Source organism: Tinamus guttatus, unplaced genomic scaffold (genome assembly GCF_059628265.1).
Source record: "Tinamus guttatus ecotype Peru unplaced genomic scaffold, ASM5962826v1 Tinamus_guttatus_pri_ptg000605l, whole genome shotgun sequence".
NCBI classification, from domain to species: Eukaryota; Metazoa; Chordata; class Aves; order Tinamiformes; family Tinamidae; genus Tinamus; species Tinamus guttatus.
The window spans coordinates 113,055-185,143 of NW_028289139.1; the positions used below are offsets into that span (position 1 = coordinate 113,055).

A 72,089-nucleotide genomic window follows, 5' to 3' on the forward strand; every position below is an offset into this window, starting at 1 on the left:
AAAATTACCCAAGACATCAAATCAGGTAAGGACCACCCAGTAGAGCCTTGAATGTCTTCCATATGCTTTTCTTTTGGAAGCTGCATCCAATACTGCAATTTAAGTGCTACCTTTCTGGAAGAAGAAAAAAAAAAAAAAAAAAAAGCTGTTTTTTTCTTCTTTTTAATCTTAGAATCTTGGCAAAACCAGTGAAATCTCAGAAACTCAGGGACCTCTGTCCTGGGTGGATAACCAAGCAGGATTTGCCAATAGCTTTTCCCAGCAGATGCTGGGGGATTCCCTAAGGCCGGAGCTCCTGCAAGTTTACACCTCAGTGCCAAACCACCTCTGTTTTCCTTCTCTTCCCTCAGTCCTTCCAGCAGGCTGCACGGTTCCGCTCCTGGGATGACACTGCTGGAGAGACGGGTCCTGCTCTAATGAACATAATCCCTTGGGATCCTTTGGTGCAAGCGAAAGGGAGAAATGAGTGATAATTTATGATAAGTGCCTTTGCAATTTACACCTTGGAAAATAACGCTACCCAGGGAAGCTGAGAAGGCCGTAAATGAAAGTGTTGCCAGGACGGGCGGATCATCCTGATGGGAAGTCTGAAGTGTTTTTAAAGTCAGCAGGAGCTGGGGACAGGATTAGCATAGCTGAGAGGTTTGGGCAAGGCCCTAGGCAACCAGAGCACCAAAATGCTTTTCCCTTAGTTTTAGCTGATGTGGTAACTAGCTTTTTATGGCAGGAACTATTGGATAATGTGTATGTAGAGGACGTTTAGCACACTAGGGCTTTGGGTCTAGGACACAGAAGGACTTTGCACTGGGAATTTCTAATCAAAGGGGAGGTGAATAACTGGAGAATGGTCTGAAATGCCCATTGTCTCCAGAAGGTTTTATAGCTGGGTTTGGGCTTCTCACAGTGAACACTGCCAGGAATATATTTTAAAGAAGATATCAATATGAAATATGTGTGTAGGAACAGATACAATCAACCATGCACAGATGTCCAAAGGTGTGAACAGTTAATGGAGAAGGAAATTTTGCCAGGTACATCTCAACCTCTCTGTTATTCCTTAGGCATGATTCCCTTTCCATTAATTATAGATGGAGGATGAAATACCTATTTTACTTGTATAGATATCTCTGTTAAATAATTGAAGGAAAGCAGGACAAACCCAGAATTAAACCTGTGGCCATTTAGTCCTTGAGCTTGTGAAATGGAGCAGCAGAAACCTAGAGAGGGGCAGCAGACAAGGATAAGCAACAGAGGTGAATCATCCCCACTTTGATAGACCTTTGGCCTGAGAACTGTTTCGAGATCTGTTGTGTCTTTTCTGAGCAGTGGTGAGTTTTGAAACACTTTGTTATACTCACCTACAAAAGTCCTACAGCAGCAGCAGCTGTGATGGACTTGTTTGCGGTTTTAGTGTTGGCCAACAAACAAAACTAGCCTTCCCAGAGGTTTGTTTTTCCCAGTGATACCATGCAAGAATTATCTGGATTTCTGCATCTATTTGAGAATATTTAGAGACTGGAAAGAAATATTGTTGTGTACTGGAACTTCGTCGATATGTTGTTAAAAATACTAGAAAATCTCCAGCTTGCTTTTGGTTTATGTAAAAATGCACTTCAAGTGCTAACATGGGCCAAGGACCACTCGCAAGAGGAGATTTGCATAGATCCACTATGTTCTGGTGGGCAAGAGAATGGAATAAGGTGGATGTGGGCTGTTTCATGCCAGGCAGGGGGTCAGAATTGGAGCTATGTTTAATTAACTGGTAGTGATGTAACCATAAAGTTCAGTACACCTGATCTTATCTAACTCTGTGTACTAGATGCATGGATGGGAGATGATGCAGGAAATGAAATGGCTTCTCCTCATTTCCAGGCAGCTGATGGCACGTCTTCTTACCATTTCTACGGCGCAAATCTTGAAGGGAACAGTCCATTTTGTATTGGTAGCTGTGCCCATTATTAGTCTGGCTGCAGCACAACAGCACTGCAGCCAGCCACACGCCAGGGAGCCATCTGTTTAGCATCAATGCCAGCCAGCTTCATTTTTTCCCCTGCAAGACTGGCAATTGCAGAAGTGGAGGAGACAGCTTCCAGTGTAAGCCTGGCTTGAAGAAGATCCATAGGGAAACACGCACCACGCTGCCATCCACTGCCTGCTTCCTACTGCAGAAAGGTAGGCTAGAAACACTGAAGTATGACCTGATTTGTGTACTTGTCCTAGCCCCGGTGTAATGCCTATGTCTAAAATAATGTCGACAGGACTTGCCACTGCCCAGTTCCCAAAATGACCAGGGCACGAGTTTAGCGAAGTTGCATCACCTTTCTAGGCCTCTTCCATCTTTCTAACTCTGTGTCCGTAGTCCAGTTTGCACTGAAAGCATGGTGAGTCTCTGAACTCAGGAGAACCTCTACAATGAGATATCCAAAACCACCTACATTAATATTTTCTGCTTTCCTGACAGTTTAAGAGGAAGAGGATTTTTTTACAAAATTAATTCCCTCATTGACTTCTGTCCATTTCCTCATTGTTTTTCTTTTTTTAACTCACAAACACAAATCCTTCTCCCTGTGTCTGTGGTCAGCACATCCCTTAGTTACCTTCCAGAATGACACAGACACACAGTGACACTTCTCTGTGCCATCTAGAACCCTGCAAGCAATTCAGGACAGGTTCTTATTTCTTTCTAAAGCAAAAGACACATCTATTCCATATTAGATTCTGCTTAGTTTTCATGCTGCCCCAGCTACTCATCACATCTACAGATGCAAGCTTAAATCAACTTGTTGCAAAGACCTAGAAGTGACTTTAAGAAGAGTAGTGGGAGAGAAAGGGGAAGGAGCCAGGATTTATTTTTTCTAGAGGTAGTCTCTCATTTGATACTCTTTTTTAATTCCAAATTTTTACAATATGCATTCTAGCTTCACCCACTTCCTCTGTGGGAACAGCTGTCAAAACGCTGCTACATCCTAGGCTACTGCGGCTTTACGACTCGCATTAGCAGCTCTTTAAGGGTCTGGCGGAGGCTGGCTGTGAGGTTTCAAGCTTGGGATTTCGCAGTACCTGACTGTCAGGAGCCATAATACAAGGTCAGATAGGAAGCAGGAGAGGGCAGGGTGCTATGTTGTGGGGTTTGGTGGGAGGTAGAACATAGGTAGCTTCTTGGTTCTCCAAATTCCCATCCCACCCCTGAAGTAATGCACCTTTCTTGTTCAAAACTCCCCGGGCCAAGCATTGTCTGAAAAGTCTGCTGGTTTCTTAAAGCTTGGTGTTGATCATTCTCATCACAACAAAGGTCATGCCTAACTCAAAGTTTATACACTCTGTTCCCCATACCGCCATAAGAAATGTGAAATGCTTTAGGATGTTGGTGATTAGGCAGCAATGCAAAACACCGGGATTTCTCAGCCTTGTGTGCTCAACAAGGGAGAAACCACACTTCCTGCAGGGCTTGGTCAATAGGAACTGTGCTGTGCTGAAAGCTTTCAAATGAGACTTTTTTTTTTTAAAAAAAAAAAAAAAAGGCAAGCAAACAAACAAAAGGCAAAGCAGAGGAAACATGGATGATCCCTCAGCTTGCACATTTCTAACTAATTTAATAAGCTATTTTTAGTGGGGGTAAGGTAGATAGTAAGTTGTGAAAGTGTGCATAGGAAACCAGCGCTAGAATGATGCAGAGTCTTTCAAGGTATCATGACATTGATACATGCATGCATGGAAAGAAGGAAGACACTGAATAACCAGCTCCGATTCTATGAAGTATCTTAGGAGAAATAAGCTGGAGTTTTCAAGGCCTTCCAGCACAGGAGAATGCAATAGTTGTTTTTTAATAGTTTTACCCAGGACAGAAGCCTACCAAGGGCACACTGAAAGGACAACCATGGCTAAAGCTCTTTTGAAACGTAATGTTTATACTAGTTTGATTAATTGGTCACTAGGAAGGAACTGGGAAGGAAATGACAAAAGTGCCTGCGTAAGGTGAGGCATGGGCCTCAACAGCCAGTAGCCCAATAGGCTGCAGGAACTCAGCTGCATCCTCTTATCAAGGCAGTGTGGTGATATATGACTTCTATATCACATCTCTTCCTCAATTAAACTCCCTGCCAGGTGCAACCTTTCTGGTCTCCCCACTTTTTTTTTTTTTTTTTTTTTTTTGATGGTTACCAGGAAGGCTGGAGAAGGAACCTGATATCTGCTACCTTTGTGGTGGCATTTGGTGGCATAGTTCCATTTTTGAAACAAGGTTGGCTTTGTGCTCCATCTGTTTTCATACTTACTAGCAAAGAAGTCGAACACTGGAGCCTGGCTTCTCCCCGACATATCAGAGCTCTTGCAATAGAGGCAGGCAAACAAAGTCAGCAGCCACCACGTCATATATGGAAATACAATCCTCTTCTCAATGTATATCTACAGAGCAAGCCCTTATGTGCAGATGGTGACATCAGAGATTTAGACTCAGGATTTCCAGAAGGTGACCAAAGTCAAGCTGAGTAAAGCCATCTTGCATGGCTAGGGTCGCAACTGTTGGAACTATATCCCTAAAGTTTATTATTATTATTTATTTATTTATTTAGGCTTCTCCCTTGAGACTGTATCTCCAACTCCAGGGGATTAAAATGCGTGGCTCTAGGCGTGCAGGGAACCTTCTCCAAATACAGCAGTGTGTTATATTCAGGGACACAGCAGCTGGAGCTAGGGAGAATTCCCAAGCTCCAGATGACATTTGGTTGCTCAGAACTCTTGTTCAAATCCTTCGAACCTATCCCCATGCAAAAGCTTTTTGGGTTGATAGTGGCATTACTAAACACTCTAATAAATCATCTAGCAGACACCAGGAAACATCTTTGGTAGGGCATGTAGCCCACCCTCTGCTGACCAAATAAATATAATCTCTATCATAAGTCCTGTCTGCTGATTTTTTTTTTCTTTTCTATTTTAATGTCTTGACCAATGTGACCTCAACGGGCTACTGGTTGATTTCTTAGCTTTCTCCTCAGTCACTTGCAAAAGCAGTACCTGTGAACCATCACATGGCTGGGACCAAGGAAATCAATATCTCATTGCAAGCTTGTACATACGGAATTGTACAAGGAATTGTTTCTCACAGGCCTTGCAAACCCGAGTCACCCATGTTCAAGTCAATTGTAGGTTGTCAGATGAACAGCAACAGGCTATGGATATTTCAAGCTCATCTGAAATGAATTTTAGACACCAAATAACTTCAGGAGGCCTTTATGAGGAGAAAGACATTTGAGCAGGCAAGACAATATGTAGATAATGACAATGGGTGTCATTCAGCCAGTCTAAATTTGGCCACGTCCTCCCTGTACTGAGCTCCTGCCAGATACTCTATCAGAGTAACTTTGCAATCACATCATGACTGTGACATTTGGCTAAGGTATCATGACTTCTTCGGCTAAACATGATGACTAATATGATCCTATAAAAGGCTGACAGAGTCCTTCAACATCCTGGGCTTGTTTAACCTTCTACTACTCTAAACACTCCAGTGGCACCTGACCCAAACCAGAGCCTGTATCAGTCCTGGATCAGATATTTACGCTATTTCACGGGAAGAGCAAAAGACTGTGGAAGGGATGGTTAGAAAGTTGCGGGTTTGCTCCTGCTATGCCATGGATAGCTTGCTTGGCTGAAGAAGGTGATGCCACCATTGTGCCTCAGTCAAAAAACTCAGACAGAGGCAGTTATGATCAGAGGGGGCCAGTTCAAGGACAGAACAGATTTTCTCCGAGTTCACTTGGCATATGTTAATTGTCCCCATAGCTGGGCTTGTTAAAGAGTTGTTTCTTGAGCTGCTGACTCTGCTTTCTGCAGAGAAAATGTGAGACCAAACACTTGCTGTCTCCCTCAACGGCTGTGAGCATCCTTTCTGCAGGAACCTTTGCAAGAGCAGCAGACTGCAAGGCACACAAATAGATAAGAATCTCTACCATTCTGCAAATCAGCGTGATCATCTGATGCTTCCAGAGCATACTGGGGCCCTTATAGCCTTTCAAGGCTTACATTAGCCACAGGTACAGAGTGGCTCCATGCCCAGACAGTGAGACAGTGCTGAGGGAGGCAGATAACTCCTGTAAACACTGAAATTAGATCATTTTCAACAGAAGTGAAGAAAGAGGAGCACGCTTCAAGTATAATTTAAAATACATTTATTGTTTCATTTGTTCTGGCTTTCTTGTTATACAAAGATGTTAAATAACTTAAATACATTCTCAACAGTCACTCAGAATCAGATTTATACCTACAAGCTGTACATATGAGGTAGAGAAAAATAACTTAGGCTCCCATAAGACATTGGAAAAAAAAAAAAAAGAAAAATACTAATCCTTCATGTTAGTATTCAGTCCCCACCTCCCTTTAAAAGGAAACGCCATCCCAAGTGTGCAAAACAAGTCCTAGACTTTACATTCAGGCCTTAAAGGGCATTGTCAAAAGATAATGGTGAGGTGGAAAAAGGGAAAATTCCCATGCTATGTTTGTGACCCATGTTTTCAATAGGTTCATACCAAAGGAGAGGTGGCTGGGCTGTCAGATACCACATAAAACCCTGTTCAGTCTTGAATTCATCCTCATCTCTCTCAGCTGGGATGTCTATGTGTTAATCCCTTGCAGATGGAGATGGGGGAAGTAAGGTTTAACTAGGGCTCCTTAGCTAAGGGAGATGTACCTTGGCCCATTGCAAATGCCCCACTGCACCAAGCAAGCCAGTACCTCTGCCCCATACAGCCTGACTTTTCCAAGCAACTCTGCAATGAAAGGAAACACAAGAGGAATCTCCTAATCCTTTGGGTCACCTTGCCAGAACACACTTAGGAGTATTTTGCCCATTTCTGAGAACATATAGCAACAACTGAGAAAAACATGTTATTTGTATGTGTCCCCTGATAGCATGCTGAATGTTTATATATCCAAATCATTTATGGTCTTTCATTCACACTCTCCATGTTCCCTGTCCCTGAAGAAATGTAGTTATAGGTAGTCTACCAAGGTGGTAAAAACCTACCTGAGTTAAAATATGCTATCATTTCTATTTCTTGCCTCTCTCAATACTCAAAACTTCTCATTTTTGTTCAGAGATTTTTTTTTCCTGGATCCTGTAAATAGCTTGGTCAAACCCAACCATCAGTAGTGGGCATCTGTATTTCAGAAGCTATTCAGTGCTCATATCCACAGACCTAAGCTTGGCTGTTTCAGCATAGACAGATCTTTACAGGCCTGATCTTGTGTCATCCTGAGCTTCCTTTAAGTTACATGGACTGCAATGGTCATAAAAGGCACTATTCATCTTGCAGGAGAATGTGGCTTGCAAAAAGTCATTGCATAGTTAGCATCCCAAATAGCAAAAGTCAGGATGAGCTGTGGCAGCCAGACTCATTCCAACAGATGTGCACATAGCACCAAAAAGCAGGGAATACAGCTTTGGTGCACCTTCTAAGAGTACTGAATAGAAGTGACTACTGCAACATCAGCAGAGGGTTTTTTTGGTTTTGTTTCATAGGCACTATAGTTCAACAGAAAATTACCTTAAGCAGCATCTATTCAATAAAAGTAACCAGCAGGAATTTGTTACTTCCCTTGGATTCTCACCCAGACCTATGCAAAAAGCCAATCTCACCTTGTATGTTGGCCAGGGCAGCTAAAAATGACTAAAACAAATTCAAGGACTGAGCAAAGGCAGATGAATAAAGGCTGTCTAATCATGACAAGTCCTCAGAAAATTTTTAGCCACTATGTAGGTCTCCAAATCTGCAACCCTGAAAAGAGACGGCTTACAAATTATCCTTCGCTTCCAGAGGGGAACAAGAGACTTCCTGAACTCCAGCAGACCAAATTCCAGTATCACAACTTTAACCTATTCTGTTCACATCTATAAAAACAGCTTGATCAAGCTTGGAATTTGGTATATACCAAATTCTTCCTTTACATTTCCTAGGAATCCTTTCCCCTCCCCACCCCCCTTTTCCAAAAAGCCCTCACAAGGGCCAAGTCTTCCCATCCCAATTGAGATCAAGGGCAAAAATCTAGTTATTGAAAATCATTTTGGACTTTCCTCCCTCCAGAGCCATCCCAAGATCAGAAAGCAAAATTAAAAACAGTAAGCTTGAGGTTTCTGGCTAGGATTTTGTATTTTAATTACAAGCTACTCAATCTGTCAGGCTTTGTAAGAAATTTTTAGTTTCAGCAATCAAAGATTGAAAAAAAAAACCCAAAAAACTGTGGACTAAACACTGCTGGTTTCACCAGCTGAAGTCTTTCAAGAGTTGGAAGACAACGAGAACATAATGTTTAGGACTTGCTTTGCACATCTCCACATCCAGTATATATAAGTCAGTTACACAGAATAGAAGCTTGTTAAAAAACAGATGACGGGTGCAACAATTATTTGTGTGGGTTTTTGTTTCTTTTAATAGAAAATTCTAATATAAAACAGCAAACATTTTCAGTTTGCCTTGTTTACAAAAATATTATATATATTTTTTTATATTTCTGACATAACTAAATGCACTATTCAATAAAAATATTCTTCCATCAGCTAACTTCTCTTTTAAAAAATTAATAAAAAAGTTATATAAATAATGGTTGCACCCCCCCCCAACCCCACCCCAATACTGATCTTGCAAGTCTTGCTGGATCAGCTTAGGAGAATCCACACTTTGACACTTCGGGGAGAAAAAAGGAGTAAAAGAGGATCAGAAACCAGACTCCCCTACACCCATCCATCTTCTCCAGCTATATCTGCTGCAAAAATCTGTTTCTATAGGGGAGAAAAAGGGGGAAGTTACTTTGCACTTTCATAATGAAGAGACGCCATGAAAAACTCAGGGCCCACATCCGTTCTTGCAGTATTTTTTACAAAAATTACCAAATCTCTATTGGATAGCACTTTAGATCAGATGATTTGACAGCAGAACTGGCCTCCTCGGAAAAATCCAATTTCTTACAGCTGGAACCAAATGGGTTTTATGGGACATTACTTGATGCTTTATAAAGGAGTTCAAAGGTTCCTAACCTTGGATTTTCTAGGCTTGCACATGGAGGAGCATGAGTAGAAGTCCCTGCTCAGTCCCACAGTTTAATTCAACTCCAACACACAACCCACCCCAGAAAAAAACCTAACTCATGCATTCAAGAGACTTTTGAGAGGTCTAGCTAATTTTCTACCAGCTGCTAATTATCTGATCCTACTCGAGCTCCATTGGATTTTTCCACAGAGAGGCTTTTCCCCCATTCCTTCTTCATAGATAAGGCAAGCATCAGAAAACCCTGGAATTTAACACAACCTCCCCCAAATCACATACACAAGGGCTGGGGATGGGGAGAAGAAAAGTAACCCACATATGTTTTACCACCCTAGGTCAAAAGGCCAAGAAGACAAGTTCTCCTGATTTCAGAGTGTTAGTATATTTTATACATTGCCTATACATTTAACACATGTGCCTCGCTACTATTTAGTTATTTATAATTTTTTTAACCACAGGAGAATAAACCTTGCTATTTACAAATATATAACAGGCAAGTAATATATCCACATTAACATAAATATACAATTTGTTTTTGTGATTTTTTTTAAATACTTACAGAAAGCATCCAGGCTTCAGTGCGTGAATTATAATACACAGAAGAGCTCTTTCACTCAGTAGTTCATTCACTCTTTGCCTCTTACTTCTATCCAGACTTCTGTCCGACTTTTTTGCCCATCCCATCTCTCTTTCTCCTCCCTACAGCCAAAAACACCAAGCTATGTATCCTATCCCACCTGCTGAAGGCATTTTTGCTATAATGATATCAATGCCACCACTGTCTTCTCTTCTGCTTCTAGGGACTCATTCTCCTCTCACACCAGTGCAATATGGAGTTACTCCAGCGAGGTCAATGGAGACAGAGACACCAGTGAAAAGAAGGAAAATGAGGCCCATGGTTTAAATAACAATAATAAAAATAATAATTAATAATAATGCACATAAATTGTGGCCCATTCTTTTGTTAAGAACAAATATTAAAAAAAAAAGAATGGGTCCAGAACTAGTAATTTAGACACCAAAACCCTCATGTTTTGAGCAGGTTTGGATCCAGCCTTCTGGAGGGGCAAGACCTATTCTAACACACACAAAAACGTAACAGTGAGTTTGCACATATGTGTGAGAAAGAGAAAGAATTTAACATAATACCACATTGAAACCATAAGAAGGTCCTTCTGAAGGGCTTTCCAATAAATAAATGTTCATTCAATATTTATATATTTAAGTGTCTGCATGTATATTCATACACACATGCACACACCAACTACTATGTTTCTATTCAGTTCTTTTTTAAAACCATTAGATAAAACCGCACAAAACAGTGCATCCCACAGAAGCTGCAAGACCCTCTTGCAAATTCTCGGCATCGGACGCTCCACCAAGCCCTTGGTGGGGAGGTGGATGGGACAAACTGCACGTGGATTCCCTCTTCACCAGCACTATCCCAATCTCCAGAATTGTACAGAAAATAAAAAATTAAAATAATAATAAAAAAGAATTAGCATGTTTTTGCTTTGCAGGACCATGGCACTATTAACGGTAACATCCTGTCCCTCCCCAGTCCCTCACCTCAAAATTTAAATCTAGCAGAACCAGACTGGGCTGAAGTTATTTGTCACCATGAAATATAAAAATCTTTTCTCCCAGTAGATACACATGAACAGCGTAAATATTAGTGGCACTATTTGAGGATAGAAAAAAAAGGAAAGAAAAAAAAAGGAAAGAAAACACCTTGAAAAATAATGGTCCATCTTGGAAAAACATGCTCTTTGTTTGGCAAACGTTCTCCATTTCTTCGAAAGTTTCAGCCAGTCATCTTCTGAAAATCAGACCAATGCTTTAGTAAAGCTATTTGAAATTGCTACTAATGGGCAATCAAAACTTGCTATCAAAAATTAAAACAAAACGCCCTCTGCTCTCCAGTGTTCTTTAGAAAGCTTTGTTGAGGCATTACCATTCTCTACCAGTCCAGAAACATTTTTATATGACTGGTCAATATTGGCCTCATTAAGTCCTGGATTGCAAGTATCTTCTTCAGAGGGGATAAAGGAAATGCTGAAGGCTGTGAAACAGATGACAACATCAGAGCTATCTACCACTGCAGTTGATTTCTGGCTTCTCTGGCCACTGAATAGATTGTCTCAGTGCCGATGAGCTGTTTTGAAACCAATAGTGGGTTACTATTTAGCAGTTGTATTTTCAAAACACAGTTCTCAATCTAGTGGTTAAAAAAAAATCTTAAGGTCATAGGGTTTACATACAGCTTGTGTCATGTACCACTGCCATGGTTTAGACTAAATGGAATGATGACCTAGTGAAAGAAAAGTCGACTCCTCCAAAGGTCCGATCCAGTCCATTGCTATAGAATGCAAGACTGCTCTGTTTTCCAAGATGCATGGGAATTTCTCCTGTTCTACTCAGGAACGCATGTCCAAATTCAGCTGACATAAGGCAGAAAAGTTCCAGTTCGGATTTTCAAAGCAGTCTCCACAGGGTGAATTTGATCAGCAAGAGATGGGAAGAAGAGAGAAACACGTCATGTACAAAGTGAAAATAAAATTAGTGGTTTCCTCAAACAAAAATTAAGACAGATTCATAGTGCTAAAGAAACTGCATATGAAGAAATTTTTTTTTTTAAATAATTGGACTGAAGGAGACAGGCACATCTGGTTTCGTACAGTCTTCCCAACCTCTTTCTTGGATAAATTTCCATCTGCAACATGGTGGACCCAACACTTTGGAGCTATTTTGGTGATCAGAGCACACGGATACAGAGCTGTCATTTGAAAGCTTACCCTCCAAGCGGGTCTCTTCGTCAAAGCCTTTTTGGTTGGTTGTGCGGAAATTCTGCTAGAGAAAGAACCAGAGCTGGTTCTGCTTACCCTACACACCTATCTCCAGTTTCAGAAGTAAATAAAAATAAAAATAAAATAAAATGACTACTTCCTCTACCACCACATGCAAAGCAGAAAGGTCTTTCTTCCATATCTGCTCAGCTCTCTAGACAGTCAGGTAAGCTTTGGAAATAAAGTAGTATAGATCACACAGTCGTTTATTTCAAAAGACAGTATGTTAGCCCAGGCATCCATGGAGGATTGGTGAAATGATCAGGATGTTCCATGGACAAATGATCTGCCAAACTGCATGAATGACTAAGGTGAAGGTCAACTGGTGTCTAACCCCAGCGTGACAGGCACTTACTTCCACATGGTTGGACCTCATTAAAATTCAGTCTACAGGAGGAAAAAAAACAGCAACACAGCTGGGTCACCTGTACCCTACAAAGTGCTTATGTCTCAACATAGCTTTCAGATCCCAGAAGGTCAGTCAAACCCTGTTTGTCTCCATATGTAGTTCTCATAGACCGCAATCGCCCACCACCGAGGGTAGCCAAGAGACAGAAGACGCGTCAGTCTTTGCAGGTATAAACCTCTTCTCTCTGGGTGCATTGCTTGCATTCCACATAGCAACACCAGCGAACCTGGCACTGGCACGGGCGGGTGACCACCCGGCTCTGCGTATTGTGCCCTCGCCCACAGCAGATGCTGTCGCAGTTCTTGTCTTTATAACATTTCCTTCCCGAAGTCCCAGGTGAGTATCTGCTCATCAGACAGAAGCTTGGGGAATCGTCAATGTAGACAAGATCCGTAGTCCTTGGGATTTGATCACTGTGACCAGGGATGGACTTCTTGGGTGGAGAGATGTCTCCTTCCCCTGTGGCCTCATTGGTAGTGCTACCCACCTTGAGCGACGTCTCATATTTCTGCTTCAGCTGCTTCCCTATTTCATGGAATGGAGAGAGCTGCCTCCAGCATGTTCGCACAGTACAGGATCCAGATACACCATGGCATTTACAGGTCGTCTCCACTCCAGCTTTGATGACCTGTGAACACACACAGCCCCAAGAGAAAATCAGTTACAGGAGGAGAAATTAAGGCATGGAACAAAACAGCCCTCTTGCTGAAAGACACTCCTGGAACCAAGAGTTGATGACAACATCAATCTATCTGTTGGAAGAAGGCAGCAAGCGCATGCTAGAGGAAGCGTTTGCCTTGGAGTCTCCGGGCTTCCAGAACCAGGATACTTACTTGCCAGAATATTGCATTACTTGGCAAGTTAATTATACTAATACAGTGTTCAAAGGCTTTCTGGTACTGCCCTGCCATGTCGGCATTCATCTACGCAGTTTTGAGTGATGCAGCTAAGAGATTACATAATACAAATTTTAACACTACCTTACGTGTTTTAACAGGAGCAAGGAGATAAGATACAACAGGACTGGAAGGAATTCAGGCCTAACTCATCTTCATCACCAATATTAATGCATCTCAAACCTCCACCTCAGAGAAAGAGGTATTGAAGCCTTCACCAGCGCAGATAAAATGCAAGTTTTTTTGTTAGAAGATTTCAATTTGTACCTCCCTCCAGCTGATACAGCAGCACAGGCTCAATGGAAACGCATTTTTTGTTGTTTGTCTGTGTGTGTGCTGTTTCCGAACATCAAGATTGTGCATAGTCATCCCAGTCCATTCACTTTGTGGCTGAGGAGAAACCTTCATGTAGCTGAAATGTACAGAATCCTTGAGAACAGCAGCCTGAATCATCGCTACCAAAATCAGCAGCTCCAAAAGTATCCAGGTACCTTCCACATCTCTAAACCTTGCTCAGGATCTGCTTCTGGAGTGTGGCAGAGTATCCAAAAGGCACTGCTAAATTTCTTCAGGCAGCAATGAAGAAGGATGCATGTGCACTAAGAAACAAAGAACACCATTGCTCACTGGCCAAAAACCTGTTTAATGAAGCACGTTTTCGTGCACTCTGAAACCAAAGCTCTCAGTCTCCTCTATGCCCTCCCTTTCTTTGAAAAATTAAGACATGAAGAAATGGAAAATAAACCCTTGTGTGAAGGGTTCATTAATTCCAGGTGCTTTAATGCAGCCCCCAGGATTTACTCTGCCTGTGGCACCAGCTGTAGGCAGCTTGGATGGGAATCTGGCTTCTCACACAGTGAGTTTCAAGTGAAAAAGAAAACTAGGCTGGCGTGACTGTAAGAAGAATCCATGCCGACAGGTTCAGTCCTTGCAGCCTGGCAGGCAGAAGCCCCTGGGAACCATGACATGGTGGATGACTATAGGGTTGACTAAGGGAGGCTCAGTTTTCACCCTAAGTTCAGATGTGGGACAGTTACCTTGCAGGAAAACAGAGAGGAATTTAAATTCTCATTTCTGGCCGTAAGACCAGACCCACTATGCTGAAGTGGGTCTATCCTACCATCTGCCCTATCACGAGCAAACAGGAGATGCTCCATGTCAGGATGAAGAACCTCAACTTCTGCCCTGATAGCGGTGCCTCAGGGTGAGCTGGTCTTGCCCATGCAAAGACAAGATTTGACCAGAGAGCAAGGACACAGATCATTTGCACAGGACAGAACCCAGCAAGTAGGAAAGCCACTTAGGAAAATGCTGTGCAGGGCTTCTGGGGTAAGGATGAAGGAGAACAGCATCATATAGACATTCAGGGGTTGCTGCATCCAAATATTATCTACACAAACCACCATCCATGGAGGAACAGGTAGCAGGGTTTGAATCCTAGTCTAGCATAATTTCTACACATGCAGAGCCTTACATAGGATATTTTCAATTAAAATATTTGATTGTCGTCTCCTCCTTTCCATTAAAAAAAAAGGCACTTATGACCAAGATCTCTAAACTCAGGATGGGGAATAAAAGGAAAACATTTAATCCTTTGGAAACCAGTCAGTTGTGACCTCTGTCGGTCAGAACTCTTGTGTAAATGCTATCCCTACTTATGCCTTTTCACTACAACTGAGGAGCAAGGCTTGGTTTAAAATCCTTTCCTATTTTTTCTTTCAATTTGAAAATGCAAATGTTCTTTAAGTAGGTACTGCTGCCAGAAATAAAAGCCATCTCTCTGATCCCTAAAGGAAGGAAGGATCTTGTTCACAATATCAGAAAAAAAGAGAAAAAAATGTGTTTGATTTATTCTTAAATAATAAGCTCCCATATAGAGAAACTTACAAATGGTGATGTCCCTTCCACAGGGATAGCTCCCTCCTGACCATGCATCAGGAGGAAGCAAAAATACAGAAGGAAGAGCAGAGTCCGTGGAATCACTACATTGGCATATGAAACGGAGGAAAGGGGATGTTATCTTCAGCAGCAATATCAAAAAGGGAAGAGAATAAAACAGAGAAAGAACAGTTCTTGATCTCAAAGACGGACAAAACTGGCACCAACCTCACAGATATTATAAAGGACCCTACGTTCATAAAATGAATGGTCTAGTAAAGGATCCTGTCAAACCAGGCCACAATAACGAAGTTTCATAATCCAAAAGCACTAAAGGAATTCAAATACTCTCCCCACCTTCTCCAGAGACAGGTTTACTCCTGGGACAACTCTACAGACAACATGAGAGTAGACGTTATTTAGACAGACACAGATAATCTGTGGGTAAAACAGAGGTTATAAACAGGTATTTATAGTTCCAGTTCTCCCTCCTCCCCTTCCTCCAAAATAGTTTGCATTTTGACTTTAAATGGATAACCTACAACCAGTCCCTAAAATAGTAAGTCAGAACAGAGTCCATTTTACAGAGCTGCCTCCTGACAAGGTACCAATGAAGAGTGTCCTTCCTGTGGGCATCTACAATATCTAAAAAAGAAAAAACTCTCCCCTGCTCTGCCCATTATGGCATTTGCCTATGTTATGGCCTCATGACAGCGGGGTGCTGGCTGCAGTCCATCTCCTGACCATCCAGTTCTTCATTATTTGGTGGCACAAGTCCCAGCTGAGCACCATGTGCAAATATGCAATAGGTCATGGACTCGGAATTGGGATCTGGCCTAATCCTGACATTACAGAGACTTTTTTAGAAAGACGCTATGCATAACGCAGCCTTCAGCAAAGCCTGGCCAATGGTCACACTTCATTCCTGTGACAGCCAAGACCTTCTCAAATGCAATCCAATAATACACAGTAGCATTCAAACAAGTGAGGGGTTACAGAGAGATGTGTTACTGCTTATAGTCCTCAGCTGGGTCGGCTTGGTTAGGGGCTGTCACGCTTTCGCGTGCCAAAGTGTCTAGCCAACTCTGCAAGAAATCCCACAGTGTTAGACAGGAGCATACAGAATACATTTCAACACCAACAGAGAGGGGGGGAAAAAAAAAAGTTCATCTATACACTCCCTCATGTAAAGTCACATTACTCTGGTTCAAGAGCTGGGCTTGTGTGAAACAAAGCTCCTAGACCTGATTTCACGGCCAGACCATCAGCAAACTGGTCAAAATTGTTGAGATACTTGCAGAAGGGCAACATACTGCAGTCATTCATCAGTTAAGGCTTTTCTCAACCCTTCCACCTCCCCCCCAAACCACTTACATCTGCTTCACCCAGAGGAGACAACCACCATTGTATAGGAGATGGGAAAGCAGATAATCAAAGAGAAGGGGCTCAGCTGGTACACATGCTCTGGTGCATAGGCTGGACTGGATTTAGAGCCAGCTGAGCAAGGCACAGCCAGGAAAGTGAACATGAACACATGGCTGTTCCTTGTCAGGAGCTACCTCTCTGCAGCTCAGTGTGAGAGCTGATATTGCAGGTCTAGCACACCCCAGACATCTATATGGGGCTAGTACACAACACTAAGTGTTGGAAATCCAGGTCCTGCCTATGGCTTGGCAGCTTGTAGGTGGCAGGAGACCTTCAAGCATCTACAGACATGTAGGTTTAGGCACGTGAATCACATCCTCCATCCAGGATTGAGCTCACTGAGTCAGACATCTGAATGCAAGTGCCTACATCAGAGAAATACCTCTAAAGTCCCACTGGATTCAGCACAGCTGAGACTATCAGGGGATCCTGGGGAGATTCAGCTCACACTGAAGTAGGCACCTGCACTGGCTCAGCTAAGCAGCTCTCCAGGAGCCGCCAAGGTGCTAACTCCCTCTCCACAGCCTAACAGGAGCCTAGGAACTTAAATTTAGGTATCTTAACCTGCCCTGAAGGTAGGATTTAGCCCCCAGTATTCAAGTGTTTTAATATGAGCCTGGCATTATTTTTAGCTGCTGTAACCACTGCACCATGGAACTAGCTCTCCAGGAGCATCAAAGGTCTTTCCTACAGATTGTCCTAACTGCCAGAATATCTCAAATGGTACTATGTGTAGGCACCTACATAACATTTAGGTAAATAAAGCCCACTCTCTTTGAGTTTAAATAGCAATTAAAAAAAGGCCCTAATGAAACCTAGTCTGTTTTTACCCACCTTGCTCCTACCTCCCCATTGATCAGTGACTATAGGAGCCCAGACATCACAGCAGTGGGCCAAGGCATAAAAAGCCTCCCCATTTTCCCTGATTTTCATGAGTATACCATTTCATAAAAGGCAGATTGTGGATTTTCACATAGTCTTTACACAAGTATGGTTGGTGCATCCCAGTCGCCCTACAAGTCTTCCCTTTGATATACTCGAGTGCTACAAAGCAACTCTAGTGAAAACACCCCGGAGAAATTTCTCCTTGCAACAGCTTTTGCTTCCTCCTTTTCCTCTTGTTGCAACCTCCTGTCACAGGCTCTTAATTCATCTTCCTCCAGAAAGCACAGCAAGACTTAAACCCAGTGAAAGGTCAGCAGGCGGCTTGGAGCAGTGTTGCATGGCCTCTTCTGGCCATGCCTCAAGGCAAACAGGTAAATATCTAGGTCATGCTTCCAACACTGGAAGGACTTCCAGGCTAGATTAGTTTAGCCCTAATTGCCAAAAAGGGCTAGTGGGTACAGGGCAGGAGAGGACTTTAACACAAGCGTATTTCAAGCACCACAGGTGCTCATGTTTTCTTCTTGAGGCACATCACAATTCACTGCCTGATCTGTATCCTATGGTCCAAATGGGCTTTGATTTCCTGCACACACATAGCATCACTGCTTATGGCTAAACATATGACCAAACATATTTAATATGCCATGATAAATGGTCAGATGCATGCTTTTATCTTGCTACAGACATGAAGGAACTTATATCAGCTCAGCTCAAAAGCACAGCATATTTGCTGCTATGGCCCAAGCATCAGTAGTGTGGTTGCAGATGATGAAACTCAGAAAGGAGCAACACCACAACCATGAATTTAAATCCTTCTTGCGTTATCTACTGCAGAGAGTTTTGCCATCAAACTCAAGTTGAGTAAAGTCAACCCACTGGACATGCACAGGACCACAGACTAAAATTGTACCTCCCAACTCTCACCTGAGCATTGACCAGCCCAGCCCTCATCACTAAGTCTGGCCCTCTTACAAATAGGGCAGCACATTGAAAGGAAAATAAGACTCTACAAATTAGTTCTGTTGTCTCACAAACAAAAATCCCCACTGATCTTGTCCTGAGCTTACCAAAACCTAGAGAGGAAAAAAAAAAAAGCACAGCAAGGAGAATGATTATGATATGGTAACACTGAATCTTCTTTATTGGTGCCGGCTGTGAAGATGAAATTAGATAGTACCACAGGACCGCCTGCCCAAACAGCTTTGCAAGAGCCATAGAGAAAAGGGATCACAGCAGAGCATTGCTATGCGACATGTAATCCCTCCTTGCAACAACGGCTTGCTGCGAAGCTCAGACTAAGTGCCCCCATAACGGTCAGTCTCAGACATGCTACAACACACAATTTCTCAGTGTTTTAGCTGAAACACTGAGGACAGATTGCCATTCATTCCCAGCTGGGTCACGGGGCTCTGGCGGTGGTTTTCAGACGACTCTTGTCTGGGCTGCAGCAGCCTGACACGGCCACGCAGCCGTGGGAATTCCTCGGTTATCGCTTTCGCTGTCGTCACGGCTGCGCTGCGGGTCTGAAGCTTCAAACCATTCGCCATGGTTTGGGGGAGAACGGGGAGCAGATGAGCCCCTTGGAGTCAGCTCATCCAGGGAAAAGCATGCCCTCGCCTAGCCTGACTATAGACAGGACTTTGAGATATCTCATTAAACAAAAGCAACAACAACATTTCCATCGTCTATACACACAACTCCTTTCATTTAAAAGCACTTGGTTATTCTCTCAGCTCAAATATTAATGCTTGTTTGGACAAGAGCCACAGTCCTATTTCTACTAAGTACCAAACCACTACAAAGCTAGACTTGTCCCTTAACACCAGTCATTGACATTGGCTTAAAGTATGAGAACTTCACAAATTGTTAGGGTTTCTTAATTTTTTAGAAACCCTTCCTTTGAGCTTGTTCTCAAATTTATCTTTCAGAAGAGCTTCTCCTTTAACCTTTCCTTCCTTTTAACTCATTTTTTCACTAAAATCTTGTAAATAGCATTCAGGCAGCATAGAACAACAACCCTACTTTAACTCAAGAACTTCAAATATATTTCATTTTCTCTTCAGTATTTCTAATATGCTTCACATACTGAAAAAGCATAAATAACTAAGTCTGGTTCCTTATGAGACATATCAAACTTTTTGATTTCAGTTTTGATTCAGAGCTTAGATTTTTGGCTGAGCCAATCTCAACATGAAAGAGGGTGGGAGGGTGATTTCCAAATAGCATGCTGGTGCCTTCCTCCCTGCCATACCTGGAGCTCTACAAGCTCACCTTTATGTGCAAAGTCAGGAGCTAGCCTCACAGAGGCCGATATTTGCTAGCTTTGATACGCATCTCAAAAGTCTGGTGCGCCTTTTGAAGGTGCTAGAAAACACTTTTAGCACTTACAGCGCCTGTTCAACAAGCTCTGGAGACTAATCAGGTTGCTAGTGGGAATGGAGATGGGCAAAGCTTGAAAACACTGTTTCTGCAAGTGGAGTCCACAGCACATGTCTGTTTTGCTAGACTTGTGTGTGACCTTTAGCAAGTCACTTAATCTTTCTAGGTCTCAATTTCTATCTGTAAAATGGAGATACGGCAACGAAGATACAGCAACGAAGAGAGTGGTGTGCTCTGATAACATGTTATGTGATAGCTCGTGAAGTGCCTCAGACAGATGATAGCTCCACAAACATCTACCTGATATGGAGCGTCCGCCTCCAGAGAAGGAGGCATGCTCAGCCCTTGCTATCCCTGCCAGCACTGCCTAAGGGAAGAGCCATTCCTTGCATGGACTTCCAAAACAAGCAAGCTAACAGTAGGGAAGAGGCCATGCAGCTCCTGCTAACTTCTTCGGAGCATCCCCTATGGTTTCAAAGATGTTGGTAGTGTCTCAGGACAGGTCTAGATTTGAACCCTACAGCAGCATGAGAGAGGGGAACCCTTTGGAAACATGAATAAGTCCACCTAAACCAAAATACTAGGGTTGATACTGTTTGAAAATAATTTAGGAAGCCCCAAAAAGAAAGTTTCAAGGGAAGATGTTGCTTTAAGAGAGTCTTCTGCAGGGAAATTGTTCTAATCTCCCACAGTTTTCTACTAAACACCCTTGGCTCTGACAGAGACTGTGGTTTATAACCTTGACTTCAGAGTCCTGAAGGCAATGGTTTGCTTGTATCCTTCCATCTGGAAGGATAAAGGAAAAAGGGGAATGGGAACATGACAGTTCCCCCCCTCCCTTTCTCCTTGGGTAATAGCAGTCCCCTTTAATAGTGCCCCTTGGATCTGCAAGACATGCTTGACCAGACATACCTCTGGAAGAGGTCAGCACTCCTGGGATTAAGAAACTTAGCAACGCTCCAGAGAGGGAGTTGGAAAGTCATGTTTAATGATACTTTGCTGAGAAACTGGGCAAATTTAATTAAAACATCACTTACTCAAGTCCAGTGGAACTAATTGAGTGCTCTAATATTCCAACTTTTCATTAATGGGTTACAAAAGAGGGCTGCACTTGTGTACATGGTGGGGGGAGAAGGGGGAGGATGTAGAGAAGAGAGCCTTAGCAAGGCTGTGTGCTTCATTTAATATAACCAAGAAACTTCATTGCTGGCAACTGAGCTTTAATACAGTTGACTTCTCTCACCACCACCACCCCCAATCCCCTTGACACATGCACACAACTTCTACACACACACACTCTCCACCCAAACCCCCTCTAAAAGAATAGCTGAATGAGCGAGAGTAGATTTGGCAAAGGAAGGGAAATTGCTTTTTTAATAAGTGGCCTATTCAGAGCTCCTACTTTTCAATAAAAAGAAGGCTGGAGAAGTCCTGGTCTAATTACCTCATCCTCACACTAGACAGGCTCACCCTTTCATTAGAGATTGAGGTCATATCATATAACTTTGTGAGCCATCACGGGCACAACATGTTTGGTGATTATTTCATTGGTTGCAGCAAAATTACAGTCAACTCAAAGTTGTAAAAAAGCAGAAGTAAAATAATTAAATGAGCACGTCTAGCAAGAGACCCTAAAACTAGGCAAGATCTGATAATGTCACTGTCCCAGAAATACAGATTGTTTGCCAGTGTGACACCATGGAGAAACTGCCATGTTGACCAGAATGCAACAGTTGGTTTCCAAACCAGTCAAACAGGTCCTTTTGCTGGGTCTCAAGGGCCTCTTTATATCTTTTGCTATGGTTAAGAGTAATTAGATGGGAAGCATTACAGGTTGCTAAAGAATCAGAGGTGAGACCACCAAGCTCATACTATACCTTTAATAGATATCCCTCTACCCTCCAAATGCACACATACCCACACACACCTACACCAGTGTAGCAGACACTACAAGCAGCTCAAAATAAACTCTCCTTATTCATTCCCAGCCCAACCCAAAACAGTCAGCAGCATAGCAAAGATTTGTGGGCCTGTAAGGTTTAGCTAATGATGTAGATCTGATTTGGTTAGAGGAAAAACTCGGTGGGCAATGAGCAGTAGTGGAGAAGAGCAGGCTTCAGCCTCTTGCTCCATCACTGTCTTGCTGCATAACCTTGAGAAAGTCTCTGCATCTCAGTTCCTGGTCAAAACAGCAGTAATCATCCTTTTGCAGCTCAAGGGAACATTTAACACCTTGGAGTGTAAGAGCATCATAGCTTTAACACGTACTCCATGTCAAAATTGTTCACCAAAATGAAACAAGTCAAGGTTGCTTATGCTCTTCCATATCCAGAGTCATACTAAATCCAGGTCAAGCTAATTATAAGTAAACTGGGTTAGTCTGAAGTGGTTTTAGTCTATCATAGGCACTAGCTTAGCATCTCCTGATACGAGATGGATAAGACAACAGTCTTAGTTGATGGACAGTGCTTTTGAAAAAACGTGTCAAGGGTTTTATATTTAACCTGCTGCTTTCATCAAGGAAAATACCAGTAGGCTCCGTTGGGGAATCTAAATATTGCCTGTCAGACAACGCTCATCCTCCACCAAGGCTACACTAGAGGTCTCTGCAGAGATGGGCAGAGGAAGGAAGCAAACAGTTTAAATCTGACCTTAATCTATACCCAAGTATAAGCAGTATCAGAGACAATCCAATAGCCACACTTAGGAAATGTAATGCTCAGACTTTAAATCAGTCTCAATATTTTGATACCTGAAGCAAGGACTGCACACTTTGACCACACCACCACAAAGCCAGTCTGACTAGAATAGCAAGGGCTCTAATCCTCATCTCTGATCCAGATATCTCCAATCATCTCTACAGCACCTTACTCTGGCCAGAGTTTAGGTCTGCGCATCCTGACTACTTAGACTTCTGTTCTCCTGGTTGCTACCCACCATCTTCTTAAAAGCTTCCTTCTGATGCAATTTTATTGCTCTCTGCCTGGTTTCACAACACTGTTGTGAATCTAGTGGCCTGCTTGTCTTGCCTTTAGGACATAAAGTGTGATTATTTTAGGAGCAGAAGAGAAATTATTCCAACCACTGCTGCAAAGGGGCAAGGAAAAGCTGTCAGGCAGCAATACAAACTCAAACACAGTGTGGGTGGACAAAAATAGGAACACCGGATCACTGACCTGCAGCAACGGCCTTTGACTTGGATTGCCATGAGGGCCTCAGTGTCTGGACGACCGTCACAACTGTTACTCAGCTGTTTAGCTGCAGATATTACGCTCATGCTTAGAAACCACTGCCAGTGGCCAGGGACTGATCATGCCAATTAAAGTGGAAGCAGAAGGTACAAGACAGTCTGACATTCCCCCTCCTTCCCCCAACAACTCTCAGCTGGATCAAGATGGGCAGAAGAGGAGATGCCTTCCCTCTGATTCCCCCTTGGGATTCATTTAGCTCAAAGACAGCTAGATGGTGCAGATCAGGGCTGAAAAATGATCACATCTAAACAAAATCCAGGGCAAGTTTCAGTGATACAATTATCCTGCCTGAAACTAGTGCAGGGTGTAGAGCTGGGAATTAGGCTAAATTCCTTGGGTATGTTTTTTAGACACAAAATTGCTGGAAAGGATATATTCATAAGAGTGGCAAGAATATGCCAATGGCACCTGAAGCAACAGCCTTGAGGCTTTTGACAAGGCTGGATTATGTGTCTCTGGAAAGGAAGGAGAGCTGAAGACATGTCACCACTCTCTCCAGCATGCAACCACAGACTACACAGGCAACCTTCACCATTTTCAGTTCCATTTGTGACAACCAACTCCAGAGAGCTAGGATAGATCCTCAGGGAAAGCAAACCACAGGGATAAAAAACATAACCCCACAGAGTCCAATTCACACATGCATTGCCAAAGAACTCCAGAGTTCGCAGGCACTGAGCCATTTAATCCAGAGGCAGGAAAGCTGTCAGCCAAAGTCAGACACCAGCTAAATCCAGGATATTTCCAATCCTGACCTCAGCACTGTCTAGGAGCATCTGGTGGTAGGGAGAGGGGAAGACTTTACTGGCCAACACTCACTGGTGGCATTCTCCAATGCCCCAGCTCTGCTGCAAGGAATGACATTTCATGCATACGCACATGAACAACTGAGCTGGGGTGGTGATTCCTAGAATGCACAACTGGCTGGGCAGCATTTGCCTGGGAAACTGGAGACCCAGGTCCCCATCCCAGCCCCAACCCTCTATCCAATCACACGGACAATAACAAGGCTTAGGAGCTATTTATAGCCTTACAGTATGTCCCCTCTTCAAGAGGGAAGCAATGAAATACTGATCCTAGGCACCTGTGCTGGCCAATCTGAGGGATTTTTGTGTTTGAGCAATTCCAGACTAGGTACAGCCAAGTAAATTTGGGGAGAAGATGGAAAGCCCCTTCCCCAACCTCTCCTCTTGCTGAAACTGCAACACACTTTACACCCTTCACATCTCCCATGGAAAAGCCCCCAGGCAGGAGAGCAACCCTCTTGGGGAGGAAGGTGGAGTAAATAGCAGAAAGCACTCAACCTAAGTGCACAGGGAAGGGGAAAAGGAAACAAAAAGTGAAAAAAAGAGGAACTGACATATCCCATCACTGTCAGCTGCAACCCTGGCTCTAGGGAGGTTGAGGGCAGAGTCACAGCATGAGAAAGATAGGCTGAAGGGACTTCAGGGACTGAAAAAAGGCTCTGTCCAAGCTCTGTGCCAGATGTTTGTCCAGTCACCTTCAAAGAAACCCGGCTACGAAAGCATTATGCTTCCTACTTCTGAACTGCTGCTGGAAATGCATCCTTTAACCTCAGCCCTTCCTCCTCCTAACTCACACAGGCCCAGGCAATCCATCCCTCCTTTCCATGCTGAGGCAGTTATTCCATTCCACTTCTCATCTTGGAAAGCCAAGAAACTTCCCTCCTAGGTCACATTTTCTAGACTTGGACACACACTTATGTCTGCTTCCACACTCATTGTTTTGCACATTTCTTGAAGCATATAGACCAAAACAGGGTAGTCAGACTTCACCAGTGCCCCAGAAGATCACTCCATGTATTTTGCATCCACGGTTTCCATTTCCTCACCCCAAGCATGCAGAAGCCACCACAGCATGAAGTCACCCCAAACAGACCTGTGACTCACCTTCATGCCCACGAGGTTATTGTGGAAGTCCACCCTGGCTCGCAGGTCCTTGTTGGGCTTCCTCCCCAGAAACTCCTTGACAAACTTGTTGCTGTATTTCAGGTTGTCACCGCAGCCACCCCACTGCCAAGCCTCACGGTTCTCCAGGTCAGGGGCCTCATCGCAGGTGCAGCGCTCCATGCGCCAGCGCTGCACGCCTTGGCCATGGCATGGGTGAGCCCCGCTGAGGAAATGGCATAAAGAAAGGCTGTCTCCTTAAAACCTGGGGAGAGAGGAGAAAGTGCCTTTATTTGAAGCCAGAGCTTTATAAAAATAAAAAAAAAAATGCAGAAATTGGCAAATGCAAAAAGGCTTGAGCAATTGTCAAAACATAAGTCCTTGCACATCATCACTGATGCTGGAGAGGACATTATAGTGGTGGAGAGCATTTCATGAGAGCCCTTCCTTGGTAGGAAAGGAAGGAGAGAAGTGGCAGATGCCCAGAATGAAAAAAAAAAAAAAAAAAAAAAAAAAAAAAAGGAAATCTAGCCAGTCCTGTGGTTGTCATCCCAGAGACCATCTCTGCCTAAAAACAAAGATGTGAGCAAGAGCTGGACAGGCCACCAAGGTACCATTGCTGTGATCTGACCATATTCCTACAAAGAGGACACCAGTGATGGTCAGAAGCCAGCACAGACTTCCAGCCAGAAAGTTCATACAGAAACCATGGGACTACTTTCCTCTTCTAACCAGAAAAACCACCAAGTCCTGCACCTATTCAATAAAATGGAAGGGCACAGCAGCCAGCTTGCCATCTTCACCCAAACACCTCAAAAATCAGTCTAAACCACTAGTCTTTTATCCACCAAATCTTTTATATATAACCCTTTTATTTTACCTCCTCACCTGCAGTGTCATGATAGAATCTGCCTCCCTCAGGTAGGTAAACCAAAGGTCAGAGATGTCCATGATTTCAGTACAAAATATAAAAGCCCAAAATAAAAAGCAAACATGTCAGCATTTATATGCATAGCCATTTTTTAGCCATGGAAGCTGTAAATGATTGCATATTTGAGAGAGAATTCCAGAACAGCTTTGGATCCAGCTCAAATCCCCCACTCCAAAATAACACAAGTGGATGGTGACAGTAGTGGATTTATCTGCAAGCTGGTGTGTCAACCAAGGACATGCAGAGACACTGCCAGGTCATTTTTGGAACTGTTCATTGGGAGGTTCATGGCTGCTGGGACTGCTGTCTTCACTAAAGGGATGCTTCCATACCTCTTGTACTCCCATGTCAGTGCTGATTTTCATGCCATGAAATAGAGAGGTGCAAGGGTGCCAGCAGAAAGCCCCTACAGCAATGGGGTGTGCAAACTCTCCTCTGGTTTGATACACTGCAATCAGCAACTAACTTCTGGGCTTCAACCAGCTTAGGAGGCATCAGAGACCTACAGCCTCCTGCTTGAAGCCTTGAATCTACAGAGGTTGAGAAATTTCCAAGACAAGTCAGTGCCCAGCATTCACAGCACATACCTGGTTGGGCACAAAGCCAGGAAGAACAGTTCATTTGCCAGGCTCTCCCCTCTCAATCTTCCCACCCGCTTCAGATATATTCTTCCCATTCTCCATCATTTAAAGCCTTGCAAATTCCCAGCGCCCATCAGCACAAGTATCATCTTGCCCTGGGGCAGCTCAGGCAGCTTCCAAGCAAGTCCATGTGACATTTTGGCTCTGGCCAGATTTAAAGCCATCTCCACAGTGCACTATTTGATTGCACCAAGATATTTGGTAACAAGATAATGAGCTTTAAATCAATGCAGGCATTCTAACCTCCAGCGCATCGACAGCCTGCCATCCGCAGCTATCTGGTTTCAGCCATTTCCAAAATTGTTCGCGAGTATCCAAAGAGGATAACAAGTCCCTTAAACAATCCTCTGTTATTTTAAGAAACAGGCTGCATCAGCCCAAGTTATGGAGCAGCAGCCAGGCAGTTCTAGTGACCAAGTACTCCAACAGAAGGAAGGGGAAAATGTTTTGCTTAAAGAGGATTCTTTGGCCTCCTTAAATCATTGCAAAAGCCCCAGGGGAGAGAAGGCAAACCCACAATGATGTATTTGAATAGCTGTGTCTTCCTAGGTTATGCATGTATGCCTTTGCCCCGGGGTATCACTTGCTGCAATGCTGAACCAGGAACCAGCAGCTCCCAGAGCAAAGGGGAGAGATTTACAGGGCAGTGTATTATGTTGCAGAAACAACACCTGAAGGATTTACAGCATCAGCAGTGGGGAGAGATGCTGCACGGGCATAAAGCATGGGAGAATGAGACAGTAGAGAGCCTTGCGACCCCCAGAGCTCCCATCTATTACACAGGGTCTTGACAAGGGACTGGGGCTTCTCACTAGTATTTTAAGGCAATTTAGCTCCAGGCTGCTTTTAAAATACCCATGTCACTTGCTGCCTACAGGCAGGCACATCTGAAGGAACAAGCTGTGGCCTCCAGGTGTCAGCATGAGAAAGTGCTTGGGTTTCCCAAGGCACAGAGAATCCAGGGACTCCTCTGGCATGCAGAGATATTTTTAAACATCTTGCAGCTCAGGCTGGATCCTCTTGGGTTTCATAAGGACTTTCCTTGCTTCCACTGGAGGCAGCGACAGCGCACAAGTTAAGCCCCAACACTTGTGTGACTCGTTCTCACTCATTAGCAAGGGAGGAAACACTGCAAACCTTCATGCTCATCACTGGGCAAGTTCAAGCCCTGGTTTCTAGGTCCATCTCCATCAGCACATGTGAGAATCACCCATCCATGGAACTCCTCCCCAGGCTGAACAACAGACCATAGGGAAAGAGCTGCTGCTGTCACTGTGCATTGTGGCAGGACTCCTCTTGACAGCATCAACACGGAACAGCCTGTCTTGTCTCACTACCCGTGGCAAAAAAATCCTGAAAGATGAGCATGTCCTGCCTTTTAATGAAGGGAGAAGCCCACCTCTTGCTCTCCAATAACAGCTTGAGTTCCAGCAGAAGTGAGGAGCAACTGTAGCTATCTGCAGTAGATAGCTCCAAGCCTGTGGCCCACACCAGGAGACAGAAAGCAGTTGACCTGCCAGCACAAGCAAAGTCACAGCTATGCAGAGCCTCCATGGCTGTGACAGCAACCTCTTGCCACCATCACACAGGAGCTGACCCCAACTTCATCTTCACACCTCCCTTTGGACCACTAGGAAATGGAGACACACTACTGACAAAGAACACATCGGGACCACATCTTTATCCACAAAGCCCCAGAGATGCTCACAGGTGTCAGGCACAAGCAACCCCAAGAAGGACCCCAGGATGCCTGGGGACCTGCAGCAGGCTGTGCTTGTGCCTCCCGTGCTGCTCACCTCTCTTCAGCAGGCTGGCCCGGTAGCGGCCCTCCAGGGTGCAATTCCAACGCTCAAAGCGAAACTGGTATTGGCACTCCAGGGCACTCATGCTGATGGCCTCCATGAGCGTCTCGGCCACACCAGGGTCCCGACGGCACATCCTGCGCTGCTTCTTCTCCAGCTTCAGGCGGTCACAGACTTTGTAGTGGGCTTTGACAGCAGCTTCCTCCATTTCCGAGGTCAGAGGGAGGATGGTCAAGGGTTCGTTCCCGGTCAGCCTGCAGAAGAGACAGAGAGGCACAGATGTGAGGTGGGGGGGAGAAAAAACAGGCAGAGAAAGAAGAGTTGTGGTGGAATTTGGTCTCTCCTGGCTAAGCTATGTGGACTTACTAGTGTCTGGAAGAGGATGGAGGTTAGAGGTTTTCTCTGCAGCATAGGAGGAAGAGGAGGGCAAGAAGTGGTATTTGGGTTTGCTTTCTCTACCAGCTTAATTCAGACACTAGAACTCCACAATTTCCATTTCCCTGTTAAATTCAGTTGCTAGCAGACAGGGCATTTAATGTATAAATATGGAAAGCCAAGCAGCCAGCAAAAAGGCAACAGCACTACAGCTGCTCTCTTGTACATAGAAAAAAGTGTTTAGCATAGCAAGCCAAGCCAGAGAGGCATGGGAAGGGAGAACAGATCATTCCACCAAAAAACCACACAGCCACCCACCACACAAACCACCATGTACAGCTGCTCTGTCTTCAGAAGAGGAGAGATCCTTACATAAACTGAGCAAGCCACAACACCAGGCTTGCAAGCAGGATTCACTTTGAGAAGCGATGCTGCCAAAGGCTTCCAATGCAGAGCAACAAGCTCAAAAACAAAAAACACCTTGGAAAAATACACGTCCTGCCGCCTTCTCCCCTGCCCTGCCTCATCCGAGCACAAGGTCCTTGACTCGTACCATGTGCAACAAAAGAAGCCAGCGTACTGTTCCCGGTGTCAAGTGACAAGTTGCTGGACCAGGACCAGGCTGGCATGGGCCCCGGCGAGCCGAGGCACTGCAGGAACATCTGCTGGACTCATGAGCATTTTGTTGGCTGAGCTGCCCGCGTCCCGTCCTCCTGGCTCTGTCCTCTTCCGGCCAGCGGCCAGTCCACGCAGTCAATGGGATTCACTATGTAGGGTTTGAGGGACCTCAAGACATGCTTTCCCTCAGCCAAAAGGGAAGAATTGCTCAAGGCAGAACTAGGAACACGCTGGAATGGCGCAGACAGACAAATAGCCTGCACCATCGCAGGAGATGGGCATGAAAGTGGAGCACATGCTCCCATCCTTGGCCAAGTGCAAGATGATCCCCAAACTCTTAAAAACTCCACCTGCCCTGCAGGAACAGGGGGTTGTTGTTTGTTTTTAACAAGGATTTCCCTCTAACTCAATGGGATGCATTCTGCCAGGAGCACAGTCCCCTGGGCAAGCAGCTAGCATGCTTTCACTCCCAAGTCTCTTTGCACAACAGACACCAAATCCTGACCTGAGCCACAGCCAGCAATACCCAGCACAGATGACAATCATCAGGAATGATTTAACAAGGTAATTTTACATCAGGGGTCTAAAGCAGGAGAAAAACAACTCGGTTTTTGTTTTAGAAGAGCAGGGAGATGGGCAAGGAAGCTTTACTTCAAAAAGTATTAGGATTTCAAGAAAAAAGCCACAATGGGAAGAAATGAAGACTCAAAAAAAAGCAATTTGTGGAAACATGAAGAATCTACTAGTGTGACTAATAGAAATTCCCCCCACCTCCACCCTTCCTAGAAAGAGAAAAACCTTCAGAAAATTCTGCTTCCGAAACAGATAAAAACCACCCAAAAAGTTAAACGGCACATTTTGAAGCACTGATGAACTTTAACTTATACATTTTCACTCCCGCTTGGCTTGACATATGAGTGCAAACCAGTCTCAACTATTGCCTGAGGAGATAGGACACCACCTGGCTCATGGTGGCCTGGTTAAGTGGACAATTGAATAGACTTGTTTATGAGAAAGGTGGCCTGGTCCAAGCTCCACAGTAGCAAAGTCCTGTAACAAAATCTCCAGGACAGCCATTCTTGGCCTTCATCAATACATTTGCCCTGAAGGCTCATTCCTCCCAGCTTCCACAGTTGGTGGAAGAGATATCCCCAGCTGGCAAAGGAGAAGGAGGCATAAAAGCATTTTCTACAGCTCCCACTCTCCCAATTTACCATTCTCACTGAGCATGCACTGTTCAGTTGAATGTTTGAGAAAACAAGCTCCAAGTATCATGTAGCAGACAGCTATTAGGGGAGGGATACAGAAATTGATCTTATGGCCAAGACTTCTGCAGAGCAATCTGTGATTCTGAAGCCCTTCCCCACCTTCTCACCTTACCTACTTGGCTATGAGACACCTCAAAAAGATAGGTCCCCACATCATAGGATCACAAAGCTTGAGATCTAAGTTTGATCCCAAGGAAAGGAGCTTCTTAAAAAGTAAAAGCAAAATAAAGAGCTTAGTGTGGGCAGAACATAGGAAGTGGTCCACCAAGACAGAGAACACAGGTCTCCAGGAGCTGCTTAACATTAGCAGCTGGAAAATCCTGAGAAACAGTAGAAAATTGAAGTATCAAATGGGCTACTTGCCAATATTTATTTTAACTGCTCTGTGCAAAAGTTTGGCACATCTGATGGGGACATGTGGTGAACCATGGTTCAAGGTGAACCATGGCTGCTGGGCCACCCCTGAGAAACAGCACAGAGAAGACACCAACAGTCTTGGAGGGGAAGCTGAAAACCACCTTTTCCATCTCCTCTCAGCCGGTTTCCTGGCCCAGCTGTGCACAAGGATTGCACTCTCCCCAGCCCTCCTCCTCAGGAGGACTAGAAATCCAGGCTGGTGAGAAGCAGGCCATGAAACACGCATGAGCAGAGACTCATCCATCAGCACCTTGTTTATCAATCAGGCCAATTTCACTGCCTTCCAAGCTGGTCTGAATCAGACTGGAGCAAATTATAAAAATTTCTCCAGAACAGGGCAAGGGATGAATTTTAGAGGAAAGTGTAAAGGGCTTTTCCAGACACCAAGCAACATAGCTCTTCCCCTGGAAGAGCTCCATACACACAAGGCACAGCACCAGCAATAAAAAAGCACATGCAGAACCAGAGGATGCCTGTGCCCCCATCTGAAACCCCCTCCACGGTGGAGCTGCCACCACATGGTACCTTTATAATCCTATAAAGCCCTTTTATGCAACCTTTGCTGAGTGAGGTCCTGTAAGGCAATGGTGTCAGCACTGGATGCTTTCTCAGCTCCTCGCAAAAACCAAGCTGTTGCTTTCAAAGACATCTTTTGGAACAGAGGTGGGAAGCTGAGTATTAATATATGTTACATTCACCCAATTTATTGTTATCATTACATTGCCAGTGTAATTGTATTTTGGACTGAGGACTGAGCATGGATGAAGGTGTTTGTCATTAAGATCCCAGAGAAAAATCCATTTCACATAGCCCAAAAAGTTTTAACTCAGTGGAAATCAACTCTGGCTTCTGTGACAGCAATCAGAGCAAAGTCAAGAGAATGAATTTTGCTCTTCATTTTATACTTCAAACTGTCCTAATTATTCCTCTGTGCATCTCACCTGACTTCTGCTCTGAGGGGGATAGCTTGTACTGTCCATATTTCAGGAAGGACTTGGTTTCTCAGCGTCTAGCTCAGAGGAACCCTTGCCTGGGATTGAGACTTACAGACACTCAGCTAGCACCTGCAACAATCAGCAGCAGCCAAATTGGCTGCATCGAATCTTGAGTAGATGTTCAAGTCCTCTTCCTTTGGAGCAAGTTTTTGTGGCAGGAGCAGTTTCCACCATCAGTTGCATTCTTCCCTGTCCAAATTTTCCTTCCAGTTCAATCCCTTACTAGGCAGAAGCCAGGGAGCCAGAAGGTTTCTTATCATCACTTGTACACACTGGGACCTATCTGGTTTGCCCAAGCACTAGTGGTGGCATTCAGCTGCCTTGGTCATGATCTTCTTGCCCTACCTGGCTAATTGCTTTGCTTTTTTGAGGTTCAGACTTCAGCTTGAGGGATACCAAACAGAGCCCCTGCACAGCTCACACTGACAGCTACAAAGCCAAGTTGGACCTGTGTTAACATATATTTATTGCCCTTTCAGAGAGGCAATTTCAGATAGGTCCTGTTTTCAACTAATCTGGGAAGGCAAGAGTTTATTGCCTCACCAGCTCATTTTTTCATGTCCATCCCTGGATTTTCTCTTAACTGGAGGTTTTCCCAACAAGAATTTGAGGGGGAGGAGACAGAAGGTGCCTGCATAGATATTGAGAGCGCCATCTCATTTTTGAGATGCTTAGTAGTTTCCTTCGCAAGAGCCTCCAAAGACACGAGCCAAGGCTTCCTGCAAGGAAACGCCTCTGTTGTACCATCCTGGAATGACAGGTCTACTTGAAATATTGCATTCCTACCCCAGCGCTTCCTTCTCTGCCAGAATTCTTTGGCATATCTGTACAACCCCCAGTCAACTCCATTTCCACTTGTTTCATCAATGTTTTCTCTACAACATTGGTACCTCTAACTTTTCTTCTCTTTCCACTATTTCTTTTCTTCTAATGAAGACAAAAGATTTTTCTGAAGAGAAGTTGAGAACTCATGCACTAACCCTTTCTGCCATATCTAAACTAATGATGCCTCAACTCAAGGAACCAGAATGATTTAAGCTTCACACCAGGCCTATATCTTTGTTTCTTGCACCCAAAAGATTTCAAATGACCTCTCCCCCACCATAACACACACTGCAAAGGCGCTTTCCTAACATAGGATGCTCCCTGCCCCCATACAAATTGTTACTTGGGGTATAGCAAGGCAAAAGCCCCATAAAGCTCCTACAATTTCATAGTGAGCAATTAGGACTTCATATTTGAAGCAAGAGTGGGCCACTGAATCACCTGTCCCCCTTTTTAATATTTGTGGGTAGAGATACCATTGATGTGCCTCCATAGTAACCCAAAATCCCTTTGAAGAAACTACTTGAAGAGCACCCATGAACTTTGGTTCTGCTCTTCCCAGAGCTGGCTGATGCTGAACTTAAACATTGCAAGCAAGAAGAAGCTTCTTCCCCGCTGCCACTTCAAAGCTAGGACTAAGTATTTTCACATCAACATGCTGCTCACCCCAGCATTCAAGCAGCATGTCCAAACCACAGCACTTTCTACATGTGGCAGTATTTCTTTCCAGGCCATGTTCAACTTGCTGCTTTACGCTCACATCTCTCTGCTCCCCATGTCATTCTCCGCAAACAGTGGTGCCTTGCTGTTAGAAACCATTAAACAAAGCAAGCAAACATTCAGAGCTCCAATTATGAATACTGCCATTCTCATGACAACAAGTATTTCCCAATTGCAATTTTGATCCTTATCTTCTCAATAGCATGGTACACATATCCAGAGCTTTTTTCTAGATGTCAACCCCTTCAAAAGTGGGCCATCTCTTTACTGCATATTGCCCAGACCTCAGTTGCAGTCTCTGCTTACATAGGAACGAGTAACAGGACTCCACCACAGAGTCTGTTCCAACACCACACGCTGCCAGCCACAAAAGGCATGAGCAACAGGACCTTACAACCTCACTGTGAAAACAGCCAGTCTACACCCTACACATGATCCTTACAAATACAGCAAACTTGGAGCATGCATTTCAGAGGCAAACAGCTACAAGTCCTCAGTTCTGCTTCTGAACAGTGTCAGTCATCTTTGGTCTAAGAATTAGGAAAGGAGAAAACCAGTGTGGAGAGAACTTCTACTCCAAAAGACTCCCAATGGAGCATGTATAAAAAACATGTTTTTGTTTTAAGAGATAAAAAGGTAAGTCACTCATATCTGCCTTGAATCACTCTAACTGGTCATACCCACAGAGTGGTTTCCTCTGTACTCTTCTCCTTTAAGTATCTTCTCTTGAAAAAGGACATGGAGGAGTATCAAACTTGCCATGCACACCCAACGTACTCTCAGGCCCAAAACTCACTTAACTTCCAGGCAAAAAGTAGTTATAAAAAAAAAAAAAAAAGAGGTGTATCTCAGCAGTCTTACAAAGGAATTATGCTGCAGGAGTTCAGAAGAATCTCTTCTGAGAATGGTGAAAGCTCTGGCCTCTTGAAGAGAATGGCTGCCCCATGCTCACATCCCAAAGCAAGACCAAATCACAAAGAAAAGCCAATGGTTTGGTGCATATTAAAGGAGGGTCAAATTTAGCTTCTGAACTAAAAATACTGCAGCGAATGAGCAAGGAATACATGACTGTTCAGACGTGGAGGGCTAGAGATGTCCTCAGCATGATGCATTCCTGTGTAGGACCTATGGGACCAAGGTGCCACAAGTAACAGCTATTTTTGCATCGTGGCAACCAGAAGCACCATAAGCAAATACTGGAAGCTGCTGTAGCATTTCCCATCCATGCAAGGCAGAAGAGCACTACAGGTTACATGTTACTTTGAGGGAGTGTTATCAGCTGTAAAGGAAGCATTGCCTTCCCATCCACCTCCCTTCCCCCGGTGAGGGGGGCACAAGGCCTCCAGCAGCTGAGGTAGGAATCAAACTTAGGTATTTCAGGCCTTGGTGATATGTCCAAACCACAAGGACAAACTCCCCTTCGGCTGCCCTCCTCACTCCAAACAACAAACCTTATTCTGGAAGCTCCCAGCCCAATGTAGCAAGGATTTTATTATTATTATTTTAGGCAAGGATCTCAATAGAGTGGGCAAAGTTAACATCCACCACCAAAGAGGCAACAGGAGGAGAGCACTAACAGCAGCTCCAGCTAGGCAGACATTTGCACTGTTTCCTTGCAATGAGTGCAGCTCACATCAGGGGACTGAGCAGCACCCACTTTTGGAAAAAAACAGGCTTTTTGAGGAGGGAGGTGCTTCATTTTTAATTCCACCACTATTATCTGCTTTTGATTTGGGAGCTTCCTGGCAGCACGGGAAAAAAACCTGCCAGCAACCTGCTTCCCCTGGAACAACCCATTTTGCTTGCAAGCAGAAGAGAAGAGGGAGGAGGGCAAGGCTGTTTCCTCTGCCCTTCATCCTCTCAAGAATGAGGCAGCAATCAGCTAGATTTACGAAGGATTTCCAACTCAACTTAACACCGGCCGGTGAACCGCGGTGCCAGGGGAATGCACGGGCCAGGCAGCAACAGGAGCTTTCACTCACGGTTTAAGACCGCATTAAGCTTCGCCCTTGGCAGCGGGTGCCAGGACTTATCCCCCCAGCCCGCATCTCTCCCACCCCCCGGTTGGACAGCTCCACAGCTCCCACCCCACACTCCCTTCTAGCCCCATCCTTCTCCTTATGTGTTGTTTTTGTCATCTCCCCCCAACCTTAATGTCATTTATTTTGGCACATGTCCCACTAGACTGGAAGGTATTTGTTGAGTTTTGGTGCAGGGGGGAAGCCTAAGGAGGGGGGCAATGCAATGGAAGAGTAAGAAGAAACAGGCCAACAAGGAGAGGAAAATAAATGGATTGCTTTAACCCTTTTAGCACCAGATGAGCAAGCAAGTGGTGGAGAGATGCCAGAATAAAAGGCCATTATTTTCCACAAAAGGATGAAACAGAGCTGCATACACAAGGACTCGAATGCCTATAGCTTAGAGCAACAGCAAATCCCCTCTCCTTAGAGCAGCAGGGTCAAAAATATACCACATTTAAAAAAAATTACCCTGCCTGAAAATCCTCTCCTACCAGGATCTCAAATCCTAGTTGCAGTAAAAACAACTCAGCTCCACGCATGACAGTGAAGCTAAAGTAGCTTATTTTAATCTAGGATTGGGCCAAACAGTTCTCCACTGACATAGAAAACAAGGGGCACATCTAGATGACGTTTACAGAAACTATAAACAACTGTTTCCCCTCCTTGGATTTCAAGCTCCTTTCTGGTGTAGTACAGGGCCAGGATAAGACCACATACATGATGGATCACACAAGGGTAAGTTAACATCAAAAAACAGGCTCACCTTGGGAGTACAGCAAAGGAATTTATAACAGATTTTAAAGAGTGAAGACCACAGGGAAGAAGCCAGTTGCTCAATGGCAAGATTTTCTTGCAACAGAGTTGAGCTACACACAAGCTCTGCTGTACATCCTCCTGCCACAGAGACCAGATTCCTAAAAGGAAGACAGCAACCTATGCTATAAACACCTGCACCTAAATCTACAGAAAGCAGTAAAAAAATTAAAAACCAGCCCATTCTGGTGAACCTCTACAGCTCCCCTTTAGCTTCCCCCTACCCCAAGCAGGGCATCCAAATGCAAGGCTCATTGCCACCACATGCTGTGAAGGCCTCAAATATAAATAGATACAAAAAGGGATTAGACAAAATCAGGAAAGGGAGGCATACCAAGGTGGGTGATTAAACATGTGGGTTTGACTGCAGCCAATGGCTCAGGAAGTCTCCATCCACTGGTTGCCAGAAGCTGGCAGGATGTGCCAGGAGACATCACTTGTCCCCTTTCTAACTGACCTCCCTGGATGACAAAATGCTCAAGGCAGAGAAACTTTTGGTATGACCCAGTATGGGTGCAGTATGTTCTCAGCACTGAGACAGGCGTCTTGGCAGTCAGAGGCATCCCAGGACCTTGCTTTGTCTGCAGCACTTATGTACTCCCAGACCTTCTCAATTAAAGCAAGAATTGACCTGGTCTTGTCAAGCACACATCACTCTCCAGGGCTTGACCACATCAGGCCAATTGGCATGGTCAGAGCAGCTAGGTCTCCATCCCGGACATGCCACCATGCTCACATGGAGAAATCCCACCAACACCATCCCAACACCAACATCGATGGCTCTGCTACATCTCCAGAGAGGCTCTCCGGACCATGGACGTGTCTTGCCCAGCTCCAGCAATGGAGCAGGTGTCAGTGTCAGTCTCTGCCCTATCCAGCCTTGCCAGGGAACACATCTGACTTTGTAATGAATCGCCCATTTGTTTCCCTAACACCTCAGCCAGCTTTTTGTTAAGCCCCCATCTCCCAGATTCAACAGTTCCACAATATGCACCATGTGCTGGGACCAGCCTCTTCCTTCCCCCCTGCTCCAGCCTGTCCGTCCTATAAATCTTGCTGTCCCTTCCCAACACTGCTCGATCTGTTCTCAGCAGATACCACAGCTCAAACCGCAGAGATTGGCAGCAAAGGGAGAAACTCCCAGTAGTCAACCCAGCAGCTTCCCTGGGCTGCCCAGAGATACCTCTGCAGACACCACAGACAAGGAGAAAATAAAGGCTACTTCCCACACAACAGAAATCTCAGGATTTGGTGGGGGTCAGAAGGATGAAACTGAGCCCTGGAGGGAAGCACAGTGAGGGCAAAGAGCTCCTTGTATCTGTCAGGACAGAAGAAACAAATGTAGGAGGAGCCTTCTCCTTCCCCTGCTCCAGCTTTTATATTCAGGACCTAAAGGTCCCAGATGGACCTTCAACAGCTTCTTATCAACTTATGGACAAATGAGAACTTCTAGAAACGAGCATGCAAAGGGGGCTTCCACCTCCCCCGCTCATATCACCCAGACCCTATTTCATATCCCCATGGAGGTCAGCTTGTGGAGTATTTGGATGGTTGGGCAGTTTGACACATCATCTGATCTATTTTGAGAGCAGTTTATGGCTCTGCAATTCCTCCCCTGCACAGCAGCGATAGCTTTTCCACTCTAATGTCATATTATCCTTGTGGCAGGTTTAATAACTAAACAGGTGAAAAAACAAACTTTCTGGGCATTGGAGAAAATGGGATGCATAAGACAGATTGGGCTGATGGAACAGTACAAGTTTACCCTAATTCTGAATCCCAGCAAAGACCAGGCAATGGATTGTAAATTGGTTCCTTAAAAAGAGCTGATAAAATCAAGAGGAAAGTATACAAAGCTCATCTTAAATGTCATTCTTGATCAAAATTGTTTCAAAGGTCTTTCTGAAGAGGGTTCCAAACAAAATTTCAAGGGCTGAGTCTAAACAAACTAGCTATGGCCAACATTAAGCTATCAATTAAGGATAAATCACTAGTGCAGAAGGCTGTTCTTGCTGAAGTACCACTGACTGCAAAATAGGTTCCCATGAAGCCAACCAGCATCACAAACCCTACTGCCCTCTGCTCCAGGTACAAGGGCACTTCACAGGTCCTCCCTTCATGGAAGGAAAGTTCTTTTCTTTCTTCACTGAAAGAAAAGAACTAGCAATATGATCATTGCCATCAACCTCCTGGTCTCCATTCTCCACCATCATGAAAGGCTCAGGCCCCACAGCATTGTAAGAAATGCTTATTGTGGAAGTTTTGTTGAAGACAAGCAGATGATTTAACAGTGGTTAAGCATGGGAGTGATTCATAAGAAGATATTGATGACCAAGGTGTCTTTAACAGGCTTCTCTCCAGCCAGTCTTCAAAACTCATAGCAAAGTGCTCTGTGTTCTTGCAATTATCCTCTACTACTCTGGATCTAGGTAGCACCAGCTCTTCAGAAGGGGACATTTGGCACAGGTGAGAAGAAAATGTCACTCCTTTCACCAGCAGGATGATTAGCAAGACAGTTTACAGCAAGGAACTCTTACCTGTGCAGGTTGCAGGACCCTCACCTTCCTTTCAGAGGCAGTGGGACCACAGACCATCCGCACGGACACCAGTCAGACCTACCTTTGACATCCCTTCATATAGGCAGCCTCAGAATACTTGATGACTTGATCATTTACTACTTTGTATCACAGAGCTCATACAAAGTCATATCAAAGTACCATGACCCAAGGAGTGTCAAAGTTTTGTTCAGCAAGTACTACTTAACTGATGGGACTTCATGTTAATGGCTGCATATCATCCATCTTCAGAGCAACGCATTTGTGCTCAGTAATTTTTTTTTTTTTTTAAAAAAAAACCTTTATCCATGGTATTATAGAGGCATGTGGGCCACTATCAACCACCAGTATTAAGCAAAGCATTTCCTGTATTGATCACGCAAACTAAGTTGTATTAACAAGGCAGCAGGGGAGGGAAATCACCTAACTGTTATACATACCAAATTCTGATTTGATTATGAAACTAAGAAGATCTTAACAAGTGGACAGTGTGCATTTTACATAATTAGCTTGTTACTTATAAATGCCTCCCATAGTGCCAGTGGCAGATTTTCACTACCTAAAATAGCCCAAAGCTGTTGGATTCGAGAACTGCTGCCATCCCAATTTAGATCAACCCAAATACAGAAACCACGAGGTGGTTTCGTTACACCAAGATTAAGCATTGAATCGGCTCTGTATGCCTGGATGTTGGAAGGGGTAAAAGATTATGGAGGCAAAGACCTGTTATGTCACACTGCATGCTCACCACCCAAATCCTCACCAAATGCAAAAAACTGTTCCTTACAGCATTTTGAGAGATTTCTAAGCTTTGTTGGGGTGGTGGGCAGGAAGGAATAGAACCTCATTTTAAGACTGGATATGAAGATGGAGTATCATAGGATGTCACAGCTGTATCCGCATCCTTTTTGCAGAGAATTATTCTTCAGGTCCATAAAACACACACATCATGAGGCTATGATTGCTGCATTTCAAGAAGGCCAGATCAGGCCTCTGATTACAGTCATTGCCTGTAAAATATGACCTCTTGGTAGCAAACCAGGTGAGGAAGCACATGAAACTCCCAACAAATGTAGAGCTAAGACAGTGTTATTTTGACACCACACTTTCCCCATATACACAGACTTCAAAGGGAGAAACATTTTCAATGTTAACATAAAAAGCACAAGGAAGGCACGCTGGAAAGTATCTCAGGGAAGAAAGGTTTCATGGGAAGATCCACTTGCCTAGAGCTTCAGGGCATCACAACCCATGATTCTCAGGAACATCAGTGGGGCTGAACAGCCTAGTGCCTCACATCCCTGGTGCACATCAAAGCATCCCCCTTTCCAAAGAGTTCTGGCAGATTAGACTAGGGGCCTGCAGATCTATGAACATCATCTCCTGCCATTTGAGTAAATGTACTAAAGAATAACCATAGAAAAGAGCTGCTGTGCATCAACCAGTGGAAGGAACACAAGTTCAAGCCAAAATATCAGGAAGTCTGCATGCTGGAATATCATCAAAACCAATGTGCACAAGCTCTCATTTTTAAAGCACCCACCAATAAGTAGCAAAACAAGCATCTCTTACACCACTTGTAGCTTATCTCCGGCATGTTTGCGGATAACAAGGTCTGTGGGTGGATACTACTGTGATTTCCTATTTTCACCTACTGATAGCATTAAGACACAAGAACTCATGGTAGAACATTATACATACACAATTTCAAAGTGTCATACAATGGCATCTTGCAAGGATTGACTGGGATCAATATGACAGTGCAACAACCATGTATCTAATGCAGAATAGAATGCTAAAAAGCTTGAGGAAGAAGGAAATTACATCCCATTTCCTTCTAATTAGTTTTACTACCTTAAACTTCTGTGAGTCCACTTCCACAAATCCACACTGTAGGCTTTTCCTTTTAAAAGGATCATGTTCCAGACAAACCAAGAACTTGAAGTATAAGCTGTGAAAAACTACAGTGAGGTCAGAAACTCTGGCAGAGAAGTGTCCCATGAATCTACATCTTTGGGAGGTGACCAATAGCAAAGAACAAAATCCAACCAGGGCACTTCATACATTCAACTCTACTATAGTGACCTACTCATACTTTGAGTTATAGAATAAATTGCTTTGTGGTCTGAAAACAGATGACTCATCTCCTAGCCCAAAAATGGGTGATCAGTTTTCCCAGATTTGCAAAGGCATTTAGCTGACATAATTGCATAATTGAATTAGTCATGATACCTATTCCTAAACTTTTTGAATTCAGAATGCATTAGTCCATATGAGAAACAGCAATGAAGTAAAAATTTAGAAGTTTTATATTTATGCTGCTCCTTGTCAACTCAAGGGCGAGAAGTGAAAAAAGAACATAATTGTTATACACAGATTACTCAGAATTCAGTCATTCAAGGATCTGGAAACATCAGCATAATTGAGTATGCATTAGGAAAACAATTTGCACTACCAACTGTATGCAAAAGTCTTCTGCAAAGCAGCATTGCTTTACTCCATGAATGAGAAATATTCCTTTACAGATTCCCATTTTGTCTTCATTTTCTGAGGAAGACTAGATGGAAAGGAGGTAGAGGACCACAGGAAGAACAGACTGTGGTTTTATGAGTGCTACAGTGGGGAGCTGGAACCCATTCCAGCAATGATGTGATACCAAAGTCTGTCAAATAGCTTTCATAGCCATTCATAAGTCATTAGCACATCCCGTTTTCCAGGTACTGAGCCTTTGGGTTTCCCTAGTAACAACTAAACACAGGATGCCCTATAATATTTCTAAGTACCCAGAAATAATGAAAAGAAAATTGATTTTCAGCATCATCATGGATGCTCTAGATTAGAAGATTCTTGTTCATGCTCTCCTTAAGCTCTTTGTCTCAGATGGCATCTTTAAAACACCCATGAGAAAACAAGTGTTTTCAGTAGAGTACAGAATCTCCATAATGTGATCTCAATAAGCCTTGAGGTCACACAGTTCATGAGAATGGTAAAGAGAAATATTTAGTAATTGCCAATTCACTTAAAAAGGCAAGAATTTTGCAGAACAAAAGTTGCATACAGTCCTGAAACAAAATGCTATTGTAGTGTGTGCACACAGAGGAGATGATTTAGATTATTCATATAGCTCATCCCAGAAGTTTCCCCTGTGTAACTCTGCAACCCAACACTAGCAGTAATTCCATATTAAAAAGCATCTCCAGGTGGATGAAACACCTGCTTTTGCATTCATTTGCAGGTACTTTTTGGTAGCAGCATTCAGCTGTCACACATTGGCCAAAGTCTTCAGCCCTACAAGGGCTGTGCAAGTCACTCAGACTCCAGTCTATACCTGGGGAGGGTACATAGGCTAGAGAGCTCCTCTGGCATGTACAAACAACCAAATAAAGCCATTTGTGGCCATGTTTTAGTGCAGGAGAAATTTGTCCGACATACTGCAAATAGGAAAAAATAAAACCATGTTGGGCATATTCCATGAGCAATCATAGGACTTTGCGAACAAACCTGTGCCTTTTTTAGTTTAGTTCATGTACTCAATAAATCATAAGAGTGTATATCAAGAACTGTCACCTAGACTAGTCTATCAACAAATGCTCATTAGAGCTATTCACAACTAGAACAGCTCCAGCCTCCAATGGAGTTTCCATCTGTCTTTTAAACAGATGTAGGCTTGTTTTACAATTCTCACATCCCACCTCTTTCAGTGGGTCTGGAGACTGAGTCATCACCCCAAGACGATGCAGGACATAACTAAGAAACCCATCCAAATTAGAGCTGGCACACTGAAACAGTGAAATTGGTAGCATCTAATCCAAATGCTGTGAGGGCACTCAAATATACAGTGATATCTTGGTGGGGGGGGAATACAAGGGCAGTGATAGCAAAGCAAGATTAACACTGAGGTTTCAAAGAGCAAAAATGTTTCCCCAGCTGGTTTTTTCATGGTACTGGGAAGGCAGGACCTGAGCTGTCCACTCAGTGCTCGAGTCCTAGATAATACACAGAAGTTAAGGCAAAAGAAATTCAAAGTTGATTAAACCAACAACTCGATGTGAATTTTGTTTGTCTTCAAACCCTGTTGCAATGCATGTTTGAATGACAGATATGAATGCAACTTGAAGGGTAATAATTAGGAAATTCAAGAAGGTTTAAGCTTAAAAAAGTAACAGAAATATACATTAAGACAGGATATCTCCAGGGGTCTTTTTTTCTCTCTACAAACCCAATTAGAAGTCTCAGAGCTTTAAGTAAATCACTGGAAAACAGCACTGCTATTTAATTCCAAGCTGAAATTCTATATCACCACGACAAAACTTGGCTACGTCCCTCCTCTTAGATTGTACGTCCTTCCCTGGTAGACGGTATCAGATGACTTCCCCTTTCTTCGTCTGCGTTTGAGACTTTCCAGTTGGCTTGGCATCAAGAAAACCGTCCCACCCCCAGCCCTCGTTCCTTGTCCCTGCAGTGGCTCATGCCTTTTGAGCAAGGCTCCCACCAACCTCCTAGAGGTTACTGAGACATCCAGCATTGCCCAACCTGTCCCCTGAGGGAAATAACCCACAGGTCTCACACCTCACTTAGCTGAGGAACAGCATGCATGGGTTACACTTCCATCTCCATGGGCCAAACCACAGGAACGAGGGCAGCAGAACTCCACAGTGGAGAAAGGAATCCCTCAAGTTTACTCCTCTGCAGCCCCAAAATAGCAGCGGTTCACAGTGCCCCAGCAGCAGCATGTAACTTGCATATGAAGCTAGAGCAACAGGCAATGCTCAAGCTGGAGTCCAAGAAAGATATTTTATAGCAAAGGAACAGCTTACAAGACACTTTTTTTGTGCCAGGCTGACCAGTAGATCTCAAACCACAAGGAGAGAAGGGAGAAATAGCCCAAATCTACTGCTCTTAAATTAAGAAAAACACTAGTGCAAGTACATACCAGTTAATTTCCTCCTCTCCTATCAGAGAATTAAGGAAGCACTCAAACTAGTTTCCTATGCTCATGATTTCTCAGATTTTCACCAAAAGATATCCATGTTGATAGTCTTCATGTTTCAGCAACAAACCCAGTTCCATTCTGGAGCTGGTGAAAGGTAATTACCAACTTTCCTCGCTGCAGCTCCCATTTGTTTGGTAAAGTTGGGCCTAGCAGATGAGAGTACACCTTTCTACTAGAGCTCTGTAACATGTAATTTCTGTGTGAATGAGCAGTATACTTCACACTTGGAGTTTTCCTCCAAGTGAAAAAGTTTACAACTAGTTATAAAAATACTTTGGAAACTTGGAGGCCTTTTAAGTGATAAAAGCAAAGTTCCAGCTTGAAAATAAATCATAACAGTAATTCACACACTTGAGAAAAAAAGATATAAACCAACATTGCAAAAAAAAATCTTACACTTAGTGCTGCCAAAATGCCAGTTGATACATGTCACATTTGGGCGCTCCAGGCAACGTTATCACAATAGCTAATACTGGCAGGCAGAGCTCCAAGATGCAAGTCCAAAGCCTAACAGGACACACAGATGCTCCCTGTAGCCTTAGAGAACAGCAGTGGCATGTCAAGCCTTCTGCTGAAGCTTTCACACACGTTTAGCATCTTGAAGATCACAGCAAACAGGATCAAGGTTATGACCTTTCAGATGCTGTTACTGGCTGATCCTCCTTGATGGAGGGCCTTGGAAAACATTTAGATTGAAGTATTTGTGCAACTAAAATGTTTATCTACCTGGTATTTTATACATTTATGATTTCATTGACTCCTGGCTGAAAGAACTCTGCGAGACCTCGGGCCAAGGAGGAAAGCAATTCAGGCAAAGGGAAAGGATAGCAACACCAACAAATGTTTCACATGTTTGCTAGAAACCTGTCATCAGTCTGCAAATAAGAGCAAGACAGTTATGAGAGATTTTTCCCCCGATGGAAATGCCTTGTGCACCTCTGAGTTGACAGATGTATTGGACATAACAAGAACTAAAAGCACAACACTGAGGTATTCTCCTGGATGCCAGATAGAAGCACCTGGAAAATCTTATTGGGGAAGTGCCATGAACCCATTGAGATCATCCCAGTCTATCAACAGCTGAAAACCTGCTCAGCATAAATGCCAGCAAAGAGGTCAAGCACCTCTTTAATCATAGAATCATTATGGTTGGAAAAGACCTTCAAGATCAAGTCCAACCATAAACCCATCACCACCACGCCTGCAAAATCATGTCCTTAAGTGCCTCATCTACATATGTAATGTATCTTGAAATGGCTGGAAATACTGTGCTAGCAGCAGCACACAGAAGAGCATTCCCTTCTCCCACCACAAATAGGAACAGACTCCAGCACCACATTTCCCATGGGGAAGTCTCATGGATACGGTCACATCCCTGGAAGCAAACACTAACCCTCTCCAAAGGGGATGGGGGGCAAGAATTTGTCTAGAGCACATAACACAGTTTGTTAAATCCATGCTTCAGATGCTCATACCAGACACCTGTGGTCTCAGATGATAGGACAGCACATCACTCCTCCACAGTGGAACCACACCAAGCTGCAAAGTCACACCTTCGAGCAGGATGCTGCATGGCAGAAGGTGTATGGGGGTAGAGTATGAGTGAGCAATGCTTCTGTGAACCTCCTGGGTGAAACTTCAGTTGCTCCTTGATCACAGTGTTGGTCTCAGGATAAGCATGGACCCCAACAGCTTTATGTTCCTGCACACATTTGGTTGCATCAAATGGAAAAGTTGGAATAATGGATAGAGAGAATTTTGGAACACTAATGGACAACCCACAGGCAAGATTTTACAGCCTCCCCCAAATAGTCTTCATTGGTTTCACACTGAAGACACTACAGCTTGTTAGGCAGGTTTAATTTTAGAGAACACTCATCGGATTTTCCTTACATAATTTTCTCAATTTGGAAAGCTTTTTGTTTTCCTTGGTGAGAAAAGCTGTCCAGATTTATCATGTTATGTAGGGAGCTGCTTGCCCATAAGAGTCTTAAAATACATTGGCAACAAGTTTCCTTTTAAAATTTGCATATCACAATTAGGGTAATATGGAATTAGAGTTGCTTTAGAAGTGAGCTAGGAAAGAAACAATTAAAAATGGAAAATCCTTCCCACATTATATTGGCATCAAAATGCAGCAGTCCGCAGGGTGCCCACAGGCTGTCAAAAACAGGGCAGCAAGAGATCAGGAAATGTTCCAGTCTGAACCCATTAAGCAGGATGTATAAAAATCCCACAACACAGGATAGCAATTTCTAGTGTTGTGAATTTTTAGAAAAGTCCATCTTTCTGTGAAAGGTGCCACATTAAATTTAATTAGGTTCAACATATCTGCAGTCATCCTCTCCTCTTACTCCTTGCTTGACTGAAGCAAAAAGTCAACTGTGAAGGTTTGTGTGTATCAGTCTGAAATCAGAAAAGGCCATAGACCATTTGCACCAATAACCCACCTGGTTCCTTTTAGCTCATTTGAGAGCTGATTAAGAGCCACTCTAGCAGCTCTCACTCCTTTGCCATTCTGCCTCATGGTTTTAGCAATGCATAATGAGAGGAGTCACATCTCAAATTGACTTATCTAACTCTGGTTCAAAACCTAGGATGAAGTGAACCACATCATCCAAAGTTGTCCTGGCCAGTCCTTCCTATCACATAGGAGAGACAAGACACCAAAGCAAGCTGCTAACAAGGAGAAGCACAGGACCAAGAATCCATGTTCTGTCCCTTAACAGTGCCTCTCAAATAACTGTAGGCAAATCCCTTCACTGCTCTATGTCTTAGTTTCCCAAGCAAAATTGGATCATGATATTGACCACCTTTGGCAAGTGCTTTGAGGACAAGCAAATGAAAGGCACCATTAAGAGCCTTATGTAACTTGTTCTGCCAGTAGATTTTAGAGAATTAAGCATTTTAAAGATTCATTTCTTCTCAATATCTCCTCAAACTGCTGTTTCAGGAGCCAGCTCAGATCCTCCAAGGCCACCAGGCAGCACACAAGACACTACAAAGTCAAAGGTTTTCAGTGAACCAGACTCTCTAGTTGTTGATGCTGCATACCTCAAACAGCTCTATTACTGAAAATGTTTGAGCGAGGAAGAAGGTTTACAAAACGTTTCTTCTCACACCCTCCCAAAATGTCTTGGTCTTTCTCATGCAAGATCAGGCTCTACAACCTTCCACCTCCTCACATTGCACTCTCACATCTTGGAGCCACTGCAGCTAGGACTTATGAATTATCTCTCTAGCAACGCACTGGCCCTCTGACTCACAAGAGGACCATACCAGCAAGGGGTCTCCAGCAGATACTGCTAAATTCCCTCTACCACTAATCAACTCAATTTTAGGGCAATTGAGTTCTTTTTAAAAAGGAGTTAACAGCCCAACAGATTAAGTAGCACTTCCCCCTCACTTGGGTCACTTCAGCTATCTCCAGGGAGAGCAGGCCAACCTCAGCTCCACCAAAAACAAGCAAGGAGCAGCCTTGCTTAGCTCTGCTCAAGCACTGACCAAAAATACAGCAGAGAATCCTGAAACTCCCAATTCCCCATCTCTCCTGCACAATGTGATTCTATCTGTCCAAGTTCTCTACACATGGTACCCCTGCAGCTCTGCTCTGGTGTGCAGTATGTAGATGCAACAAACTAATTAGTCTTACAGTGTGTTCTGCATGTGCACATGCATACTCTGCAGCAAAACCTTATTAAAAGAGGGTGCAACTCCCTACAAAACATCCAGGGAGGAAAGGGCTACTGATCTCATGTGTAGTGCAGGTTCCACATGCCCTTCCTCTATACATGACCTTCCTCTTTATTTGTATTATTTAAGGCTCTCTGTTGGGAAAGTTAGCTCCATACATGAAGGCTCTCAGACAAATGCACCAAGTGTTCCCTGTTCATGAATCTAAGGAGATCTTAGATTTAGTTTTTCAGTACTTTTGCTCACAAAAGTAGCTCTGGAGCTCCCTGCCACCACCCTGGGGGACTCCGAAAGAAGGAAAGTCACAGTATGGCTTGAGCTTTGATTGTGAGCAACTCCCACCTCAAAGGGGCAGGTCATTAACTTCCCCTTAATTGATGGTTACAAACTCAATCAAAACCAGCTGCCTGAAGTCTAAACTTTTGGCTGAAGGCTTTGAATAGGGGTGGAATCCCCAAGAGAGGCAAGAAATCAGTTAGCAAGTACAGATCCTCACTTCCAGTTCCTTGCAAAGAGGGGTGACAATTCCTCAGGGGAGTCAGGCTCACTTCATGGGGTAACATTACCCTCAGCATCTACAGCTGCACTTGTTGCCTCCTTCTGAAAAGCTGCTTCTCACAAGCACAGCCCCAACCAAGAGGCCTTCAAAAAGCAACTTCAGAAGGATTCCAGCCTTGCCCAGACACTCCTAGGACAAGCAGAGGCTTTGCAGAAGGTAGTTTGGCAGGTTGCATTAGTGTCCCTCTTAGATCAATACAACAGCATCACCTCCTTCCCCCCCAACTCCAAAAAACTTTTTACTTCTCTCATCAAGACCCCAGTATCTTCTAAGACATTAGAAGTTTATGTAAAGAGATACATGCCTAGCAATCATTTTCTTTTCAGCGCATCCAGAGGATCTTGAGAAAAGACACTAAAGATGAGGTTATAGCTCATGTTTTAAAGGAGAAAACCCACAGTTGGAGTGAGACTTCACTGCCAAGAAGTGTGACACCAGTGCAAGTGGCCTGACTCAGTGGAGCATCTTCCATCAAGTCTTTGAAAGGACATGCAAAGGATGGGAAAGTGTCTGCCAGGAATGCTTCCAATATATGAAGACAGGGGCCTTTCATCCATTTTATAATTCAGAGGCAACAGACAGCTGGGTTTTCACCTTCACTCCCTAGATTAAAAAAAAAGAAAACCAACAGACCCAAAACATCTCTGCACTCCTGGTTAAAATGGAACTGCTTACAGTTTTGGGGAATCTTTCCATCAGCTTCCTTGTGGCCCCCAGTGGAATCATGGGCTTTGCATAGCTGCACAGCAGGTGCTTTGAAGTAGCTCAAGGTGACTCTGCATGGTTTGCAGACCTGCTGTGGGAAGCCAGAATGCCCACCTTGCCCATACATGATGCCTAGTCCCTTCTCCATAGCATGCCAGGTGAGCTATGAAAAACCTAGAGCTAAAGAAACTGAAGGATGTCACCACATCTGAGTTGCTGGGTTTGACATTGTCTCTCAGACACCTTCACGGGGACAGCACAAAGCTGTGCCCAGCAACCACCTCCACCTCAGGCCCTCAAGGGCAAATAAATTTGGGTCCAGAGCAGCAAATCTACAGTTCCAGCTGAAGCCCAAGGATGCTGATAGCATTAAATAAGTTAATAAGCTGCAGCAACCAAAGGTCTCAGGTCACCTTCCCCTAGAGAGTTAAATTGCAATAATAAGATGCATGTGCTATTAGTGAAGTCATCCCATTTAACTCCAAGGGTTAAAGGCAGCAGTTAAAGACAGTTAAAGTGCAACTCACTGCCCTGCATTTTGAAGTGAAAAAGCAAGCAGTTTGGTTTAGAAGAATAAAAAATAATAAAAAAGCAGAGTGAAAAAGCTGGACAAAGGAGAGCAAGCAGCTCCCAAGAAACCCAGCTGGACAGTTTTAAGCACTGAATCAGCAGATTCAGGAGCTGGCACACACACCAGCCTAGGTAATCTGTTTGCAGCTTTATATTTGGGAGGCTCACTATATTAGCCATCTGTAAGGGGACACTTGAGCAACGTTAACTGGAATGAACTGAGCACAGGAATGCAAAGCGGGTTGGTTAAACCACATTAATTTTGAAGGAGTGCCTCCACACAAGGCTCTAAAGTGCTCTTAATTCAGTTTAGGCTGATTTGCTCTGAAATCAAGTATGTTAAAGTGAATTAAGGCTCTTTAATCCTGGAGGAGTGCGCTTCCACCAGGGGCTAGTTAAGAGTAATTGAACTAATCCACTTTAAAAGTCAGTTCAGATTAGTTGTGCTAAGTGGCTGTGCAGATGAGGCCTAGGAGCACAGAGACCATCTCCAGCACACGATCACATCAATCTACCTTGAGGGCTGCTCTGGGAGGACAGCTAGAACAGGGCTATTCTGCTCTGAAATGGCTGGAAGTGGCCCAAGACATTAAAATAAGAATACTGTAATAGAAATGTCCACTTGTGCTTGACAGGTGCCATCTGCTTACAACTAAAGGTATTTTCCAAGTGTTTTCTTTCTGGACTGTATGCTGAGTACAGCCAAGGAGGAGCTTTTTCACATACAGCTCCAAGAACACTGGCACTGTGTCTCAACTAGGCCATGCCTGGTGCTCAGCACCCCTTCTCACTCCACCAAGACCACAGAAGCTCCCAGGTCTCCACTGTCATGGGGGCACCAGGGAATAGGCTCAGCTGAGAATTTCTCAGGCTATTTCCACCATGGATCACTTATTTGGTATTCTCCTTTCCACCTCGGCCTGTTCTCAGGGTATTAAACTTAGCTGGTCACTTGCTGTCCCCACTGGTTTCCATCCCAGCTTTTCTTTTTTCTGGCTGGGAAAAAAAAAAAAAAAAAAGAAAAGACAATTTCCTATTGAAATGGGGAAGGGGAGGCATTTAGATGGCTAAACCCTCTCCCAAACTCTATCTCACCCCAGTTTCTACTGCTGGGACCTCCACCTTGGGCATCCCCCCTAAACCCCAGCACCCTGCAGGCATCGCATGGTTTTGCCTTTCTAGGAAAGCAGCAAACCCCTCAGCGCTTGATCCAAGCGGGTCCTTCCCCAGCTAAGAATAATCCACCCAGCTGCTGTTTGATTTGCACATAACCATGGATGCACAGTGTTTTTATCAGCTCAATATACCAGGGGGAGAGGAAGCAAGCCTGCGTGTGTTCACTCCAGTTAATGTTTCCTGTGCGGTTCAGGCCGTTATGCTTACAGGTATGTTTATTCCACTACTTTAGCAAACCAGCAGACTTTTTAATGGAACTGTTGATGTTTTTCCTGGCCGATCCTCCTGGATGGGCAAGGCAGCATACAAGCGGAGTTCATTCCTCACTCCAGCCTGAAACTACTATTCTCCTCCTGGGACCACGGGGAATTGAAGGTTTCCATTGCACTGGTCAGATTTCTTCCTTCACCAGCCCTAAAGTTTTAGTTAGATACGTAAACAGAAGAGCTGAAGGCAGCTGACAGTAGCAGGAGCAATATGCAAGGTCTATATGCAAGGCCACTGAGTTCTGTGCACCTACCATAATGTGCTGGAGGGTTACTGGGTGCCATGCTGCACCCCCAAAATGCAACCTTGCCTGTAAGGCATGCCTTGCTGCCAAGTCTGCAGGTTAAAGTTAAGGGAAGGGAAGGTTTCCTGCTTTGTTAGCATTTTAGAGATCACTAAGCAGTAAATCACACTTTTTCAGCAGCCCAGCATTGCTGCAAAAAGGAACAGTTAACTCCTGCATAATCAGAGCACTGTATCACCCCAAAAAGACACATCATTACCCATCTGACCAGCATCCCTGGCAGCAGCTCACTGGCTTGTACTGCACTCCCATGCAAGCCCAGACAGCCTCTAGGCAGATCAGGATCCACTATCCATCCACCTGAGGTTCTCCCTGTCTACAGCAAAGTGCCTAAGGAATGGGGTCTTTTCTTCCTACCCTTCAGCTATTATGGGTCTTCTCCAAAGATCTGCTGTCTGGCACAAAGTCTCTCCTGTACCAGACAGGTCTCCACCTATTAAACCTTTTCATCAGCTACTGCTACAAAATTCAGCATGGATATTCTGACTTCAAATAGACAAGTAGCATAGGCACACAGTAGTGGCAGCATGGATTGCTCAAGGCTTTTAGTCCCATTGCCACTCTCCCAAGAAAAGCTCTTCAGTTTGTCCTCTTCAAGCTCATGCTAAGCCTCTGGATTTCCAGAGTCAACACAGGACAAGCCAGAAGATAGAAACAGTCATCAGGGATGCAACACAGTTGAGCTGATGAGCCAAAGGAAGCATTGGATCTTTGGTTAGACCTGCAATTCAGCTCAAGTGGCTGTTTCACCTCTGGCCTTCCTAACCACAGACTGGGAAATAACTCCCTGCTAGCTCCCAGCAGGAGATTTATCTTTGGCAGGGGATTAAAACATCCCTGCCCCCCTCACCTTTGATTACAGAGAGGCCCAGGGATGTAGAAAGAGCTGCGCTATTAGCTTGCCAGGTATTCGGAGCTCTCACCTTTCACTGGAAGAGGATTAGTACTAGGAAAGAATTTTGTCAAGATTATTTAAAAGACCTGACTTGTTTTGCTTAAAGTATCAGTTCTGGTGGGCTGTCCCCCAAGGGTTTCTGAGCTTGGGGATAGGATTTCTTGCTGGAGATGGGCAGGAAAGCTGGGGCAGAGATGCTTGCAGAACAGCAGGTGAGCTCCACAGCTGCATCACTTGGCTGGGTAAGGCTGCTTCCAACAGGGAGCTCAGCTGAACCCATTGATTGCTCTGGGAAGGTCTCTAGTCAACCCAAACAAAGCAGGTGCAGGATTTGGATCCTGATCCAAAACCCAGTGCAAAGCAGATGAACAGACAGGGCAAGATAGGGCTTTCACTAAACTTCATAAGCATCTGGCTCTAATTAACTGCTACTGCTAATGACCTAGGCCAAATGGATCTGCTCATAAAATTCATGCACAGTGCTTGTCATCTCATTGCCATGAACAGCATGCACCACACTACCTTCCAAGTCAGCACCAGCTCAGAGCATTAGTGCTAGATACATGTTCTACAGTAGACACATAGAAGAGCCATGTTCTTGATTTGCTTGCAACAGACAGGTTCAAGATTAACCTGTTATTTCCCTTCCCCTCTAAGGAAGGGATTGTCAGCAACTGAATCTGCAAAAAAAGAATTCACCCAGCTTCCAGAAGAATAATTTAATCTCACAAGCAGACATGAAGACCACATAGCATGTTCAGGAGCTGTTTGCAAAGAAAAAAAAAAAGTGAACCAAAAACTGAGGGGGGAAAAACTCAGAATTAGTTTCTCTATTAGCTAAGGCAAATCCCTGAAGTTAAATTGCTGTGTTTATCCATGTAGTCACAAAATACTGTTCTACTTAGCACAGTGCAAACATGCATTACAATAAAGTGTAAACCTTACCAAGCTGATAAACTTCATAAGTGTATTTTAGGACAGTATCTTAAGAGATAAGACTCATTAGCACTTACAGCCAAACTCTGAGGAAGCCTTAAAAAGCACAGTTAAAAACAGGGGGAAAAAGGGGAAAGCCTTGAAACAAGGCCTCAAAGATCAACTTCTAAATTGTTAACCCTTTCCATTCAGCATAACAGTTTCCTGCTACTCAGCGTGGTCTGAGCTGGGTCCTTAGCTCAGGAGGACATGTCATGCCCAGGCTGCCTGTGTTGCTCCAAGATCCACAGTTCTCGCCACAGTTGCATCCCATACAAGGGACAGTAGCCCTCCATCCATGTTTTCACAGTATCATTAACAAGCAGGCAGCTGGTCCCTGTGCTTGTTAGGGCTTCTCAGACTGAGAAACCAATTGCATTAACATGCTACAAGCCACCAGAGAATTCGTCTGGCTGTACAGAGAGAGGCTGCTTAGTTATGGAGAGGAGCCAGCAGCTCAGCATGGCTGCAGTCAGCAGGGCCAGGCACACAAGACTTCCTGATTGCTTCGAAAAACAAACCCCATATGCCTTGAAGGAAGCACTGGGAACCTAGCAGGTTACCACCTGGGCACTCAGAAATTGGGGGTGAAAGTGTGTATGTAGTACATACACTTCGCTAAGTGCCATACCACCCAGGAGTACCATCTCCTGGCAGCTGTAGTGCCTATGGTTAAGCACAAAATGGTCAAAGGAGCCTTTAGAAGTGTCTTGATCTGCTAGAAATAATGTATTGGGTTCCCTGCCATGCTTTAAATATGAGGATAGGAGTTGTCCCATTTGTATTCATGGTCCTCATATCTAATAATTCTTGAAGGTTCCACACTGCAGCTCATGGCTTCCTCCATAGAAATACTCCAATCTAGACTCTCTTGTGGCATCTCTGGAAAGTTTCAGAACTCCATCTAGCCTAAGTTGCCTTGTTTAAAGAGACTTGCACATGCTCCAAGCTGGTCTTCCTAGGTTCCACCATAGGAGACCCCATGGCCATTCAACCAGCCCAGCACTGGGATTGCTGGTGATGCTCATTAGGTCAATGCCTCCTCCCTTAAATTTCATCACTTCACAAGGAAAAGCAAACCTTCACTCAGTCAAGTGCACCATGAAGTCTACCAGCACAGTGATTAAGCAGACAGGGAAAGCCAAAACCCAATCTACTTGGAAAGATTTAGACTAAGGAGCATCATAGTTGGTCCTTTTAGGCATTTACTCAACCATTCCCCTCCCCAGCCCTACAAACTAATTCAATTACCTAGCACTGAATAAGCCTAGGGCAATTCTCATTACACTGTGATAAAGCAAAAGGCCTTTAATTATTAAACACTCATGGGCTTTCTGTGTTGGGGATGTGGGGCTGGACTCCCTTTTACTGCTGTTAGCAGTTTCCAAAAAGCCAGTTAATCATTGACCAGGCCTTTCACCAGGAAACCAGAGTCTTGCAGATGCCTGGCCCCTAACTCTGCATCACCAGCTGCACTACAGAAAGCATCTTGTGTCCTCCTGCTTTCCCAGGTTATGGGATTCATTTTTATAACTAGGTACCTTTTTTACCCCCTCAGTAATCACCTATACCATAGGTGCACCACCAAAAAAGCACATTTGGACAGAGAGCTGTACATGGACAAGTTGTACACCAGAGATGGGTGCCATGGCCCCTTCCAGATAAGGGAAATGGAGGCATGTGGCAGTTGTGACAAGCCAGGACATGGATCCAAGCCATGCTTGGATCCAAGCCATACTAATTCCTGCCTGAATAGGGTTTTGACACTGCTCATTGATCACACCCCAGGCACCGGGAGATTTCAGGTACCGCCCAGGCCAACTGGGGACAGTTCCAGGTCCCCAGGGCTGATGAAGCAGCTCTGCATATGCCAAACTAGTTGTTTTTCCAAGTGCTCCTGGGCTTCTTCACCTTTCATGGCACTACATCCATCACTTAGAGCACTGCCTGTAAACATCTAGAAAGCAAATGCTTCTGTGCATGAGTTCCCTCTACAAAGCAATGGAGGTTAAAAAAAAAAAAAAAGGTTTTGAATTCACCAAGAAAGGCCAAAGTTGGCAGAAAAGCCAGAGGGGAGTCAGACTGATATGACAATTCACCCAGATGGGCAGAAGCAGAGGAATAGCCCATGTTTTATATGCAAAAGACAACACCTTTAGTGAGCCTCAGGCTCCAGAGAAGCAGATGAGCCAATGCCCTGCAGTGGGACATCCAAGCTGCCCCTCCGGCCGCCTCCTGCCTCTGCTCCAGCTGTGCTCCTGCATGCAACATTCCTCCCTCTGCAGCCTGCGTCTGGATGCAGGTCGTGCCAAGAGGCAGCTGCGCCGTCTCAGCGCGCGCCAGGGGCTCGGGGAGCCCGCACGCTGCGGCCTGGCATCCCGGCTGCTCCCGAGGAGCTCGCACGCAGCCCGGAGCTCCACACCACCATCCAGTGACAGGCAGAGAAACGCTCCATAGGCAGCGGCCACGCTCGCGTCCAGCACAGCCACAGGCTGCTGCGGCTGGAAAGCACAACATGCCGGCACCGGAGAGCTCGATTTTACTGGAGACAGTAAAATCAGGACAATTCTGCGCACTTGCAAGGCGCCCCCACATACCCCTGCTAATTCTAAGGCCACTAAAGGGGTTGCAACCATCAGGGTGGTCACTGAACCCTCAAGTCACAAGCCTTATGTTCACAAGGTGAGGGGTTTTTTTTTTTTTTGCAGAATTAAGCCCTGAACCAGCACACATGCAACATTTCCACCCCAGCAGCACCTAACTGATATTACCTACCCTGCACCTGCAAGGGGGAGCAAAAACAGATTACACTTCCCACACCAAAAACACCCCACTGTGCAGTAGCAGTGCTGCTCTCAGTAGCCAGGTTGGTAAATTAGGGCAAGCTATGCTTCCCCTCCCTCCCTCTCCCCCATGCAAGCATTTAAGGGTTCCCACTGCCTGCGTGCAGGGTGCAGATCAGTTACATTTATGAAGAACATTGCAATCTGTCAATATAAACACTATGTGAGCATGAGCCACTTGTAACATTACTACCGGGGCTTGACAAGTGTGTGCAGAGGGAGCGGATCAGCTTCAGCTCCTCCTGCAGTGGGAGGAAAGGAAAACAAGCTCCATGCTGTAAGGAACTCACTTCTTGTGGGTTCCCCCTGATTTTGGGGGGCATCTAAATAAAAACCAGTCTGTAATCAGAGCACACAGAGGCAAGGGACCATGCACCCAAAGCTCACAAGTCACCAAAGCAGCAGAACAGGGAGGAAAGCAAAATGCAATGCTTATCCCAGGATCCCAGCAGTCTGGGGCTGCTCCAAGCTATCCCCCTCCGCTGATTGCAGTATGGTGCAAATTAGTTTTAAGGCAGCCCAGCCGCAGAGGAGATGCCCAAGCAGAACAGCAGACTGGCTCTTGGAGCAGCAAGTGCATCTCAGCCAGCCAGGCTTGGCCAGCACTCATCTCAAGGCAATGCTTCCCCCTCTGGTATGACTCAACCAGTGCCACTGTCAGAAATACTCCTATCCTAAAACATGCCCTTATCCCTCAGGCATCCCCAGGGAAGCTGCTGAGTGACCTGGAGTCAGCAGCAGCCCATTAAATCCTACTCCAGTTTTGCCAGCCCGCTGCCTCCCCTATAAGCAGGAACAGCCTTATATCAGGCAAGAGGTGCAACATCACAGCATCCCCCCATCCAGCCTCTTCCAGCTGCTTTCCATTAACCAGGGCTAACGAGCCCCTTGGGAGCAGCTGCCTGGGGACTCCACTCACCACTCAGTTGGATGAGCATCACACCAGCTGCAAGAACCTGCTTCTCTATAGGAAGAGAAGCAGCACCAAGCCTGGAGTAGGATGCTACCCACCTGCAGGCAAGAGAACAAACCTGAACCTTCCTCTGCCCCACAGCAGTGGGGCATCATCTTCAGTGCATGCCTTTGGCTTAGAGCATTTATTTGCTTTTTCTGGCTGTTTGCAAACCCCTCTGAGCCACCACCAGAGGGGAACACCCCCATCCCAGGGCCTTCCCACCCCAGCACTGCCCAGACCCCGCTCCAGCCCCCCTTCTGACCCGCCTGCTGCCCCAGGGGGCAGCCCCAGAGGGCAGCCCCAGACATAACTACATGCTGACACAATCTCGTTATCATGTAACCATGCCCCGCTCCTGTCCCCACGCACTAATTCCCAGGCAGGCCACACATTTGGAAACACCAAATTCTTTCCCCGAAATAAGACGTGGGGGAGTGAAGCGGGGGGGAAGGGATCACCCACAGCTGTCCCTATCCCCCCATTGCCAGCAGAGCAGGGCAGCTAAGCAGGAGCTGCAATATGACATCTGCTTAACACGGCCACCCATTGATCCCTGCTCCCCACCATGGGGGCAAGAGCCCACAGAGCAGAGGGTCTCACAGGCCATCAAGGGGTGCCAGGACACTCACTAGCTCCTTGGACCGAGAAGGAGCATCCTTTCTCCCTGCCTAGGACACTTCATCAATCAAGTCATCTTTATCACAGTCCCCAAGCCAAGGGGGATGCATCCAGGTTGCCCTCCCCCACCCTCTGCTATGGTCGCACCAAAGTCTCCAATTTTTCAAGATTAGGATGACAGATACTGAGGTCACTCCTCACCTGGAGGTCCCCCATTCCTGCAGCAACATCCATATGGGAAGTGCTGTAATGAGTGGAGTTGACACCAGCCACCAGAAGGCATCTGCAGAGGCATTAAGAGCCCCATGGGAGCAGATATGGGGGGTAAGAACCTACCACTTTCCTTATGAGTGATGCCTGCAAGGGGCAGCTCCTCTTCCATACACTTGTTGGATCACATCTCACAAGGCATTAGTGAGGACCCTGGACCTCAGCCCTGAATATTCTCCAGTGTCCCCAGAAGCTCAGCAAGTGTGATTGCTGGTTTAGGCTCCTTAGCCAAGTGAGATTAGCAGATGCTGAGCCTTTGTTGGGGCCCAACCCAGAGAGATACCTCACATAAGCAACCTTCCCCATGCTCCACAGGGCTGGGACAGACATCTGGCAGAGTCTCCTCCTGCCCTCCTTAGATAGGGAGCCTCAAATCAAGGTGAAAAGAGCAGCAGCTGCCCCAGAAGTGGCTTGGGGCAGGGAATAGCCTGAAACAGGTAGGGCACCAGACCTGACAGCCCCCTCCCTGCTAAAATACACCCGCCAGAAGAGAAATCCCCGAAGCAGTTAACTGGAATGGAGTTACCTGCTGCATTACAGCTGCTACCAGCAGCACAGAGTTAAAGCCAACTCCACAAAGCAGCAGTATAAGCACCTGGTATCTATGGTCCTCAGCAGATAGGCAGCTCAGCACCATGCTCAGTGCACTGCAGAGGGGGACCAGGCAGTTTCCTAAAGCCATCGCGCACAGGGGTGATGGTGTTCCCTCACACACCAACCTCAGAAGCAGGAAGCTAAGCCCTTCTCAAGACGGGAATGGCAGAGACGAGCAGCGGTGTTTGGAAAGCTTTGCCAGACCACAGGCAAACAGACAAGCCTCAACACCAGGATTTGTTTTACTGGAAAGGAGCGTGTGTGTGGGGGAGAGACCTCAAGTCTGGTAAAACCTTCCACGGAGCTGGTCCAGTGGCTCCTACCAGCGGTCACAACACAACATCCTGAACCAGACCAAAAGTTATCCCTAAGTTCAAACAATTTGGTGAGCACCACAGCAATCAGGGCATTCACATCCTCCCCACCTCACCCCCGTGAGCCGACCACCTTCAGAACAGGTCTTTTAAAGCAGAGAAAGAACCAAAACATCATTTATAGAGACCCCACAGTGACCAAAGCACAGCAGTATGCGCAGCATGAGCCTCCCCAAGCACTGCAGGCTGGGCAGCCCCCCCGGTATAGGGGAGGGGAGAAAAAAGGCGCAAAAACACACAAGCAGAAAGAGGAGCCAGGCGGGAGAAAAGGCTCACGATGGGAGAGCGATTTGGGGCAAATAAAGGGGGAATCGGGTGCGGTGAAGACGTCGGGGGCGCCCCGTCCACCTGCGCGCCGCGGCCCGGGCTGGCGGCGCCCCCTGGCGGCCGCTCCGCGGCGCCGCGCGCAGGTGAGCGGCGACGGGACGGGGCGCGCCGGGATGCGGCGCAAAGTCACCCCCGTCCTCCCTGCCTAAAAGCGGCTCATTTTGGGGACCACTTGCAAGCGCCAGGGTTGGAAGAGGGGAAAAAAAGCGGGATTTAGCCACGCGCCAAGCTCATCGTGGAGTAAAGATAGGTTGACAGTCCCCCACGTCTATGCGGGACAGAAGGCTCCCAGCACAAGGGCACCTGCAGCCGGGTCCCCTCCGCGCCCGCGCTGCCACCGGGGCTTGCGGGAAGCAGAGTTGTCCTCGCTGCTCGCGCAGGTGACCGGGGAGTGGTGACAGCGCCGGGAAGCGGTGACAGCGCCGGACAGGGACAAGCAGCGCTCGCCGGGAGGGCGCGGTGGGTCGCGCGCCCGCAGGAGCGGCACCGCGGAGCCGCCCGGCTCCGTCCTGCACCCAGCCCCGCCGCTGTAAAGCGGCACCTGCACCGGGGGCACGAAAGAAAAAAATAAAAGAAAAAAAAAAAAAGAAAAAAAACCTTGCGCACGCTGCGGATGCAAAACAGAGCAAAAGGAGCCCAAAAGTGCCTAAAGCAGCGGCGCGGCGGGGAGGGCACGTACCCGAAGTACGCGGCGGCGGGCCGCGGGGCGCAGGCGAGCAGCCCTAGGAGCGCGCAGGAGCAGAGCCATCCGAGCAGGACGTGTCCATCCAGCATCTTGCAGCGGCGCCGGCGCTGCTCATCTCGCTCCCGCGCCGCGCCCGCTGCGGCCCCGCCGCCCGCGCCGCCTCTTATAGCGCGCAGCGGCCGCGGGCGCCCGGCGCGGGGGCGGGCGGGGGGCGGAGCCGGCGCGGGAGGGGGCGGGGACTGCGGCGGGGGGGGCGGGGACGGGCACGGGGGGTGGTGGGAGGGGCAGGGAGGACACGCCCCCCCTCGGGGAGGAGGGAGCGCGCGGAGCGGGGGGGGCGGTGCTGGCCGCGCTGCGTGTGCAAGGGCGCGTGCACAGAGGTGCGTGTGCAAAGGGTGCGTGTGCAAGGGCGCGTGCACAGAGGTGCGTGTGCACAGAGGTGCTTGTGCAAAGGGTGGGTGTGCACGGGCGCTTGTGCAAGGGTGCATATGCAAAAAGTGCATGTGCAAATGTGCGTGTGCACGGGCACTTGTGCAAAGGTGTGTGTGCAGGGGTGCATGTGCAAGGGTGCATGTGCAAAGGGTGGGTGTGCACGGGCGCTTGTGCAAGGGTGCATATGCAAAAAGTGCATGTGCAAAAGGTGCGTGTGCACGGGCACTTGTGCAAAGGTGTGTGTGCAGGGGTGCATGTGCAAGGGTGCATGTGCAAAGGGTGGGTGTGCACGGGCGCTTGTGCAAGGGTGCATGTGCAAAAAGTGCATGTGCAAAAGGTGCATGTGCATGGGCACTTGTGCAAAGGTGTGCGCACAGGGGTGCGTGTGCAAAGGGTGGGTGTGCATGGGTGCTTGTGCAAGGGTGCATGTGCAAAAAGTGCATGTGCAAAGGGTGGGTGTGCACGGGCACTTGTGCAAAGGTGTGTGTGCAGGGGTGCATGTGCAAAGGGTGGGTGTGCACGGGCGCTTGTGCAAGGGTGCATATGCAAAAGGTGCATGTGCAAAAGGTGCATGTGCATGGGCACTTGTGCAAAGGTGTGCGCGCAGGGGTGCATGTGCAAAGGGTGGGTGTGCACGGGCGCTTGTGCAAGGGCGGGTGTGCACAGGCACTTGTGTAAGGGTGCATATGCAAAAAAGTGCATGTGCAAAGGGTGCATGTGCAAAAAGTGCATGTGCAAAAGGTGCATGTGCATGGGCACTTGTGCAAAGGTGTGCGTGCAGGGGTGCGTGTGCAAAGGGTGGGTGTGCAAGGGCACTTGTGCAAGGATGGGTGTGCACGGGCACTTGTGCAAGGGTGCATGCGCGAGGGTGAGTGTACAAATGGTACATGTGCCAAAGTGGGTGTGCATGGGCACTTGTGCAAGAGTGCATGTGCAAAAGGTGCGTGTGCATGGGCACTTGTGCAAGGCTGGGTGTGCAAGGGCTTTCTGTCTGAGAGCAGCGTGTGCCAAGGCTGCACGTGCAAAGGTGCTTATGGTAGGACACGTGCAAGCACTGATGGTGCAAAGGCTGCTCATGCAAAGGTACTCGTGCAAGTGTAGGTGTGCAAGGGCCACTGGTGAAAGGGCTGTGTATGCAAGGCCTACGCATACAAAGTCTGAGCTGCGAGGGCTGCTCGTGCAAGGGCTGCCCGTGCAAGGGCTGCCCGTGTAAGGGTGGACACACAAGGGTGCTTTTGCAAACTGCACATTCAAGGGTTGTGCAGGTTAAGTCTGCACATGCAAGGGCTGCCCGTGCAAGAGTGGGCATGCAAGGGTGCTTGTGCAAGGCTGCAGGTGCAAGGTTTGCATGTGCAAGGTCTGGGTGTGCAAGGGTGGGTGTGCAAAGGCTGACTGTGCAAGGGCTTGGCCTACAGAGCCTGGACACCTGTGCAAGGGCCAAGCAGCTGTGCAAGGGCTGGATGTGCTGGGACAGGCAGCCGTGCAAGGGCTGAATGTGCAAGGGACAGAAGTGCTGCTGGGGACAGTTGTGCAAGGGCTGGATGTGCTGGGGAGGCAGAGTCAGCAAGGGGTTGGTGTGCAAGGGCTCGACGTGCAAGAGGCAGGCAGCTGTGCAAGGCCTGGGGACGTGCAAACGTTAGACCCTCGTGCAAAGGCTCCATAGACAAGGGCTGATCACTCAAGCAAGTTGTGCAAGAACTGGATGAGCAAAAACGGGTCACTCGTGCAAAGGCGGGATGGACAAAGGCCGACCAGTTTTACGTTCTGATAAGTTTCAGGATAAAGGGAAAAAAAATAAATACAAATAAAAATAAGCTGTTTAAGCTCCAGGCTTCTACATGATGCACCAAGATGCCTTGGAGCATCGTGTTCCCCTTCTCCCGGTCGCTGGGGCTTGGTAGCATGGGAAGCAGGCCTGGGAACTCCGGTTACGCGGGATGGCAGCGACGTAGGGCAGGAAGGTTCCCGGAAAGGCCTTTAGTCACTTCCCCTCGTCAGGAGCAGGGTGCCCGCGCCGGGGGCCGTGGTCTTTCCGACGTGGCGCAGCACATGCTGCCAACCCAAAATAGAGCCAACGCTTCTGCTTTTGGCCTGGATGGGGGGGGAAGGGAAGGGGAACCCTGCCCTGAGCTCCATCCCTGCACTCGGAGAACCGGGAGCAACGCACACGTGGCTTTTTCCAAACCGGGAAATCCAAAGACTCCTCTCCAGCTTCGGCCCCTGCCACTGATGCTACTTCGAGTGCAGCAGGGCGATTCCCAGGGCCTGAGCACCACATCCCCCCAGAGCCACTTGGGGCAGCTCTCCTGGGCATTATTCCACCCTGGATGCCGCAGAAACGGTGTTTTCCTTCTTGGTGCCCTCGACCTGGTCCCTCAGCCAGGCTGCCGACAGCAGAGGGCAGTGGCACGTCGAGGCAGTGTGTCCCAGGCCGGCGCGCTTGGTGTGCGCTTGGGCTTCCTAAGGTCCTTTCCCAAACCCGGAGGGCACTCGGAGTCACAGGGGACGCGGCCCGGCAGCTTCAGGGCTCTGGCGTTTCAGGAAGCGACAGTTCCTAAGACTTTCCATGGCTAATGTGAAGCAGGAAGCAGCACAGGGTCCTAGCTCTTCCCTAGGGTCGGAATGAAGTGCTGATGCTGGACCAGGAGCCGGGGCACTTGGTGCTGGCCTTCGGCACCAGTGGAAAACCTGCCTGTGTCATTCCCTGAACTCCAACCCCATCATCTCACTCCTGCATGGCACTCCTGGATACTGGGAAAACTGGGGAGCATCCAGTGAGACCCCCAGAGTGGCTGCTGGCACTGGCCTGGTGCATCCTTATGGCTGGATGCTGTTCCACTGAGCTCTTCCTGGGGCCCCTTGGACCACCGGGAAAGCTGGAAGGTGACCTCAAGGGTTCCTGCTCTGTGAGTCAACTCTGGAGCTGCTCCTTGGAGCCACCAAGGCTTTTCCACCCCAGGGGACACCCTGGCCTTCCTCGCTAGGGTTTTTAGGGAGAACTTGGCTCCTCTGCCACCTGGGGTTTCCCTGCCCTTCCTATGGCTCCATCGGAAAGCCGAATGCCGGCAGCTCCGGCTCCCCCAGCAAGGGCTCCCTGAGGTGCCACAGCATGAACCAGACCTCTCCGATTCGGCCTCCTCCGGCTCCGTGGGGCCGTTGAGTCATCGGAGGGAAGGAAAATACCCATGAGGTCATCTGGGCTGCCGGTTCTGCATGGGTTCCCCATCGGATTATTTGGCACTCGCTGCCAAGCGAGAGGAACTCAAGCGAGGAGGCAAGAGGTGGGGACCTCCCAAGGCTTGGTCCGCTCCGGGCAGCTGAGGCTGTGCCCGGGACAGCTGAGAAGCCTTCGGCCGCCTTTCCTGCGGGCAGATTGCCTCGGAGACAAGCCGCTCACATTTCCCTTCCTCGGTTTCCTTAATTAGAAGTGGGCACGGCGTTTCTCTGCCCTCCGGATACAGCCTGAAATAACAGGCAAGGCGTGGGAGCGCTGCCCGCCTGGGGATAGTCGTTTCTTCCACCGGCTCAGGGATCACACCGTTCAAGTTCCCCCTGCCTCCACTGCCTGCCTTTCCATTTGCTCTTTTTTTTTTTTTTTTTTTTTTGCTGTTTTTCACTGTCATGTGGACTCCCAGGGTGTTTCCTCCCTCCTAGGAATCATGCACGAGCTCCAAGCCAGCTTCTCGCTTCTTTTCCATCCAGGCCTGGATGCAGCTAGAGTCACCCTGGGGACAGCTCTGAACATCAGCTGGCTTCCCTCAGTGCGAGGCTTGGGATGGGGGAAATAACCGCAAGGAAGTGTGTCCTTGGACACTTCTGTCTCCAACTGTGTCCCTCTGTCACACTTTGCAAGAAGACTGTCCCCTTCCCTTGGTTACAGAAGATGGGGGGCCACCAGCTTTGTCTCCTGAGGTCTATCTGCCCTGGGGTCCATGCTAGACTCACGGGGTTGCTCCTGTTGAGTTTTTGCATGACCTTCTGTGGTTCCGCCACCAAAATGAATCAGGCCAGTGACAAAGCTTCTGTGGAGCAATCCTTAGCAGGGCCTCTTGCTCCAAACCTCAGCAATCAAGAAGTTTACCTCACCCTCATTTCCATCAGAGATCCCCTCTTTCAACTGATTACAGGATCCATATTAAAATGCCTTGAAAGAGACTTAACCAAGAGGTCCCAATAGGCATCTGTTACACAGCAGCTAAATCTTATTAAGCATTAGCAAGCACCTTACTCCTGCAGTCTGGTAACAGCCTCATGCAGATCCTTTCTGAGCTTTGCCAGCTCTTCGTATAATCAGGCAATCTCATAAAACATGTTTACAAGGGGCCCCAGGAGGTCACCTAGTCCAGCCCTTGCTCCATGGCAGGAGCTGCTCCTTTATATTGATTTGATTTCTCTGGAGCAATTGCTAATTGCGTCACTAAGAGGAAGTGGAGGGGAAACTTCAGCTTTCCTGAGGCCCTGCTGGATTTGCATGTCCCTTTCATGCAGGAAGAGCAGGAGGTGATATTTAAAAGCATTCCTCTCTCATTTCTGCTCAACATTCCCCATATTCCATTAATTTGAGAAGACAACACTTGGATGTTAAAGTGAAGGAAGGACTGTGCTTATGGCTTTTTGTTTGTTTGATTTAAGTGAGCGCAGGGGGCTGCAAGACACATATGACCTGTTTGCAGCTGGAGGATGCCAACCTACTCCCAACGGGGCTCATTTCCAGAGCAGGATAACTCTGACAGTAGGACTTGGTGATCTTGAAGATCTTTTTCAGCCCTAATGATTCTATGATTCTATGACCCTGGGCCTCTTAAGGAGTTGGACCAGTCCCTTACAGCCCCATGTCAAAACTTCTCGAAGGACTCTTCCAATGCCCTCATGTGATGGAAGGATGTACCCACAGAAGGTTGGATACAAGCATCACGACAAATGAGGTCCATCATGCTGTATGCATGCTACTGTGTGTAGGTGCATGAAATGTGATGTTTTCAAATGTTTTGCTCTTTAATTGCTCTCCATCCTTAAGAAAATCTATATTATCTCACATTCTTTGAAACACCAATGAATGATTCCCCTAAAATCCAGTCGTTCTTCTTTGGCAGCAAAGGGGACTTCTCTTTACTGATGTTCCCAAGAGCTGGGGAAGTCATTTAAAAAACAACAAGAAATGGGATTTTTCCCTCCTGCTTCTGTTCATGTGTATGTCATACAGTGCTCTGCTCTTGCAAAGACTTTTCTTCTTACGCTCTACATGAGTACAATTAAAATCACCCTTCCGAGGAAATCCAGACAAATTGCCCTTAGCATGAGCACCTTTCTCCTGGTAATTTCATGGGGAATCAGGGACTTTATAATCTGGGCCAGAGAGATTTTTTTTAGTGCAAATAGTCCCACTGCAAAATAAGGCCCTTATTGTCTTTATGACAATCAGACATGCTAGGAATGAATGTGTTTTTGTTATATAGAGCTGCAGGAGGTATCTTGTAGGTCTGCAGAAATAGTGCCAAACAAGCAGGGACTCTTTTCACATTCTGCCATAGCCAAAGCTGTAAATCACAGTGATTTACCAGCCATTATTGAAGGTGTTTAATGAGAGCATGGCTCCTTAGGAAAATCAGCAACCACATAGAAGAAGGAGGTTTAAATTCATGCACTTTTGAGGGAGACCTCCCCATTGACAGCAAGCTCTTTTGAGCACCATCTACATGGTGAACCAGCCCATGACCATTCTGCTTTCAAACTGGGGATGTTAAAAGGAATGATGAGAGCAGGATAAATTGGGAAATTGAGACAGTGCATGCGTAGGAGGCCCTAGGGCACCTAAGGGTGAAGTGAGGCCTATTGCAGTGGGTAGATGTCAGGACCTGGCTGCAGATCCATAGAGAATCAGGCCTCGTTAGCTCTGCTCTCATAGGACCTGTTGTTTACCTGATCCTGAGGGTGACAGGTGCTCTGGGGTAATACATTCCTCTATCTTTAAGGTCACCCACCTTGCCTGTATATCTTAGGGACTGACAGCAATGGCCAGGGACATGACCGAGTCAGGGGTCTTTGACCTTGAACATACATTAAACTAGCTAACCCAAGGACATGCAAGAGACCCTGAAAGGGAAAAGAATAGGTATAATACTGTGGGAAACAAAGAGAAAGCAGCAAAAACAAGCTAAAAAAGAAAGATCATAGACGTTGTGTTCCTGGAGTTCAGCTGTGCCCTGTTAATGTGTCCCTGGCTGGGGTCACTGCTGTCGCCTTGAAGTGGACTTCAGAGAAGCTCACAAGGAAGCCAACTGCCTCAAGAGGAAATTACTTCAAATCTCCAGAAATTAGTTTTCAGTCAATGTCCTGTAATACACATGCAATCTATTTTCTGGGCGCCTTAGTCTGCATTCCCTTTATAATCTTCTGAGTTCTTTCCAGAAGTAATTGTCTTGTAATGAAAAGCAACCCTGATTAATCATCACTCATTAAAAAAGTGAAAAATCTTTTAATCAGTTCCTAGCTTCTTGTCTCCACTTCATCTGGAGTCTTTCCCAACTGGCATCAGCTTTTCCTAGACTCCATTCATGTCTATGGGCTGCAGCCCCATGGAGAAGGGATGAGAGATGATGGATCTTTTTTTTTTTTTTACCATAGCAAACAACAAGGAGCAGTAATAGCAGTGGATGTGGAACAGATCTGGGTAATGTCTTTCTGTTTTTTTGCCTTTTTTTTTTTAAATGAATAGTGAATTTTCTGGAAGTGGAGATTTGGGAGGGACAGAAGGTATTCACAAATTCATGTTGAAATTGCCTAGGTATTTCCCTGCAATATTCTCCACACAGGCCCAAAATGCTGACAGATTTCCTTGGACATTTCCAAATCTGACCTTTTTGTTTGAAAATGACATGCTGCGTTTAAAACAAAACATGCCTCTCTGGAAAGCAAAGCCAGGGAAGGAAGGAGTGAAGTGCCCTCAGAAGGGAACAACACCCATAACTGACCTCAAATGGACTTTTACAAGCTGAGCCAAAAGGACGTTTTCTGTTCTCCGATTTCATTTTTGCAAAAGCCTGGAAAGAAAAAAAAAAAGAAAAAAAAATCCTTTGGTCTCTTTGGTCTTTCCAGTCTACCTGGACTGACTTCTGTCACCACTTTCCAGCATCTGTTTTTGGGGTTCAGTCTCCTTTTGGCTGTCATTCAGAAGAACCACCTCCCTTTGCCCCATGCTGGGACCATCCTGATTTGCTTGGAGGGGCCAAAAATGCCACCCCAAACCATTCAATACCAGTGGGCGCCTGGCAGAGACCTGTCCTCATATGTTCCTCCATGCCGGGGACAGATGCATTTATTTAATCGAAGGGGGAAAGCGCTGCTTTTTGGTCCCGCAATGCCCCATTGAAAACACTGAAGCTGGAGGACACAGCATTGGTTGTTTTTAAGCAGCTCTGTGAAGTTCCTGTGAAACTGTTGACAGTTGCAGTGGCTCAGAAGGGTGGAATATTTCTAGGAGAATTACTGGAGGGTCATTCCATGAGTCCCGCACCACCGCCATGCCTTCAAGTTGCATGCGCCAGCTAACAAGCCCATCCTATTGAACGCTGAAGGACAAGGGATCCAGCCAAGAGATCTGGCAACCTCTCAGCTGCAAAACAGCCAGAAACAAACTGAGCAAAAATATTTTTGCAGTCACAATATCAAGCCCACCCATTGAACATGTGTCGAGTATTTTCCAGGACTGCTGAAAACTCTCTCCTTACTTTTATTTTTAGATGAAAGGTGATTTTGGTCATGTTATTTCTCTTTTTGGCCATTTCATGCTAATAAAAGGGTTTTATTTCACAGTGTTTAGCTTTCTTTTACAGCAGGGGGAAACACGCTTATGATTTATTGCTGTTACTGAAATGCCATTGTCTTGAAGGTTGCCATCTGTCTGGTCTTCAGCCAGAGAGTCCAGGAATGGGGTATTTTTACCTGTGTTAGTGTATGCTTAGGCTGCCAGATTTTGACTCATGAGCCCACAGCTGAAGGGAGTTTTCCATTGCTCCCGTGAGCAAACTGAGAGTTTTGGAAAAAAAATGGAGGCCAACTCAAACTCAAGAAGATCTTGATCATTGGGCTGGTCAGACATGATGCTTCCGGATGAGTATTTGGCAAAACACAAGATTCCTTAGTGGGATATAGCTCATGGACCTACACCTTTCCATTCAGAGGTCTCCCATGAAGGTGCCCCATGTCAGCCCCATCACAGTGTGAATGGTGCCACTGAGCTGGTGTCAGGTCATCCACATGGTTCTGGTAGATATGACACGGGAGTTAAGGGAGACCTGTGTTTCCTTGAGCAGCAGCTGAAGGTCAACAGGACATCTAGGATGTCACCTGATGGCCATGCTTGGGTGAATTAATCCCACCCTATAAACCATACAGAACATCTCACTGGATGTAAAGGCAGCTCAGACACACAGGTTGCCTGTAAACATGTACATGTTCCTGGGGTTATGGGTTCCCCAGTGAGACAGTACAGGGTCATGCTTATTGCATTACCTTTCTTCTACCAGTCCTCATTTCAGTCTGTTTGCTCAATATTTAATGCCCCCTTATACAGCCGGTGTGATGAAATAATCATTGTGTTATATGGGGGCTACTACTGAGGCTCTCAAATCTTATACCAGCCTACCATATCTCTGAAAGTATTTACTGCCCCTTTCCATCTAAATAACAGAGAGAGAGAGAAGTAAAATTTCAGAAGAACTCTCCTGAGGAACTTCCAAATCTCAATCATGAACTAGCTGAAGCAGCTGGGACGGTTTCTAAACACAGGTATTTCAATGACACAGAGCTGATGTGTGTGGCACTTTCATATTTAGGCATTCAGATACCTTTTGATGATAGCACACCATCATGGTGACCAAGGATGGTGATTTCATGGATGGACTCATCCAGTGCAAGACCTTACAAGCATACCATCATGATGAACGATACTAGCTTATTGCTTACTTCTTGCTCCATTCTCTCTCTGCAGTCCACTGCTTTCTGTTTTAGATTTCAAGCACTTTAGCTGATGTAGCCAGCTCAAGGGACAGCCTGAAGCTACGCTGTCTCTCGTTACCCAGCGTTTCATGCCCACAGTGCTCTTGCAGTCAAACTGAACTTCAAGTTGTCATTTAAGTGCAGCCTGTAAGGCAGGGTATTCAACCTTACCTACCAAGAGAGCCACTCCAAAGCTGACCCTGAATCAAACAGATGGCATGTAATGTTGGATTAATTCATCTTCTGTCCAATCCTTAAGTGGGATTCATTGGATTACATGTAGATGTCTGCAGTGTGAACACTCTATGTGAACTAGACACACGTTGCAGGCTCCCTGTATGGTTATGGGAGATCTAGTCAATATATGCAGTGGGATCTACATAGCAGTTTTTCTCCCCTTAGGCATTTCAGCTTTCATCCTTGTTAGTGCAGAACTGATCAGTACAAACTGTGTGGGAATCAGTTGTCTTCACGCAGACATCTTGTGCCATTTGAGAGGACCTATAGTATCCAAGATACCAACATCTCACTGGCAGATACGATAGCTGTCCTACTGGATCGACAGCTGTAGGCCACGCAGGACTGACTGAGATAGCACCCTCGGAGCCAGAGTTCTGAAGGCCAGAGCTTGAGAGTCAAAATACACTTACTTTCTTGTGGAGCAATTTTGGCAGAATATTGGCAAGAAGGTCCAGGAAAACAGTAGAAAGCACAATAAATCAAGGCCTGCCTGACATTGAGGCACTGAACACTCTAGGAACTTGCGAAATATCTTGCAAAATGTTCTTGCAGCATCCAAAGCTGCAATACTGTGCAATTGCAGCGTATCCACTGTTGGAACTTAAGATGAATGTGCACTTGACTCTAGCTGGCCATGTCTTTGAAGGACAAGCATGTGTCAAGTTGTCATAGAGTCAGGCCAGATTTCTCATGTAGAAGAAAGAGGGTGGGAGGAATTGCTGGAAATGCTCCAGGCAGTCTGCAAAAAAAGTTCAATACATTGAAATGTTTGCCTTCATGTCTTTCAAATAGATGCTTTGCTAAATTTCAATTCAAATGTTGAGCTTACATGATTTTGTCACTCTCCTCCTTCCCAGGCTCCAAACAGATCTCTTGTTTTCTGCTTGCAGAAATATTACAATACTAATATTTTTGGCAATCTCTCTGTCCTATACTTTTCAGTAACCCAGACCCAGTTCTGCCTTTGAGGCAGTATTTCCTGAAATTCTATGACAAGTAAATGACAATGACAAATAAAACGTACTGGGTAACGGAACATGCATACAGTGAAAACACAAGGACAATGGATTGGCTGGGAATGCATCTAACAGACATGGCAATGATGGTATGCGATGCAGGGATTAGCTAGTAATGATAAGCCAGAAAAGAATGGTTGATCCTGCCCCATGCAAGGACCGATGGGTGTTTGGCCAATGCCTCCTGATGAGTAGTTCTGTGAACTTCAAAGACTACTGATTTCAGACATAGCATTCTGCATCCCCTGCAAAGCAATGCCACGGGGACACGTCACATGCCAACAAGATGTACCTTCTACCCATGGACAGAAAACGCGGGGATGAAGAATGAATGGTGGCTATTAAGCCTCCTGGGGCTTGGTTCAGCCTACAGATTCTGGCAGGATCTGTGTCCAAAGTCAACAGAGTGCACACGAAAACGCGGGGAGCTCTGCACCGGCGTCTACGGTTGGTGGAGTGAAAGCCTGCGCTGAGTTATTACATAACTATAGCACAGAGGTCTGTCGAGATGGACAAGTTGGGGTGCTTTCTGTATGGGATCCATTGTTCAGCCAACGAGAGGTCCTTCCTATTTGGTTAATGGGTCAGCAAACTCTGTTGCTTTAATGGTTAATCATCTACTTACATTGTTCAACAAGTAAACCCACTCAGATAATGCTCCTTGCCTACAGTTCATGTGACGGGCCGACTTCCCAGCTGGGAGCAGGGAAAGTATTTGACACTGGGAGAGTGAGAGAGAAGAAAAATGTCCGTCTCTGAGGCTCTAACTTCAAATTCGTGGAAACTTTTGGAGCAATTAATGTGTACATGCAGACAGTCATAGATGCACGCACATGCAAAAATGTTGGTATGAACAGACAAACATACACAGATCTACAAAAAATAAACATTTTACGTACCCCCTACCCGTTTTCCAAGAATTAAACTGACCACAAATTATCAGCTAGCACGCATATGATTGCAAGTTGGCCCGCAAAACTCACTCCGGCGTCTTCTAAGCAGCAAGGCAGGCTGTGACCATTTCAGAATTCAGTCTCCCCAGTAGTATCTCTTACTATGGTTATTTAAACAGATCCAGAGTTTCAGATTCTAAACTTTTCCTTCCCATCCCTGCACTCTGTGCTGTCTGAAGACAGCACAGATTCAGCAGAGATGTCATAGACCTCAGAGTCAGATGGCCAAATCCTAATCACAAGTGTCCTCGATTTGCTGGTGTCATTTTGGGGATGTCACTTGTTTTGACATTTTTAATACAATGAATACACAGATACTTGGTATCTCAGAAGCATCTGGAATAACACAGATGAGATGCTAGGATTTATCAGAGTCAAAGTAGGCATCATCAAGTACAATTTTCTGATTGACTATATTCAGGCTGCCAAACTGCATAATCATTTCTTGATCTTAAAATTTCTACCTGTGTAAAAAGCATGGGCCTTAGCTGCTTAAGGATAATGGTGATTCACTCCTCTCTACCCTAATTTGACAAGAGTTTAATTCTACTCTGAAGAGGACATTGAGCCCCATTCTTTCAAGATGGTCACTTCCAGAGCACAGTCTGTCCTTTCCTAAAATAGGATTCTAAGAATCATCAGGCCTCAGGACACGTCCTTTAGAACTTATTCAATATATTTCCATCTCCTTTGGTTGACTGCAATGACTCTTCTATCTGCTAAAGCACACAGCCTGTCAGCCTACCTCCAGGA

At 45.9% G+C, this 72,089-nt stretch overlaps 1 protein-coding gene across 1 annotated transcript; it reads right to left on the reverse strand.

Annotated features, from left to right (window-relative positions):
- Positions 1–12,282: 12,282 nt before the first annotated feature.
- Positions 12,283–59,822, reverse strand: WNT9A (Wnt family member 9A). The gene is given in 5 exon segments (XM_088535041.1): positions 12,283–12,921; positions 24,918–25,099; positions 25,102–25,179; positions 28,283–28,542; positions 59,693–59,822. Coding segments are annotated over 5 exon segments (1,089 nt in total). The 5' UTR covers positions 59,788–59,822; the 3' UTR covers positions 12,283–12,447.
- Positions 59,823–72,089: the final 12,267 nt, after the last annotated feature.